Genomic DNA, 72,089 nt, shown 5'->3' on the forward strand with positions numbered 1-72,089 from the left:
GTACTCCCAGCTAAAAGCACAGGATTTGAGTACTTTAGCAGACACGACCACTCTGTAAGTTTCTAAACCACAATTACCTGAAGTTCATTAATAAACACACGAGTATTAATACCACTAATTCTTGATACGAGATCTGCTTTCGGCATTGGCATTTTTCAACACCTATACCCAGTTACTTTTTAATTTAAAAGCAGCCTTTCTGAAGAACCAAGGTGGCAGAAGTGGAACTGCTGGGTATGACCTATGAGCAGCAGACAGTTCACAGGATGCAAGAGGCAGAGGCGGCGGCAACCCCGCCAACTGCAGAAAAAGCAGCGCTCAAGGCTAATGCACCTGCGCAAGGCCAGGTAGGTAGGAGGCTAGAGGTGCTGAGTTTCAAAATAATAAAGCTCTACAAAAAGCTATAAACTCTCATTTTTCAATATGAAAATTAAGCAATATGATTACCAACTTATTTCCTGCTGGCAATTTATTGTTGCTAAGTTGTTAAGCTCCATTTCTCATTTATTTCACACTTAAGAAAATTAGTCAATACCTCAAATTTTTAAAAAGCTGAAAAACAAAGTACAGTATAACGTCAAATTGAAGAAACAAAAGATACAGCTTATATTGTATTTTTGAAAATATAATTAACTGAATACATCAATTTTTCTAATAACATTTATCCTTGAAAGTAATTCCACATCCCAACAAAGATGTTCCCATTTCTCTGAAGTCAGTAAGCAAACCTTAATTGGTCGAAGAACTTGGCTTTTCCTCTAAGTTAAAGTTTTAGCATCTGGATTTTTAAACTAGTATACAAAACCACCACTATATATATGTTAATTTTGCCATTATCATTTATATTTTTCAGCTATTAGAGACTTAGTGCTTTAAGTAGCAAACTACCTAAATTATAAACATGTATCCAGTTCACATATATACAGTGCAGATTAAAAACTACATTAGCATGTGATTTCTTTTTCCTAAGGTTCCTATAAAGAATGTATGCTTGTTCTATACTATCCATTAATTCTGTACATTTAAAACATTTGGCTTGACTTAGTCAAAAATATAAAGGCTAAAATTTTTATAAGACTAACTCATTAAAAATAGGACTCAAATTCTAAACCAAGTCCTAAAGCCAAGCAAAGAGTATCTGAATAGTTTTAGCATTTCTGCATGGTATGATGAGGTTTCAAACAGTAATTCATAAGTTTTATTATTCAAAGATGGGAATGGGCTACAACTCAAGATAACCCACTCATACTGTTTTACAAGCAACAGTAATATAAAGTTAATTCAGTTAAAGACCTCATTATCTACCAATCAATACCATTAACCTGTTCACTGAATAATTAAAATATTTCTATCAAGTCTAATGTGTCCTTTTAAGGTTTATGTGTTGCTATTAAATGTGTTATAAAGGAATGAGGTAGAATCCCATTTTTTAAAGTACTGCTATGTAAGCCAATTTCACACTATTAAGACATTTTTATGTCACGTAAATATTAATACAGCTTCAGTGAACTAGGTAACTTTCAGAGAGCCATGTTAAACAATTTATGGAACTGTTCTCTGCTTATTACCATATTTGAGTAACCATAAAGATAGAAAAAAATCTTAACTGTATCACTTTGGAGGTATTCATATGGGATTTTACCATTTCTAGAAAGAAATGAGAGAACTTTTTGGTAGTCACAGCCTGGACTACAGAAAACTATAAATTGAAAATGTAAAGATAGAATTCAAAGGGCTTCAAAAACATCTGTAGTAACTGAGGATAATCTGCAGAACATGAAATTCCTTCTAGTCTTCCAGTAACAAACTCCACTTAGCAGGGCTTGGGAAGGTGCTTTTAAAATTATACAGTTTACAGGCCATCATGGCCTAAGCACAGAACAGCCTACTCAAAATATCTCCACTCTTAAAAAAAAAAAGTATATATACTTATTCTTTTTCAAAAACGACCCAAAATATCACCAGTACATTTTATAAAATTAAATTCAAATTTTATTAAGGATTTCAAATTACATGTCAGATTTCTAAAATGGAATAAAACCATTTTGAAACTGGAGAGATGGCATTGACGAACACTGATATCCCTTGAAACTCCAACTTTATTAAAAAAAAAAATTCCTCTGCAGACCATATTCCCCCCTGATATAACAAGAAACAGTTATCTATCTCTTCACAACAGATAGATCTGTTGTTCTTGGCAATAGCTATTTCCTAAAGGAATGGTTTTGCTGCTACTTTTAAGTTCATTAAAAATGGGATTCTATCTTCAGATTAAAATTTTTTAGTTCAGAAAAAGCTGTGTTCAGATGAGCTATGGGTACAAAAAAAAAATCAGTGCAGAATGTCTAATTAAAACAAGCAAAATCATTTTGAAAATAAAGAGGAAAAACAGGTGTTTTCATGGCCTTTTTTATAAACTACTGCAATTGGTTAAGGATTTCCAGTAGTTAAAATTTCAGGAGGAATGGATAGTACTATACAAATAACAAAATGTGTTTATATTCTAAGACCTTAATACTTAAGTTTTTAAAACAGAAGTTCTATCACCTCTAAAAATGAGCCCAATAATTTTATTAAAACCAGGAATTCTAAGCTTTCCTATAATTACAACCCAATTAGTCCACTCTGTCCAACCTTTAATATTCATCCCCAAAAGTAACAGTATTTAGCCTGAGGTATTTTGAATGTGGCTCTACAGTCCCTAATTTAATGGCATTTCCCCCCTCTAACAATGGTCTTATTTCCACTTTAGTCCCATGCCATCTACAGTATTTACTACAACATAGTCGAAAATTAAAATAGCTGGAAAAAATCCTAGGACCCCTTGAAACAGCTGCTCATTACCTACTTCTGTTGAAACAGGAGCCACACAAAGATCTGCAAGTGTTGCCTGACTGGATCCAGAATAAAGGGTCTTAAACTTGGTTAACCAGTTTAACTATTCCTATCAAGCCTTGGTATAATTAAGATGCTGAATATCACATACTTATGGTACCAGAGGTCCAAAGTTTTGAGCTTTTAATGCAACTGAGAAACATTTCATAAAATTTTTAACTTAATATGCCTTAACACATCTGTGAGGTAGTTAAGTCAACAGTACTACCCATTTTAATACACAGTAAAACAAAAGGCAAGGGTAAATAAATGACACACGTTAAGCAATAAGAATTGGAATTAACTGTAGAGGCTTGGGGCCTTCAGTCTAGTTATGACCAAAGGAAATGAAATTTAACCTTTTACTTTTTCTATGAAAACCATTAAATCATTTAAGAATTGTCTTTTTTTTTTAATACTTTCTTATTAGTAGATGTAATAGTACCTCTTCCAAATCTGGCACCCCTTTCTTCAATAATATGGTAAACTGGGTACATAATTTAAGCTAGGCCTCTGCTTCTACCTGAATTAGTACAAAGTTAAGACGTTATCTTTTGAGAACTAAAATTATATGACATTTTTATTTTAGGATGCAAAAACAAAAATGAGCAAACAAACAAACAAAAAACTTGAAATAGGCTTGTCAAATGGTGCAAATTCATCCTTTCCATGGAAGCAGAAGGCAGATCCTACCACAAAGAGAAGATGCTTAATTAATGGAGGTCAAACTTTAAAAGTACAATTGAAATAAAAATAATGAGGCATAACTTCTGAAAATACTAGGTTTTATTCACCTCCCTAAGATAATCAATAACCATACTATTAGTTAATCAGCTTCTCTTATAGTAAATAATGTCACCTGACAGACAAAAACCTGTTAATCTAAATTATCAGGTGTAGTCTTACTGGAAATTCTTAACCATATACTTGTCTTGACAAGTTTTGCTTTTCGAACGATGAATTGTCTTAATGCAAGTCATTGTGTTACTGTAACAAAGTAATGAAAGGCACAGCTCTTGCAAGCAAACTGAAACCCATTCAACCAGCTGAAAAAATACTTTGGTTCTTCAGGAAAAAACTTAGCAAGACAAAAAAATCGGGTTCATTTCACAGTTCTGTTCATTTTCGTAGCTTTAATCTAACAGTTACATGATAAAAATATTCCAAGAAGAACCAAACTATATAGCAACGGACGAACATGCGTGAGAGATTCTGCGCATTCGATGCAGCTGGCAGAAAAACTAGTTAAAATGCTAAGTAGAACAAATTTGGTCTTTAAAATATCAGTTCCTTTCCTTTAAAAAAAACTTCTGAGTCTACCAAGAAAATACAAAAACATAAGGCTGTAAGTAAATAATAGCTGTGTTTAGGCTATTACAGTGCAGGTTATCCTCAGGGCCTCATACATCCTGCTTCACTGCTGCTTGCACTCTGCTGGATTTTGATCCTTCTGTTAAAGGAAAACAACAGTCAATCTATCTTTTTCTATCTGCTTCAGTTAATTTTTCAATAATAATTATTTTAATTATCACATTATCTCACTGTTCTGTCAAAATTTTTGCCGAATTTAAAAAAAGGGATATAGTACTTATAGCAAATTACTCATTCAAATATTACAGTCACAAAAATGCTAGAACAAAGTCCTGATTTTACACTGTAGAATGAATGCCATAAAGTGAAACACATTAAAGTATAATCTTAAAATAGCCAAACAAATTATCTTAAGTCATATTACCAACTGTTTCTGCCTTTCAAAAATACTAATTTCATTCATATTTAGCTGTTAAGACCAATTCAGACATGTCAGAATATTTGATTTTTTAACTACCCTCTCTTACCTGATGAATAGTTAAAGCGTCTTCTGGGTATTTTACAGCATAAGCAAATGAATAAATGCATTAAAGAGAACCTGGAAGTTTCAAGTGAACCCTGGTAACAAACCCAGCATTTTGTAGGAGATCAAGTCCTTTCCTAACCCTGATATGACACCTTCCTACGGCCAGGAAGCCTAGACTCGGGCATGGAGAAGAGGTGACTGGAGAATCTGAGAGCGCCGCTCCCGTTTCTGTGCACTCCTGCATGCAGAGGATTTAAAACCTGTTCACAAGCGTTCCTCAGGAGAGAAAACATCCTAAACAGCAGCAGCGTAAGTAATTTTGAATGCTTAAAAATGCCGAAGATAAGGCACCATTAAAATAGAATCCTAGGGGAAACTATGAAAAACCTAAGTTCAGAACCAAAAATAAAAGTTTCTTAGGAAAGGTACATTGAAATTACACGTACTGTTGAAATTTCAGAACCAAAAATAAAAGTTTCTTAGGAAAGGTACATTGAAATTACACGTACTGTTGAAATGCCAGTGAGGAAACATTTATTAAAGACTTTAAGGGTAAAAATAAATTTTATATTCAGAAACATACCTAACCTGCCTTAAATTTAACAGAAAACAGCACTAATTTTGCTCACCTTTGGGTCACAGTCTGGATCATTTTCCTCATCTCCTTCTTCTTCCCCTTCCTATATTAAAGTTCAAAATGCATCCATGAAGTAGGTACACAGTAGGAAGAAATGGCTCATAATGTAGGGAGAATTTAATACAAGTTACTCTATAAGTCAACAGATTTTTCATGATTACAGAGTTTGGTGACAATGCAATTTAATTTGAAAGCTTCTAATATGAAAAATTTCCCAACACAACTTGAGACATCCAGACAGGTTTTATTGAAAAGATTTACTGCAGCCAACGTTGAAAAAGTTTACTGCAGCTTTTGACTTCTTCAAAGAGCTGATAACCCTGCAGCAGAACAGAATTATTTGAAATAAAAAAAGTGTTCTGAGTTTTGCAGTTTATTTATTGAAACCTCATACATACATTGCTTGGATGTAAAATTCTAAAACCACGTTTTTCCAAAAAAAAAAAACGTTTTTATCCCATATCATGGAATAATGAATATACCAATGGAATACATGAGTCACTCAATTTGCTTCTCAATGTGTTAAACAGAGAATTATTCGCTCATTTGGTAAACATTACCTCATCCGCTTCTTCACCTTCTTCATCATACTAAAAAAGGGAAAAAAGATGACGTTTGAATGAAGCTAACATGTGAAAGTAGCATTTACTCAATATCCACCACTGTATCCACTAATGTCTAAAAAAAAGGGAAAAAATACTTTCGTTTGGCAACTGATTAAAACAAGGACAATAGCTACATGAATCACCCAGCTCAGTGCCATGATCTAAATTTAACAACTTAAAAAATAAAGAACACAGGATAATCAAGGGTAAAGTGTGAGCAGGTAACTATGACTTGTCTGTAAACAGTATTACTTGTCTGTAAAAAAAAGGACCTAAAGCCTATCTGAATGATTGCCACTTAACAAGAAAGATGTCCAAAATATTGGAGAATCACCTAGTTTTACCTTAAATTGTTCCTTTGTATTTCTATGAATAAAAATTCCATGCTTTCTAATGAAGATTTTTATCAGAATTCAAAAATGTCCAAGGTTATGATTTGTTTGGTCAAAAACATGTAATGGATTTACAACACTAACCCAACATACTGAAGTTTTACTATTTCAAAGTAGCCTTCCTAATAGTAGGAAAATATAAACTACAATAAACCAAACACAGACTCTAAGAGAATCTGTTTAAAACAATTCAAAGAAGTTACTGAAAAGGATGTAGTAATGAGCCTAATTTTGAATTATTCTGTCTTGCTTTTTAACAGCTCCATCTATTCATTAAACCTCTCACCAATTCTGACTACCACACCCTCACCAAAAGATTTCACTGCAGGATTCAGATTCACTCACATCATCATCATCATCTTCAATAGCTTCTCCAGTAAAGTATAACACTGATCTTGGGATTATACGCTCACGTAAAAAGTGACCAATTTCAAAGTCTGCAGCGAGGATAGCTTCAGAATCATCATCCTGTTAAAGAAAAACAGAGGCACAAAATGCAGTAACTTACTAAATCTGGCATATGTGGGACTGCTTGGTTTAAATCATTCACAGAAACTCAACTTCACTTTAAACATTTAAAAGTAGCTCATGTGTGCATGATCAAATAGTCTTCTACATGTGCCTTAGGTTTACAGGTTTTTAATAAAGAGAAAATGTTAGGAGGTCAGTGTGCCTACTGATCATTGCTTAGTTTCCTCTAGTTTAAAAGTTACAATAGCAACTTTGCTATACGACGGCAATTTTTAATATTATTGAAAATACCGAATGGAATAAAAGGAAGGATCTTAGACTCTTATAAATAAAATTATGTATATGGCACATAATATAGACCAGAGAGGATCACTTCATACTTCCTGAAAGAGACTTATCCAAGCAGCTGGGTAGTGCCAAATGTCACGAAGTCCTACTTGATAAAGACTAAGTCAGTCTCAGATTACTACTTAATGGCAAAAGGCAGCAGAGAAATGCTGCTGACATTAATAATTATGGATAAGACTTAAGTTCCAATTCTGTGATACTAAACAATGAGTAAATATTCTGTGAAATCCTGAATGTTCATTTTTGATCCATCAATACAATCCCATCTAGTAACAACAAAACACCAAAGGGTTAGGGGAGAAGACTTTCAAGGAAAAATTCTAATCGCAGACAGAGATGTTCTATCCATAACTACTCAAGACTGTTTTCATCAATACTTGGTAACAGACTTAAGCCAAATTCAAAGCATGTCTAGCCTACACTGCATGTATAGATTTCTTTAAGGCTGTTCCTCATTCCAGACCGTATGCCAAGGACATTTCAGCTATATGATCAACATATATAAAATAACCACATTTCTACTGAAATAATAACCACAGAAAAGAAACCTAAGCAGAATGTGGTTAGTGTTTTCTAAACAGTATAAATGACTTAATACACTCCATTTTCAATAAGGAAGAAAACTTAATAGTTTGAAAACTTGAATCCCTCACATCAGTATTTGCAAGTCTCAAAAGAAACGAAAATCTTTAGTCTCCCACCATTTCTCAGTGGAAGCAGCAAAAGCATTTTCAATGGAGTAATTTTTCAGACGTGTAAAGGTCCTTTTTTCTGCATTACAAGCCTCAGTACAAAATACTAGCGGCCACTTCCCCACTCCTCACATTTGAGAACCAATCTTTTAATTTTATATATAGTAAACAATTCAACAAATAAACAATTCAGCTTACCAGATCTCCACTCTCAGGAACTGCAAAATTGAGAAAAGAAATCCAAATGAGTAAAAGTTAAACAGAGCTCATAAGAAAACAACCATAAACACTCAAAGCAAAACACTATTTACCTTCAGGAGGGGCAAAAAAGTTAAAGAAAGAGTCATTAGAAACTGTTTTGGTCACAGTACGAACTGTCCCACGTCCCTTGTGTTTCTGCTTCTTCTTAATCGTTTTCAAAGTGACATTCTTCCCTTTTTTCCAATCTATCTGGCACCTTCCAAAACAAAGAGAAAAGAATGTCTATCACAACGCATTTATACTTTCAATTGCTGGAAAGCTGACATTTTTCTAAGTAAATGTTTTATTTTCCAATTTTAGAGGGGAAATTTGTGCTGCTTTCTGTAGCAGTATAGACAGAAAATTTTTATTTCTCAACAAAATTTTTCAATGTATTTATAATTACCACAAACTCACAATATAATACATTTAAATGTGTACTCCTTTGGAAAAATATCTATTATGGTCCATGGAGAATCCTGCACAAATGGTTAAGCTCTTCTCAGAAAACATTTTACTGAAATATTTGGAGATAAACTAGGTATGTATGTGTGTACCTAGCAGACAGACTAGAAAATAATAAATATCACAAATCTTAAGTTAAACAAAAACAGATGTAGCACTCTATTAAAGTAGTAAAATGAAACTTACCCTGTACAACCCATAATTTCTGGTCCATCAAAAGAAAAGGGATCAGAATCATCTGGTTCTGATCTCATCCTATATGTCTTTGTCAACACTTCATTTGTGAAATATTCATTGGGTTCAAAGTGAAATTCTAAGACAAAACTCTTAAAAAAAAAAAGCAACATTAAATTAAATTTTTACATGATAAAATTTCAATGCTTTAGTACATAAAGCTTAATGTATGATTTCTATAAACATAAAATTTTAAGTGACAAAGTCCTATTCTGGGAAAGTCATGTAAATCCCAAATTACCTTAAAAGCAATATATGGCACCAAATAAACTGAGCAAAACTTAGTTCAGCTTATACTGTTTAGTAACATGTTTATGAAATAGGTTAGGTAAAGCTGAACAATCTCTCCTTTCTTCCCTCCATCTCCCCAGAGAGGACTTTCAATCTTAGACTGACAGAGAAAAGGCCCAACCTTAGCAGATGTAATACAAGAACCTACAGCCCACAGAACCTTTGCCCATGCTTTCCATAAACCTGATGGTTTCAGGGAAAAGCTGTTGGCTGATCTTCCATAATGAAGAAGTAAGGACGCTCTAACACCTTCTGTTCTATTTACTTTCCAGACACATGTTTTTTAATACAGAATAAGCACTTCCTTATTCATGTTACTTTGCTGTTATTTTTAATACATTTTCAATTCAGTATCAAAAATGGATGATTTTTACAATCAGAGGAGGAAAAGGAATAAATACAGCATCACAACTATCAACATGCGAACTGTAATTCCGACTAACAATTGAAAGTACCAAATATCATTTTCAACTTCTTTTCACTCCCTTGTCTAATTGTTGAACGTCACCTTTCTTTAGAAAGTTCGAGTGATCTACTATGTAAACATCTAATGCTACAAAACTGGAAATATTTCAAGATTCTTTTACCATAGGTTGACCAGCATCTGAGAACTTCACTTTAATATCTTTCAAGTGCTTCAGAATAGGCTCATCATGTTCCTTAAAAAAAAAAAAAAAATCAAAACGAGTATCTAAATGGCATTTTAAGACTAGTGTTCTTCTATTGGACGATATGCATTTAACGAACTGAGACATTTTCTTGAAGTTTTATGTATAATTTTGAACCTTAAGATTTACTCTCCAGGTTATGCCTTACATGAAGCTAGTTTAAAAATGTTTCCTGATCATAACTGCTACCATTTCCAGCTGGTTCTTGTTCCTTTACTACTTTGCTAAAAAACAGAAATGCAATAAGCTGTCATTGTTTTGAGATAATTTCTTTTTCTTGACATTAACTTCCAACAATCACAACATGAGATAACAAGTAATAATGCAGATGAAAGTGGCCCAAGAAATGATTCAGATTAGGAGAGGCAAAGTTTCCCAAAGGCAACATCTATATTGGTTTCCCAGAGAAAAGGACAATTATTAAACTAGGTAAGTAAAGAGCCTGCTTATCAATGCAGGAGACACAAGAAGACTAAGGTTCAAGCCCTAGATCGGGAAGAATTCCCTGGAGCTGGGAAAGGTAATCCGCTCCAGTATTCTTGCCTGGAAAATTCCATGGACAGAGGAACCTGGTGGGCTATGGGGTCCCAAAGACTCAAATATAACTGGGCATGCATCCACCCACCCACACACACACGTATGTTTACAGTGTTCTTTGACAATGCAAATATTCCTTGGAATAGCTTCAGACTGAAAAAGGTCTCTCTGGTCAGACAATCAAAACAACCCACCATAACCTCCATACTCTGCCATCTAAAACCAAAAGGCACAGGGCTATGTGAGAATTACAGGGAAATGACCAATTATGTAAGAAACTGTTTCATTATTTAATTTTTGGAAATGAATTATAATTTATTCAATTACATTAATCAAAGCTGCAATCCCCCTTCTGCCAATAACAGCTCTTTCAAAAGAAAGCCATCATGGGAATTCCCTTGCAGTCCAGTGGTTAGGTTTCTGTGCTTCCACTGTCAAGGGCCCAGGTTTGATCCCTCATTGGGGAACTAAGATTCCCATAAGCCTTGGAGCCCTCTTTTCCCCTCAAAGGCAATCATTCTATAAAAGTCAACAATACAGAGACCAGTCATCACAGTCATTTAAATTCCACAGGTTTACTCTTTGAGGTAAACTGGTGTTTTATGAATAAAATTACCTGAACCATATCACTGAGCAAGTCAACATTCTTAAAAACGGTCAGCCAAAACTCAGGAATTCCCTTGGGATCTTCTTTTTCTTCATCCTTTTTCTCATCTTCAATCTTGGCCTTTTCTTTTAGCTCCTCCTTAATAAAAGACAGCATTAATGAATGTTGGATACCTAGATTAGACATCTTGATAAAATGTTTTACATTCAGGACCCAACAAACCTTCAACTAATTCTAACATTCAGCCAAAGAAATTCTAGTCTAATTGTGTAAACACTGCTGTTACCCACAGCAAACTTTTACTTCTATAAATATTTACTATACCATATTCCTCCCAAAAGAAAGCTACTAGGACCCATGAGATGTAGAGAAAAAAATTTTAGCTTCATGGAAAAAAAAAAGACTTGAGCATAGTAAAGAGAAAAAGCAAAAAAACATAAACCTCATTTACTGCCTCACTCACTGGTTTTCTAAATTAAAATATATTCTCTTAAGGTTAAAATATGGACACTGGAGAAATGCGATCACGTAACAGGGCACTGGATCTATGTCACAGTTCTGCCATCTATAAAGGTTGGGCAGGTCACTTAGAAGCCTTCATCTCCACTCAAAAAACAGGAACAATCCTTTCGTATGTCATAAGGAAGTTCAAAGTAAAGGTTTATATAAATCTATAAACTTTAAGTACCATAAAAATACAAGGAAAAAGTAAATTTGGGTATAGACAGTGCCAGGCTAACAGTGGCTCATCTGCACTCATATCCATCTCACAATAAAAGAGATATTCCCGAAGTATAAAAACACACTAAAGATAATACCAACCGAAATTTCATCTTCCTCATCTGGTTTCCATTCACATTCTTCTTCTGTAGGTTCATAAATGGCATTAATGATCTCAAATCGCTGAAACGATTAAAAAAAAACAAATTGCATAAAACTCTGGCATCCAAGCTAAAAATTGTCTCTCATTAACACTCACAGATTTAATGACTTCATACCACAAGCTGAATTGTTATTACTGATAGTTTCCCCAAATATCTTTAATAACCATTTTGCTAAGAGGTCAAACAAAAGTTTGTTTATATTTTCAAAGCTTTATTATCTACTTGAACTTTAGATAAAAAGTATTAGAAAGCATTACCTTATCAAACAGAGGCTGATAAAGAACAGCATACTTTCTTTCAAGATCATGAACTTCCTCATAGAATTTGGCTTCTATCTGTGCACACTTAACTTGAAGGTTTTTGAGAGCATTCACTCGTCTTTTAACTACCCTAGGCAAGCTGAAAGGTTAGAAAATACCAATTATACAGCATCACAGTGAAACACAAGTCACTTTTGTCATATTGAAACTGAAGCATAAAAGTTAGTGAATGACGTTCATAGTTAGCAACATGCATGCACATTCATGTCCAATTCTCTGCAACCCCATGGACTGCAGCCTGCCAGGCTCCTCTGCCCGCGGGACGGACTCTCCTGGCAAAAATACTGGAATGGGTTGTCATTTCCTCCTCTGGGGATCTTCCCAGCTCAGGGATCGAACCCAGGTCTCCTGAATGGGCAGGCAGATTCTTTACCACCAAGCCACCTGGGAAGCCTTTAGTGAATGACAGGTTTCCTCTTTGAAGCAAAAGGTACATTCAAATACAGACCTCATGACCATTAAGCATTTCAAAACAGCAAATTTAACCAGGTAGCAAATTTAAACTGATAAGAAAATGTAAATTGTATCACAAATCCTAAATCTTTCATGGTAATCAAACCTTACCACTGAGCTTGTCAGTGCTGGTATCTCAGGTGTGAAACAGTCTATCTCATACAGTTAAAAAGTCATGAACTGACTATCCTGATAACCTGAATTATTTTTTTTAAATATGAACAACTGAGGGAATTCCCTGGCAGTCCAGTGGTTAGGACTCTGAGCTCCCACTGCAGGGGACACAGGTTCGATCCCTGGTCAGGGAACTAAGATGCCACAAGGGATGCCAAAATCACTGAATAAACACAAATAAAATATGTACAGCTGACCCTTGAACACAGGTTTGAATCACTTATATGCAGACATTTTTCAATAGTAAATACTACAGCACTATACAGTGTATGGCTGGTTGAATCCGTGGAGATGGAGGAATCCGATACAAAGGGCGACTCCTTATATGCTGTTATACACTATGTATAAAGTTACAGACTGATTAGCTCCTTATTCAAGGGCCAACCGCATCTCTCACCTGTGTCTATTGTTATTAGGGGAAAGGAGGGGACCATATCTCTTTCTGGAAAAAGAACAGTATCCTACAGGATTATTTTTTTTCTAGTCTCAATATTTAATTTGGAATTTGAGATTACATTAAATAAGTACATAGTATTTTATGAAGAGGGGAGGGGGATTTTTAAAATAACAGCTTTCCTGAAGTATAATTGATATGATCCACTATGGGACATTTTTTTTCTTAAACAATACACACACCTAGTTTATGAGCCCCTCAAAAAATTACTAAACTTACAAATCCCTCTAACACCCAAAAAACATTCACTGAGGCAGTTTGTACAACCCGTCCAAAATCCAGATTAGAATTTCCTGCCATAATGAATGGACCTAGAGATTGACATACTGGGTGAAGTAAGTCAAACAGAAGAGGAAATATTTTATGACATCCCTTATAGTCAAATCTAAAAAGAAATGATATATATGAACTTATGTACAGAACAGACTCACAGAGAATGAACTTATGGTTGTCAGGGAGGAAGGAAAATATGAGGGGAAAGGACAGTTAGCAAGTTTGGGATCGACACGTACATACAGCTAGATTTAAAATGGATAGCCAACAAGGATCTACTCTGTTATCACAGGGAACTCTGTTCAATGTTATGTGGAGCCTGGATGAGAGAAGAATTTGGGAGAGAATGGATACATGTATATGTATGGCTGAGTCCCTTGGCTGTCAACCTGACAGTGTCAAAGCACAATCAACAATTCTCCAGTAAAAAAATCAAAAGCTAAAAAAAAACTTCCTGCCATAGACATGTTGTTGTAATCAAATTAATTCTCTTATTTAGCCACTTAAGGTAAGTAAAACAAACAAAAAACAAAAACCTGAAGTATCAAGTTTTACTTCTTACAAGTGAAAGTAAAATGTTCTGTCAAGACGGTCAAAGAACTTGATCACCTAGCTTTACCCTCAACTTCACATGTCCAAAAAAAAACCAACCAACCCAAGAAACTTTATGGAAACAAGAAGGCTCCATGGCTCTGTATCTCTCTGATACACACACACACACATGCACGCGCACACACACACCGTGAGCAAATTGACACACACACACACACACACACCACTCCCCCACCCCAAGACCAAATTCTGAGTAAGACCGCAGGCTGCCTTTAACTAGTACAGACAGGATGAGCGGGCTGCAACTTCAAAGGCAGGGATGGGTGGTGGTGATAACCAGAGTACGAAACGGTGAAGTCAAGCTGGAAGAAAGCTTTTGTGCAGAAAAGCTTTTAAGTTCTACATCTGCTTTCAACACTCATTGCCTGTCCCCTTCACCCTTCACAGAGCCCAGTTCTTAGGATAACACAAAGAGCTGACCAAAGCTGGACGGGCACAGAGCCGGAAGCACTCACTCTTGCCCCTACTCCAATCCAGGAGCAACAATTACAACCAAAGCAGACTGCTTCCTCCCAAGAAAACCGTCTGCAATTGCCAGCCCACAAGGCTGAGGTGACGGGAGCTCTCCTCAGGCTCATCCTGGCCCCCTCTCTCTAAACCCCATGAGACTGAGGTGACGGGAACTCTCCTCAGGCTCATCCTGCCCCCCCCCTCTAAACCCCATGAGGCAGAGGTGACAGGAGCTCTCCTCAGGCTCATCCTGCCCCCCCCCACGCCCCAAACCCCATGAGGCTGAGGTGACAGGAACTCCCCTCAGGCTTACCCTGCCCCCCCCAACCCCCAGGAGACTGAGGTGACAGGCGCTCTCCTCAGGCTCATTCTGCACACCCCCCTCAACCCCATGAGGCTGAGGTGACGGGAACTCTCCTCAGGCTCATCCTGCCCCCTCTCTCTTTAAACCCCCCATGAGACCGAGGTGACGGGAACTCCCCTCAGGCTCACCCTGCCCCGCCCCCCCTCAACCCCAGGAGACTGAGGTGACGGGAACTCTCCTCAGGCTCATCCTGCCCCCTCTCTCTTTAAAACCCCCATGAGACTGAGGTGACGGGAACTCTCCTCAGGCTCATCCTGCCCCACCCCCTCTAAACTCCATGAGGCTGAGGTGACGGCTCTCCTCAGGCTCATCCTGTCCCCTCTCTCTCTAAACCCCAGGAGGCTGAGGTGACAGGAGCTCTCTTCAGGCTCATCCTGCCCTCTCTCTCTAAACCCCATGAGACTGAGGTGACTGGGCTCTCCTCATGTTCATCCTCGCCCCTCTCTCTAAACCCCATGAGACTGTCAAAACTGAAGCCTAACTGCCATCCCTCCCTTGATACTCACGGGAGTAACTGATATCACCCAGTAAGCCACAGAAACAGAATAACTAGACGGTTCCAGAGTACTGCGAAAGAATGAAATATTTAGCATCTGAAGCATTATTAGACAGATGAAGGATTTAAACAAGAATGTAAATATATATTTAAAGGGATGAAGGAGGATAGATACTATGAAACAAGACCAAGAACTCTAAAACAAGGTGGGAATACTAAGTACTAGAAATACAGTAACTACAACAACGAACAAATAAGATAAACAGAGGTTCAACTGAAGAAAAAAAATCCATGAGGTTTAAAAGCTCTCAGACAGGCAGTGGTAAGGACAAAAAAGCTATAAGATATTAAGACATGGATGATAAATTTTAACAACAGCTGAAAAGGAGAAGGAAGGTGGATTATCTGAAGCAATGAGTATAATAAATTTCTCAGAGTGAAAGAAATATGAAAATCCTTACTCAAAGCACTGAGACGTTACTGAGACGTATAACTATCAAAGACAAAAGTAAATTCTAAAGGTGTTAATGAAAAAAGCAAATAACCTATAAAGGAAAAGGAATCAAAGTGACATCAAGCTTCAAAGGAAACACAAGAATATACAATAATGAAGAAAAAAATGAAGTTAAATCTTTAGGATATTTAAGACTTTGAACCTAAAATTTTCAGATATGAAGAGCAAGTAAAATTTCAGATATGAAGGTAAAATAAAAATTGCCTATGAGGCTTCCAGAAATATGCCACACTCGTATTCATTAAAAATAATTTTGAGGAAGTAAAAAAAAAAATCCAGATGTCACATAAGGTATGGGTGAATTAAAAATTGGTAAAATTTACTGTTGCCTAGAAGGAAAAAAAACAGAAGCCCACAGGAAGTACATTATCGGTGAATTTAAGAGACCAATAAAGGTAAATAAAGCTATTAGATTAAAAGCTATTTTACTATAAGAGAGAGGTAAATTAAGTGAATGAAGATTTTTTACACATCTATCCCCAAAACTGATAAAGCAATTAATCAGTAAGAATCTGAACAGTACAACTAATATGCCTAAGCTATTGACTTTGGCATATAGATCTCCACTTAACATACCCGTAACATTTATAAAAAGTTTTATAGCTGTTGAAGGTTTTTTGAACTAAACATGCAATCAAGAAACTGGAAAGAGGAAGAGAGCAAACCCAAATAAGGAAATAACATTAAAGGCAAGGGGGGGAAAAAGCAGCAATAACAAAAATACATGGAAATGGAAAATCACAGGCTGTTCTTAAAACATCAAGATTGAGACAACTGACAAAACTAATGAAGATACAGAGTACAGAATATGGAGGGGCAATTAGGTTTTCTAAAAGTATGAACTAGATACTAATAAATTTGACACCTAGATAAAATGCATATTTTTAGAAAATAAAACTCCACAATTGACAAGAGAAATTGAAGACATTAGTTTACCAGCACACGTAAGCTCTTTTCACTAGTGAATAAGGTAACTACCTATAAGTAACTACCTACCCTAAGTAACTACCCAACTCGTATTTCCGAAAGTATATCTTTAATATAATTAGTAAATTCAAAGAAAAGGTCAAAAGATCATCAGAATCTATAAAGGACAAAAAGACCATTAAAAAATCACCAACAGACACCAAATTAGTGAAGAGATTATATATTCAATTCTGGTAAAGATTAGAATGCTCATTTTGATGCTAATGCTTAACACAATATTGAAAGTCCTGGCCAATGTTATCAAGAAAGAAAAATTACCATGGAGTGTGATATAATGTGGAAGATGAGAATTAAAACTGCCATTGTTTACAGATGAGACTTTGGGGCTATGGGAAAAATAAAACAAATTACTATACAACAACAGCAAGGTTTCTGGACACAAAATCAACTTTAATACTAATCAACAGCACTCCTTTATCATGAACAACTCAAATGGCAGCCCACTCCAGAATTCTTGTGATCAGCCTGAGGGACTACAGTGCATGGGGTCATGAAAGAGTTGGCTATGACTCAGCAACTAAGCACAGTACATATACATATACACTGAATAACAAAACTAAGAGTCAGAAAAAAAAAAAAAAGTCAAACAGAAAATACAGTAAAAAATAAAATAACAGTCACAATAACAATACAAATTAACTAAGAACACTTTGTAATAAAATACGGAATACGATCTGAATAAATACAACGACATGGATGAGACAATTTAATACCAAAAAGATAGTGGAATTCCTATCAAAATTTTAGTTGCTTTATTGTGGGGGTTCTGTTTGTTTTTTAAGAAAACCCTAATAAACTCACCCTCAACCATACATGGGATAACGGGCTACAGACGGTTAAGATCAATCTTAAGAGTGTGTTCATGATGGGTGAGGGATGGTAGGAGAAAGCAACTCACTGTCAGATATGAAGACATACTCTATAGCCCTAGTCAGTAAGTGGGACAATGGCAAAAGAACAGGCAAAGGAACAATGAGGAGTGCTGCTGAGGGATAAGAAGAGAGCGCTCAGAGAGAATCTGATACGTAATAAAGGTGGTTAACAGAAATAAACGGGGAAAAAGGAATCGTGGAGTGAAGCGTTATAAAAACTTACTAAGAAACAGAAAGGTGATCTCCAGAAGGATTCATGGTCTAAAGGTAAAAGATAAAACTAATCAAGTCAATAAGAAATGTAGGAGCAAGGAAAAGACATCTTCAAAAGAACAAGACATAAGGTTAAAAATTTAATGAACATAAAAATTAGGGATTTAATGGAGGAAACCATGGACAAAATTAATAGAAAGGACACAAAAAATTAGTTACGAAGTCTAAAACTGAGATAGGATTAAAATCTAGAACACATAAGAACTCCTACAAAACAAAAAAGACAGTAAACCCCCAAAAGTGAATGGGCCAAAGGGTACATACAAATGAGCAACCTAAAAGGCTCACTCCCAATTATCATGCAAAGAAAGTCAATTCATTAAAAATCAGAAGATACAAACAAAACAAATGGAGCCTGCATCTCTTAGGCTGATAAAGACAAAAACTATAAGGCTGAATGATGCCAACTGCTGGCAAGGACACAAGGCTAAATCAACCTTCACATATCCTGGAAGTACCGGAGGCTTGCATATCCCATAACTATAAACCCCACCGGGAAGTACATACTCCAGAGAAACTCTCACACAGCCCCTTAAGAGGACAGGCACCAGAATGACCATCACAATGGAATTTGTGTTGATGGAGCTTGGAGACAATCCAGATGGCCGTCAAAGAAAAAGCATACAGTGAAGCATGGTGGACGCACATCACAGAGAGCAAGGGAACACAGAGAAACCACTGACTAGAGATACATACAGACAGCAATGTGGGCAGATCTTAAAATCAAAGTTGTGTGAAAAAGCAGAATAAGATATTTGGGTTATTACTAATGACTTTTATCACCAATGAAATAAATAAGAAATCTGTATTTCTTCTAATTCTCTGCATTTCTAACAAATCTCTAAACAAATCTCAGGGATGATTTAAGATTCATATACTTCCTATGGAGATGAACCAAAATAAACTTTAAAAGACCAACTCTAAATTGGTACTTAGCAAAATTTTAAACCCCTAATAATCCTATGATGAACATTCGCTTTTCCACTGTGACATACATTAAGTCCCAGATGACCTTAAAAATATTCACCTGCAACGCTGATTATAGAAAGACAGACTATGAAAAAGAAGAACGTGTACCTTTCAATGTATCCTGTTGGTGTTTCTACCAGACCATCAAGTCTTTCTTGAAGGGCTGCAAGAATCTGAGGATTTTGCATCATCTGAACAGTCAGCTGACGCGCTTTAAAAAAAAAAAACAAAAGGGCATCGAAAGAAGGATTTTATGAAAATGTATTATGCTATTTTTATTAGGGCAATCTAATCATGAACCTTTCCTGACTAGCCCATAAATTGCTGGTATAAGTACAGACAAATAGCAAGCTAAGGAAAATTCACTCTAGGAAAACCTAGCGTATAGAAAAAGTTCAGGTTCCTAAAGATGTCTAAGGCACACCACTTCTTAAGGCCACTGCCACAACTATTATGAACACTATCCTTTATCTTCCTATGTTTTACCCACCTTGTATTTTGAACCCACCTTGTATTTTGAGAAGTTCAAAGATTCATCCCGATGCCTATCTGTACCCTTTGAAGTCAGACAACACATAAGAAAACTGCAAAAATAGTAACACTTTCAAGCCTGGGAGAAAGACGGTCAAATGAATGACCTGAATGATTCTTTGAGCTTGTGCAATGTGTTATGTGCATCTAAACAAAGTTAACAGTGACAGTCAAAGGCTGTAACTAAAGCCAAACAAAATTTGGTTATTAACGGCCTCTCAAAATTATACTCTATCCAAAAATAAGCTAGATTTGTGCAAAACAAACTATCCTGCTATCTTATCTGCTCTGTCAATACAGACTATCAAAAAATTGCATTAATTTCCCAGTTTATGTCTTTAAAGATTAATTTATTTCTAATAGTAATTTGATTCTTGGATGACATACAGTTGTGATAACCAACATACTTTTAGAAGTACCAATATGGGCCATAATGATACAGTCCTGTATCATTAGTTCAGTAGTCTTTTCACAATAAACCTCATTCTGGCCTAAAAACCGAAGTCAAGTCAGCTGGTACCTTGATATTCTTGGCCCCTTTAACCAGTGTAATTCCCCACTAACCATCATTGCCCCTTTTAAAAATAAACTGCTAAAGAAAATATTGAGTGACTTTTGTCTTCGTTTAATAAATGTTCTTTTTTTGGTTGGTTAGAATGGATTAAAAAAAGACAGACATACATAGCACGTATTTCCTACATGTTAAACATTTTCAAGTCCAGGCTAATGTTTAGAAGCACCACTACCAACAACTCCTACCACTACCTAAGACACTTGTAAATTCAGATAAAACTCATAGGGAAATGCTTGACAAGACATGATGTCAAACCAGCAGCAGAGGGCACAGTGACCGCTGATGGGTCACCAGACCCACATCTTCCTCCCTTACTCCACCTCCATCTCCATCTTCCTTTCTATTTCTCCCTCCCCATTCCAAACATACATTCACACGAAAAACTGCTGCTGTGGGTGTGGCTAGTCAGAAAAGTGGACAGGTATTCAAAAAGAGAATGCTGTTTATTACTGTCCTCCAGAAGACGTGAGCCAGCAATCACTGGCTCCTGAAGTAATTTAAAATAATACCTTTGATTTTTGTTTCTTCACCAGTTTCTTCTTCTTCTACTTCTTCAACATCATCCAAATCTTGATCAAGTTCAGACTGTTCTTTGCTACAATATTATAGTATCACACCAAGGTTCAAATGTACCAATTACCCAAAAAACAAAAAAAAATTATAGAAAACTTCAATTCATTTTCTAGGTTAATATGCCTCTTTCAAAAATACAAAATAGCAAATCTAAAAGATAATTCAGTTTTCCAACTTCATATGTAAATAAGTACAAATTGGAAGTACTTAAATTTTCATTTAAAAGCTTTTCAAATATAAAGTTTATACTTTAAGCTAAAAATATGGTTTGATGGGTTGTGATTCAGAGAATATAACATCAGAAAGTATGTGCTTCCAACTCAATATCTACTGATTTCACTCTTCCTACTTGATTTTATATGTGATGTTAATACATCAATCTAACAAGTCTACATATTCCAGCCTACCTTTCAGCTAGATATGGCTATATAACCAAATTCTGGCAGTGAGATAAAAAGGAGAAGCAATGCAGAATTTTACCATCCTCCTTAATAGGATGGTAAACAGCTGGAGGCTTTTTTGGTATTGCTCTCTCCCTAAAACAGGGATATGATGGCTAGTTCCAGCAGCCATGTAGGACCACGAGGCATCCTGGAGAAGTCTCCAGCTAAGAATAAATAAAGGAGTCTGGGAAAACAGAAGGCTCCTGAATCTCTCTTAGCTGTAGAAACACCACATAAGCCTGTACCTATCTTTGGACTTTCCTTTTTCTTTACTTCATAGTGGAGATGGGGAAGGACAGTAAAAGTTAAGGGGAAGACCTGAGTCCACTTCATGCTCAGAGTAAAACTAGGAGAAAGTAACAATATCCTTCCAATCTCATCTTAAAAATCTAGTTTTTGAACATGATATTACAATCAGTGTTAAAACAGGGATATCTAAGTCAATATAAAGACCATCATACAATTCCTTATGTAATTCTATAATTCTACATTTTAGTATTTGGTGTAGAAAATTAGGTGCTTTCATATCTTGAAAAAGCATTTGAAAACTTAATTTTCATATAGGAACAAATACCACCTAATTTTCATACAGTAACAACTACTGAAAAGGTCAACTGTATTCTACAGATATTTGTTTCTGTCAACTAAGGGGGGAAAAAAGCAGTCTTCCCATCAGAAGCAACACAGATTATTTTGGGAGTATCTTTTACTATAAAATTAAGCATATTTAGAGCTAAGGTCACTAACTAAAGATAATATGGAACAGTTCTTCCCCCAGGTGTCATCTCATTCTATCACTTATTGAACATCTAAACCTTAAAGCTTTAAAACAAGAGTCCACAAACTGCCATATGGCAAAATTCAGCCCATTTCTATTCTTTAAATGAAGTTTTACTGGAACACAGCCACATTATTTACTGGCTATGGTTTCTTTCGTACAGCAGAACTTCCCTGGTGGCACTATAACAGAGCTGAATAGCTGTAACACAGACCACATGGCCCAAAATGCCAAAAATATTTATGATCAGATCCTTTACAGAGTCTGCTGACTCCTGCTTTGAAGAGCAAGGATCCTCTCTCCTCCTACCCTGCTAAGAGCTCACAGGCATCCACAGTAAATAATGGAGTGGGAGGGGGTAGGGCAGAATCAAGCTATCACAACCAATGTATTTCTTTTTTCATTAAAACAAAATGAAGGCTAGATGGCAGACTGCACATACTCATCTGATCTTAATCCTTCTAAAATCTCCAATAAGATTATGAGAAAGAAGTTTTAAAACAAATACTGAAGGACAGGGAAATAAGAGCCAACAAATTCACTGAGAACTGAAATCTAAGTCCGTAGTGGTAGAGCTGAGAACCAGCCTCAAGTGTCTTTAAAAATATACAACTAGAACTAGGGCTTGGTGGTGAAGGTGAGTAAAATAGGGAGGATAAGCAAAAACTGATAAAACAGTTAAATCTTAGGATGCTCTCTCTCTAGCAGAATAGGTTCTGCTTTGGAAAGGGAACTGAGAGCTCCGAATAGAGGACCACAGAGAGCATACTAGAATCCCAAATACAGACATTCTTCCCTAGCTGCCCTCTCCCAAGTTAGCCCCCTAAACACTCTTCACTGGCCATGTGACCAGCCCAGGAAAAAAGTATCATTCTAACACTGGGGATTCTCACAACAAATACCCATCCTAATGGGTATTAAATTGATTAAATACCAAATTGGTAAGTCCTTCCCTCCCCAACACTCAAACTCTCCAATTAACTTTAAAAAAAAAATCCTTCAACTATGCATTCCCCCCACCCAAACCTTAATGAGCAAACAAGTATTACTTCCTATCTGAGGAAAGCCTCCTACACTGAGACCAAAACAGAGGAAAGAAAAATTTAAGACTGAACAGACAATACAAGGGAATGAACATCCAGAAAAAAGATATAATCAATGAAATAAGAACAAGATGCTATATAAAAAGAGGAACAGAGACCAAAGGAATGTTTGAAAACTAAAATAATAGAAATTTAGAAACTCAACACAAGAGTTAAAAGATAGTTTCTTCTGCTTTACCCAGAAAGAAGAGCAACGAGACAAAGACAGAAACTAGAGCAAAAAGCAGCAGTCCAACATGTAACAGGAGTTCCAGGAACAGCAAATAGGAAGGAGACATTCAACAGAGGAAGTCAAGAATATCCCCAGAGCTGACAGATGAGAGGGCCCCCCGACTGTGTGCCTAACACAAGAGAGAAACACAAAAACCTAACAGTGTAAAAAATTTTGAACTCTTGAACCCTAAGTAGCTTCCATAGATAGATATAAATGTCTGTATTTATTCAAAAGTGTCACATACAAGTGATTAAGAATTATGACAACTTCGAAATTCAACACTAGAAGCATCCTGACAATGGAGCAATGATTCCCAAATTAGAACGCTATATCCAGACTACCAAGCAGAAGGGCAAAACCGTCATTTTCAGTCATGCCATCTCCGAACAATTCACTTCCCTTGTACTCTTCCAAGAAGGTGCTAAACCAAAAGTACAAAAAAAGAAAACATGGGATATAGCAAACTCCAGAGAGGAGAAAAAGAAACCCCAGGAAGATAAAATAAATCCACAATGACAACTGTGAAGCCAAGGTCAAGCAATCCACACCATGGCAGTGTGACTCAGGAGACCATCATTTTGAGAGCCATTATCCCTGACACCCATACTTCTCCTTTCAATGAAGACAGTGTGCATGGGAGGACTGGCCAGATTCTTAGAAGTACTTGAACGTGCTACCCTTGTAATCAAGTATCCTGCCCTCCCACCTCCATGCTCTGCTGCCTACAACAGCTGTGGATAATCCCATTATAACCCCTTCATCCTAAAAGGTTGTTTTACCTACTCCTTTGAGTTGGCAGACTACCATGGAATTACAAACAGCGAGATAGTGCGGCTCATCCCATTCTCCTTGACCATACTTCCGCAAGACATCCTTCCACACTACAAGCCGGCCAGATGCCGACATCAACAAACCTGTTTCCAGGATGTATGGCCTTGCCCAGTGACTTCTTCAAAATAAGCCTTTGTAAAGACTCAGGAACGCTGAAGGCAGACCATGGCCCAGACAGTCTCTTTTTATTTTCCCACTTTTGACTCCTCAGCTACATTGCAATTTTTCTTTACACAGCTAAGTTTGTGACTGCCATTTAAGAGTTTCAAAAGTAAACACTAATTAAGAATCTGTAGGTGCTGAAACTCTACAGGAAAACACAGAAGCGAACTAGACAAAGCCAGGACAGTACTGACACGTCTGGAGAGAAGAGGACGCAATTGAGAAGGGTCACACAGGGCTTCTGAGAGTAATGCTGCAATTCTTAAAAACTTGCACAAGTGTCCTCTTGTCCTTTCAACTCTATACATTAGATTTTTAAAACTTATCTTTATGTACGATACTTTACAATGCAAGTAGTAAAATCTTTGAGAAATGGTAAAAAACGAATTCCCCAAATATTTATGACTCATTATTGTGCTCAGCACTTTCCTAAGAACAAACACCGACAAATGGTTTACTATATTTATGACAGTGATTATGTATACTGTATTTTGTCTTGGATACACTGTACCCAACTTTTAAAATAGGTACTAAGCATTAGTCATTACCATACATTTTCGTAATACATAATTAGTACTGCTGTTAATTAAATCACACAGTACACAGTGAAGCCAAATCTCTGAAAAAAGAACCAACTTTCTGTCACTTACTTGTCGATGTCTGCCATGTTGTACAAATGCCAAGTATCTATGGAGAGAAATATCAATGTTAAAAAAAGAAAACATACAATTTATTTAAAACCAGTAAAAACATCTGAAACCAAAACTCTTTAAATCAATACCATGCTAAAGCTATTTTACACACACACACACACTCTCTCTCTCCCATTAAAATCAGGGGCAGGGAGGTGAACACTGACACTCGTCAGTGAAGTAATTTTCAGAGGATGCTACTTAAACCAAGAAAAGTTACTACTTGGCACTCAGAATCTATTGGGCAAGGACTTTTACAGCAGAACTGTTGGCTAAAAGAATCTGAGGTATGCTAGAATCACAGGAAGAGTTCATACCAAGAGTCTTTATTCAAATTCCTTTAACCATGAACGGTCAATTTTGGGGCTGCTTAGTACCTCCCAGTACTCTTGCAGGAGTTCTGATGAATATATATATATATATATATATATATGTATATCCATGAAACCATAAAAGTCACGATAACGAATATACCTCTGCCTTGTTAGAATACCTCCCTCCTCCCCTTCCTGCCTCCCATCCCAAGCAAGAGTTGCTCTGCCTTCTGTCACTATAGCTTATATTTTCTGGAATTTTATAGAAATGGCATCATAGAGTATGTACTTTCCCCCTTGGTCTGGCTTCTTCCATCCAGAATAAGATTTACCTATGTTGTAGTACTTACCACATAGTTCATTATTTTTATTGTATAGTGGTATTCCGTTGAAAACATACACTCTATTCTATGTTTAAGTTTTCAGCTGTTGATGGACATTTGGGTTTTCTTTTGGGGGAGGGGGTATTACAAATAGAGCGGCTGTAAGCATTTGCCTCTTTGTAAGCACAAATGCACTTCCCTGGTGGCTCAGACGGTAAAGCATCTGCCTACAATGCGGGAGACCCAGGTTCAATCCCTCGGTCGGGAAGATCTCCTGGAGAAGGAAATGGCACCCCACTCCAGTACTCTTGCCTGGAAAATCCCATGGACGGAGAAGCCTGGTGGACTGCAGTCCACGGGGTTGCAAAGAGTGTGACACGACTGAGCGACTTCACTTTCACTTTCTTTCACGGACAAAATGCTTCACTTCTCTCAAACCCACTCGATTTTTTTAACAGTATTAATTTTTATCAAATTCATGTTAAAAGCCAAAATCTGCCACATACTGCACTCATGATCCCCTGGAGATCTTTCTTTTCCCCCTAAGTTTAATAATTCCTGTTACTAAATGTCAGCCCTTTAAACTATTCAATGGCAGCTATAAAGCTCTGGTCCAGATCCACCAAGTAAACATTCCCCATCCCTTCAAATGCACTTCATGCCACATCACCGACTACTACCAGGCCTCCAGCTTACCCTGAGTATGTCAGCACTGTCCATAATGTTCTGGGTGATTAGGGCTTCCCTGGCGGCTCAGACGGTAACCAACCCGCCTGCAATGTGGGAGACCTGAGTTTGATCCCTGGGTTGGGAAGATCCCTGGAGAACATGGCAACCCACCCCAGTATTCTTGCCTGGAGACGTCCACAGAGGAGCCTGGCGGGCTACCATCCGCGGGGTCCAAAGAGTGGGACATGACTGAGTGACTAAGCAGTTAGGACTGGCCAGAGCATATCCTACACTCTTTCACACTATAGGATCAGGATTAACTTAGAGAAGACTGCTTTGAGAAAAACGAACCTCAGGACAAAAGGTGTTACATTCATCCAGAAAAATAGCTGAATGCCATTTACTTTTTTAATAAGCTTAGTTTTTTCACAACAGGTTTGCCACCAGGACACAAGTATCGTAAAAACCACCACTAAACCTGAGCAAAAATGGGAAAGAAGACCCAAGTCAACACTGTTGTCACTGGACATGTAGGATCTACAAATGCTGTGGAATTCACCTGGGAACCACTGAAAAGTCCAAACGGAGGCTGCCAAGATGGGAAAAGGGCTCTTTCAAGTACGCCTGGGTCTAGGACAAACTGAAAGCCGAACACGAGTGATCATCACCAATGATATCTCCCTGTGTCAATTTAAGGCCAGCAAGTACTCTGTGAGCTAGCTGACGCCCGGGGACACAGTCACTAAGTTGTGTCAGACTCTTTTGTGATGCCATGGACCACAGCCCACTGGGCTCCTCTGTTCATGGGATTTTGCTTTTCATGGGATTTCCCAAGCAAGAAGATTGAAGTAGGTGGCCATTTCCTCCAGAGGACCTTTCCAACCCAGGAATCAGACCTACTGCTCCCCCACTGCAAGCAGCTTGTCACTGAGCCACCAAGGAAGCACCCAGGACACAGAGAGGTCATCAAAACACAACTACAGGCACATTTCGGCGCCTGTGCTGGTGAATCTGAAGCTGGTATTTCCAAGAAAGGGCAGACCCACGAGCAGGCCCTTCTGGCTTCCTCTGTGGGTGTGGAACCTTCGTTACACTGGCGGTAATGAAATGGACTGCACTGTGCCAGCCTACAGCCAGAGATAACTGCTAAGGAAGTCGGCCTCCATTAAAAAAATTGGCTACAATCCCAACACAGAAGCATCTGTGCCAATTTCTGGTTGTCACGGTGACAACATTGCTGGAACCAAGTGCCACCATGCCTTTCAAGGGATGCCAAGTCACCCATAAAGATGGCAATGCCCACTGAACCACACTGCCTGAAGCTCCAGACTGCACCCTGCCACCAACCTGCCCAACTGATAAGCCCTTGGGTTTGCTCTTCCTGGATGCCTACAAAATTGGTGGTACTGGTACTGGTACTGTCCCTGTGGGTCAAATAGAGCCTGGGGTTCTCAAGCCTGGCAACGTGGTCACCTTCTGAAATGCACCATGATGCTTTGAGTAATGGCCCTCCTGGGGACGATGTGAGCTTCAAGAACAGGTCTGTCAAAGATGTTCTTCGTGGCAATGTGGCTGGTGACAGCAAAAATGACCCACCAACGGAAGCAGCTGGCTTCACAGCTCAGGTGACGATCTTGAACCATCCAGGCCCAAATCAGTGCTGGACCATCACACAGCTCTAATGCAAGCGTGACGAACTGAAGACCGAGTGTTCTGGAAAAAGCGACAAGGTGGCCCCGAATTCTTGACATCTGGTGATGCTGCACCACTGATACGATTCCTGGCAAGGCCATGTGTGCTGAGAGTCTCTTGGACTATCTACCTGCCTCCTGGCTGTTTGGCTGCTCCTGACATGAGATAGGCAGCTGCTGGCGGTATCAGCAAAGCAGTGGCCAAGAGGCGGCACAGGAACTGGCAAGGCCACCAGGTCTGCCCAGAGAGCTCACGGCTACATGAGTATTACCCCCAATACGTGCCACCTCAGTCTTCATCAGTGGTGTTTGTCTCAACTGGCCATTTAAGCTTTTACAGTAAAAGTCTGGTTAATGGTAATCAGCATTGCAAAACCTTCAGAAGAGTGTTTTGTGAACCATTAGTTTTGTGTGTGGCGGTTTCAAGTTATTAACTTTTAAAATCAGTACTTTTTAATGGAAACGACCAAAAATCTCTCACAGAATTTGAGACCCATTAAAAAAGTCTAATGAGAAACAAAACAAAAAAAGGCTTACTCCGTTAAAATCAGTTTTTAATGTTTGAAAATTTAAAACCTTTATCTTTTAAAAAAGCATTTTACTTATTAATCTGGCTGCACCAGGTCTCAGCCTGGCCGTGCGAACCACCAGCTGTGGCCCAAGCCCCCAGAGCGCAGGCTTCTGTGCTCCGCGGCACGTGGAGTCAGTTCCACAACCAGGGATCGAACCCACATCCCTTCTATTGCAAAGTGGATTCCAAACCACTGGACCACCAGGGAAGTCCCCACACCTTAGTCTTTCACTCACAAGTTATAAGGTCTGATTCCTCCTATCAATATGCTTAATACGCTTTTCACTTTAAAAAACTGAGTTTCTGATTTTAGCAGTCAAGTGCTATCCTTTGGAGCATTATTACTAATCCAACATTCATCCTTTAGACAAGCATAAAGGAAATAATTCTTCCTACTGTAGCCTACTCTACTTTTAAATATTTTCTATTTACTGTAAAGAATCTCTAACAGCACTGACGTATTTCTCTAGTGATGCTGGTTAATTAAGTCAGCATTAACCAAACACTTAGCAAAAAATTACGAATATACTAATTCAAAAATAACAAAAATATTGAATCAAAGAAACACAAGTGGGCTTCAGATCTATCAGGTCAGCAAGGGTTTTCTCTCAATGCAGGGAAAATTATGGTGAATATGCATTCTTAAATATGGCTACTGTTTATATAAACTATTTTCTTTCCTTTAATTATTTATTTTTGGCTGTGCTGGGTCTTCCCTGCTGCACACAGGCTTTCTCTAGCTGTGGTGAGTGGGGGCTATTTATTCTCTTGTTGCGGCTCTAGCATTTGCGGCAGGTGGGTTGAGTTGATCCAGGCATGTGGAATCCTTCTGGACCAGGGAGCAAACCCACGTCCCCTGAATTGGCAGGCAGATTCTTAACCACTGCGTCACCAAGGAATTCCATAAACTGTTATCTTTCTGGAGAGCAATTTGGCTATGGGAATAACAAACACCGTAAACATGTCCATCTCCAGACATGGTTATTCAATTTGTGAGAACCTACCCTGAAAAAAAGAGAAGTAAAGGATCTAAGTGCCTGTACACGTCACGTTCATCTAATAGGTTCGTCTAAAATCCAAGTCCTACATATTCTTTGACTCTCAGCTCAAAGTTTTACTTCTTCAAGACAAAACAGACTGGCATTGACTACTTCAGAGATGCCTTCTCCAATCTGTACATCTTGGCTAAGTAAGATTTCTTGGTTGGACACACTCTTATAAAGTCCCATTTCTTTCCATCATAAGATATCTCCAGTTTGTAATTATAGATTATTGTGATTATTTGACTAAGGTCTGTCTTCCACCAGTGACAAGACCATAACATTCATGATTACAGGGATTATATCGGCTTTTTCTAACCACTGCATTTTATCCTTCAGAGTACTATACGAAGTTTATATATATATACACACATATACGGCAGCTACAATTACTCAGCAAAATTAAACTACTAGTGTGGAATGTGCATACAATGGAATGCTTTGCAATTAAAAAAACAACCACCACAGAAGAAAAAGCAAGACTTCCCTGGTGGCTCAGTGGTGAGGAGTCTACCTGCCAACTCAGGAGACGGGTTCGATCCCTGATCTGGGAAGACCCCACAAGCTGCAGCTACTGAAGCCTGCACACCATAGGGCCCTTGCTCTGCAGCCAAAGCCACGACACTGAGAAGCCCACACAAGGAAAGCCTGCAGAGCAAGCAGAGCCGAAAATAAAATGCAAAGGTGCAGATCTGAGCTGATATGGAAAGAGCAACAAAGCGGGAGTAAAGAACGTATGGCAAAATCCAACCTGAGTATATACGAATATCCATTCTCATACACATACTTTCTTATGAATAAGACATTTCTAAAAAATACACCAGAAACCTAACAGCAGTTGTCTATGAGAGAGAAAAGACTGGAAGTGAATGAGAGCTTACATTTCATACTGCATTATTAGGTTTTCCTAACCAGATACTATTTCTTAATAGTTTAGAATTTGCTCCCTTGAATATATAATATACTAAATCCAGCAATTACCAAAAAGTATGAAACAAAACAGAAACATCCAAAACTTCTGAATTCAAAATTCTGTAACATTCTAACACGTTCACGGAAGACGGGCTACACTGTTTCCCTCAGAGTCCACGTTGCTGCCATTACATTTAGAGTTCAAACTTATCGTTTTGATGCATTATTATAGAGATTCACCATAGAACAGGAGGGCAAGTCATTTCCTCAGAGATGCCTTCTCCAATCTGCGCGTTCCGGCTCCAGTGATACATCTCTTGGTCATACACACTTCCGTTTTTTAAAGTCCACTTCTCTGATGGCTCACTGGTAAAGAGTCTGCCTGCAATGCAGACACACGAGTTCAATCCCGGGGCTGGAGGATCTCCTGGAGATCACAACCCACTCCAGAATTCTTGCCTGGAGAAGCCCACGGACAGAGAAGCCTGGCTGTAGACTGCCACAGGGTTGCAAAGAGCCAGACACAACCGAGCACACACACACACAACAATGCCTAATTCTGCAGTCAGACCATTTGGGTTAACACCAGCTTTGTGGGAATTTAGCTCAGGCAAACAACTTCTGGCCTTATTTCATCTTCAAAACAGGAGAAAATGCTTCCTTCATTAGTTTCTATTAAGAAGCAAATTCATGTAAAAGATGTTTGATATCTAATTAACACTCAACAGAGTTTCTTTCAATCTGTCCATTTTGAACTATCCTTCGCAAAACAATTAGCTGGCATGATAGCTAAAATCAGATTCTTTCAGTTCTGATAAATGTACAGACTGACCAGTAAATGCACTCTGGTAAGACATTAACATTAGGGGAAATTCAGTTCAGGTCAGTTGCTCAGTCATGTCTGACTCTGAGACCCCGTAAATCGCAGCACACCAGGCCTCCCTTTCCATCATCATCTCCTCGAGTTCACTCAAACTCACATCCATCGAGTCCGTGTTGCCATCCAGCCATCTCATTCTCCATCGTCCCCTTCTCCTCCTGCCCCGATCCCTCCCAGCATCAGTCTTTTCCACTGAGTCAACTCTTCGCATGAGGTGGCCAAAGTACTGGAGTTTCAGCTTTAGCATCATTCCTTCCAAAGAACACCCAGGGCTGATCTCCTTTAGGATGGACTGGTTGGATCTCCCTGCAGTCCAAGGGACTCTCAAGAGTCTTCTCCAACAACACAGTTCAAAAGCATCAATTCTTCAGCACTCAGCTTTCTTCACAGTCCAACTCTCACATCCATACATGACCACTAGAAAAACGATAGCCTTGACTACACGGACCTTTGTTGGCAAAGTCATGTCTCTGCTTTTCAATATGCTATCTAGGTTGGTCATAACTTTTCTTCCAAGGAGGAAGCATCTTTTAATTTCATGGCTGCTGTCACCACCTGCAGTGATTTTGGAGCCCCAGAAAATAAAGTCTGACACTGTTTCTACTGTTTCCCCATCTATTTCCCATGAAGTGATGGGACCGGATGCCATGATCTTCGTTTTCTGACTGTTGAGCTTTAAGCCAACTTTTTCACTCTCCTCTTTCATCAAGAGGCTTTTCAGTTCCTCTTCACTTTCTGCCGTAAGGGTGGTGTCATCTGCCTATCTCAGGTTATTGATATTTCTCCCGGCAACCTTGATTCCAGCTTGTGCTTCTTCCAGCCCAGTGTTTCTCATGATGTACTCTGCATATAAGTTAAAACAGCAGGGTGACAATATACAGCCTTGATGTACTCCTTTTCCTATTTGGATCCAGTCTGTTGTTCCATGTCCAGTTCTAACTGTTGCTTCCTGATCTGCATACAGGTTTCTCAAGAGGCAGGTCAGGTGGTCTGGAGTTCCCATCTTTCAAACTTTTCCACAGTTTATTGTGACCCACACAGTCAAAGGCTTTGGCATAGTCAAGAAAGCAGAAATAGATGTTTCTCTGGAACTCTCCTGCTTTTTCGATGATCCAGCAGATGTTGGCCATTTGATCTCTGGTTCTTCTGCCTTTTCTAAAACCAGCTTGAACATCTGGAAGTTCACGGTTCAAGTATTGCTGAAGCATGGGTTGGAGAATTTTGAGCATTACTTTACTAGCGTGTGAGATGAGTGCAATTGTGCAGCACTTTGAGCATTCTTTGGGTAAAGGGCAAATGGGAACTTTGAGCTATCTCTACAAGTTTCCCATAAATCTAAAAAACTAAAAATAAGGGACCAATTCCCATATGCAGATTCAAAACTAACATGTCTGACAGAGTAAATGCAAAAAAAAAAAAAAAAAAAAACCTAAATAAGAAACCCAGCTTCTGAGACAGGTGGTCTCAGGCAATCAGATTACATCAAAAACCACAAGTTTAGTTTAATATCTACAGATTTTTTTTTAACTGCAAGTCAACAACTTTAAGTAAAATCAGTATGATTTTTACTTACCAGACATGAATTTGCTTTCTAAGAGATCTGAAGACTTTCCATTCCTGGAAGTGACAAGCTAGATTATGCAGACCAACTCTACTAATGAAAACTAATTTAAAGTACAGAATCAAATATTTGTTTTAAAAAGTAACATAATAAGAAATTACTAACCCCAAACTGAAGGCAAAACAAGGAGGAAGAAAGGGATAAGTAAAAGGAATCCTGCCAACCTCAGATGTGAATAGTCTGTGGAAACCAAAAACCCTGGACTTACCAGGGTAGGGAATCTTTACAGCAACCTTCCCAAATTAAGCAGAAACCTCAAAGTGCTATGTTCTCAGAGATAATAAACGAGTTTTCCAGGACAAAACCCCAATCCACCTCATCAGCCTCGTGCCCCGAACTTCGAGCTGTGAGCTTAGAGCCATCATCAGCACTCCCTGGCACCTGCATAACCAGATGTAAGTGAGAGCACCACGCTAAAGCTCACATAGTTCATGAAGTCATCTGCAAGAACAGGAGCGACAGAGAGCAACAGAAGTCAATCCTATGGAAGAGTTCAATACTGTCTAAAAGACCACATACACAGAAAAAACAACCATGCCTTTTAAGTTTGAAAATATGTGTCTGCAACAGTATCTATAAGAAACTCATTTACTAAAGGTGAAGAGAGCAAATCTGGCAAAGAACTAAACAGAATTTCCAGAAATAAAAATAACAGAAATCAAACGAAATGGGCAGGTTTAACAGTAAACCAGACACAGCTGGAGAGAGAATTAAGTGGTTTGAAAGTGAGCTTAGTAGAAATCTTCCCAAGTATGGCAGAGACTAGAGAATAAAAAATATGGAAAAGACATTTTAGGATACAATAAAAGTCTAACAAAGATTTAGTAGACGTTCTAGGAGTAGAGGAGAGAATGGACAGAATATTTGAAGAAACAAACAGCTAAGCTTTTCCAGAACTAATGGAAGCCAAGTCCTACAAACCCCAGTTAGCAAAATAAAAAACCCACACTTAGATACTTGAGTGAAAATACAAGACAAGACAGAAGTCACCTCAAAAGCATTCAGAAAAAAGACTCAGATTAATGTCAAACGCGTAAGACTGACAGCTGTTTTCTCTTCAACAGAGACCAAAAGATGACAGAACGGTCTGCGTGCTCCATGTGCTGAAAGTAGCTAAGGGTCTTAGACTAACACACCCAACTGGAACATCCTTTGAGAAGGTCAAACAGGTACTTTCAGGCTAAAATATCTCCAGCACTCTCATTAATAAATTCTGTAAGTATATTCTTCAGGCAAAAGGCAAGTGATCCCAAAGAGAAGGTCTAAAGACGTAAGATGAAATGAGCGGCAATAAGGTATTAGCATACTATCAAAATAAAGTATTTTGAAGGAAAGATTACCACTGTGTAATGTGTCAAATTTAAACTACCATAATATTAAGTCAGCAGTGAGAATAAGTAGGGAGGAAATGGATTACTCTACTGTTCTTAAATAAACACGTTGTAATTTCTAGGGTGACCCCAAAAGTTCAGAAACAGATCACTCTTGTGATCCCACAGACTGGAGCCCACCAGGATCCTGTCCATGGGATTTTCCAGGCAAGAATACTGGAGTGGGTTTCCGACCCAGGGATTGAACCTGAAACTTCTGCACTACAGGCAGATTCTTTACCACTGAGCCACTGGGGAAGCTATATTTATTTTTACATCAATCTAAAACAGGTTGGACAAATAAAAAGCACACACACACAAATTAAAATTAAACCTAATCATAGTGATTACATAAATCAACTAAAGGCTTCCTTTTACAACTATCAGAGTGAAGAAAATTCAACTGCATCCCACTTATAGTAAAATACAATCCTTAACCAAAAGCTGGTATCATTGTACTAACATTGGAAAAAAAACAGATTTAAAGGAGAAACATTTCTAAGGATTAACATTTACAATAAAAGGTTCAACCCAGTACTGTGTTACAGATCTCAATGTAAAGACAGGGTTCTTAACAAGACTGAAGGCAAATCTTTACCAGAAAACCTGAACATGAAGAAAGTCTTCCAATGGAGAAAGAGGTGGAAATGAGTGATTCAATCAGATCATTAGCTGATTATTTTGTGGTTGTGTAAAAGCTAGACATCCAGAAATCAAATGACCTACCATTCCAGTATACTTGATTCTGTTCTTACTTCCAACGAGCAGGAAAGAAAAGTAACATTTACAGAGCTTACTCTCTAAGACTTACAGGCTTTCCTCTTATTTGCAGATAAAATAGTAAGCAACTTGCTCAGCAACACAAAAATGAAAAAACTAGGAATTAAACAGTACTCTTGCCTGGAAAATGCCATGGATGGAGACGCCTGGTAGGCTGCAGTCCATGGGGTTGCTGAGAGTCGGACACGACTGAGCAACTTCACTTTTGACTTTTCACTTTCGCGCACTGGAGAAGGAAATGGCAACCCACTCCAGTGTTCTTGCCTGGAGAATCCCAGGGACGGGAGAGCCTGGTGGGCTGCCATCTAGGGGGTCGCACAGAGTCAGACACGACTGAAGTGACTTAGCAGCAGGAATTAAAACCTGACTTCCAATACCCATGCCAATTCCACTATTCCAAAAGCCAAACCTATCACCTACTACAAACCCTATCACCTACTACACAGATTATATAACCTACAGTTATATAATACAGAAAATAGCTGCTTCACAGTGAAATAGCCAACCATTAAAAACTAAACGTTTGGGGTATTCTCTGGCAATCCGACAGTTAAAACGCTGTACTTTCACTGTGAGGGATTGGGTTCCACCTCTGGTTGAGAAACTAAGATCCCACAAGCCATGCAGCATAATCAAAAATTTAATGTAAAGTTTTAAAGGGTAACAAAAAGAAAACTATAACAAGTGTTAGTTGTTCAGCTGTGTCCAACTCTTTGCGACCCCGTGGACTGTAGCGTGCTTCTGTCCATGGAATTCTCCAGTCTAAAGTACTGGAATGGGTAGCCTTTCCCTTCTCCAGGGGATCTCCCCAACCCAGGGATGAAACCCAGGTCTCCTGCATTGCAGGCAGATTCTTTACTGTCTGAGCCATCAGGGAAGCCCACAGTGGTAACCCATCTACCTGCCAACGCAGGAGACAAGAGAGTTGGGTTCAGTACCTGGGTGGGGAAGATCCCTTGGAGGAGAAAATGGCAATCCACTCCAGTATTCCTGCTTGGAAAACTCCAGAGAAACCTACCGCGATACTGAGTGCGCAAGGACACACACACACGTTTTAAAGCAAAAAGGTTCAAAGGAACCAATAAAACCCCAAAAGGAACTTCCCTTTACCTGAGACCTATCTCAAGCTGAATGCATTTTAAACAAACCTGTATTTTGGACACTGCTGTTCTACCAGCAATTTTGGTGGGCCAGGGGCTCAGAACTTGATTCCAACACAACCTTGTAGTAGTAGTACATCTCATTCTTTATGCTCACTTTTTCACTTCAGAGATACCAAGTCAATCTAGAACTGGCTTTTATACAGGTCCCAAGCCAAATACACTCCTATTTCTATCTTCTGTTCAAGTAATCGCATTATCTATAGTACATCTGACCAAACAGCAGAGAAACATAAACAAACTGATAATCTGGTGAACATGCAATCAGCATTAACAAAACTACAACAAGGTATTCACATATCAGACATATATTGGAAGAAATCTTCATGACTATAAGTGCTTTACCTATCCTTTGAAGCCCAGTGGAACCCAAGCCAAGAGTGCTTTTAAATTCTAAGCAGATATATACTTGTATAGTGAAGTGAAAGTCGCTCAGTTCTGCAACCGCATGAACTGTATAGTCCATGGAATTCTCCAGGCCAGAATACTGGAGTGGGTAGCCTTTCCCTTCTCCAGGGGATCGTCCCAACCCCGGGATCGAACCCAGGTCTCCCACATTGCAGGTGGATTCTTTAGCAGCTGAGCCACAAAGGAAGCCCAAGAATACTGCAGCAGGTAGCCTATCCCTTTCTCCAGGGGATCTTCCCGACCCAGGAATCGAACCGAGGTCTCCTGCATTGCAGGCGGATTCTTTACCAACTGAGCTATGGGAGAAGCTCTATATACTGTATAGTACAATTAAGTTAAGGGAACTTCCCTTAAACCAACATAAAATCCTTATTATAAACCATCATTTCTGAGTTATGTAACTTTGGATAATAAGTTCTTTAACTGCTCTGTACCTCAGTCTCCTCATTTAAATGTTGATACTACTTATCTCTAGGAGCACTGAGTTATATATATGTAATTTTAAAACATCGCCTGAATAATCATGCAAGAAACCCTATTATTTTATGCCTGTTGTATTCATTCGTCTATACCCTCTGTACCTGAGACAGTATTTTCAAAGTAATTAATAAACTCTTCAACATTATGACCCTTTCCAATAAAAATCAAAATGTATAAAACTTCTGAACAAGTAAAAATATATCAAACTGTGTAGCAGTAGAAAGCAGAGCTGGTAACCAGAACTAACTTTGGGTTGAGACGACCTGGCAAGTCCAGCAATGTGATCTACTGATGTGCAGTTGAAGTACTAAGTAACTTACAAGGATGAGTGAACAGCAGTGCCAAGCTCTAATCCCTACTCTGCCCAAATTACTCAGATGGAATTAGTACGAAATGGGACTTAATATTAGCGTAATTTTAACAAATTCCTTCATGTAAAGAGGTCATAGATACTCCTCCATCTCCCACTTTCCAGCTCTCTTTTTCTTCAGAACACTCATTACCACTCAACAATTTATATCAAATAACCAATTTGCCTGTTTGGCTCATGATATAAGATATATGTCCAAATAGGAGCCAAAATATTTACTCAAAGAATCAACTAAGAACATAAGCAATTACAGATTTGATTAGACTTGAGGGTATGAACGGATTGACCATTATTTCCTAAATTGATCAGGATTCATTGCCTCTTTCATTAGTATTTCAAATTATCAAGCAGAAAACAAAGAAAAGCAATGTTTAATTTTGACATCTTCATACCTTGAAGTCAAACAGATTCTACCTTTTTTAGCCACTTTTCCTACAAAAGGATAAGTACTGAATACATTTGGTAGAGTTCAGAATCAGTCATCTCAAGGCAATATGGGCAAGTTGAGCAAGTAAGGAAACAGGCAATAACACTGTGGATTAAGTTAGCTCTGGTACACGTGTGGGTTTCATTTTGTTCTTTTAATCGTTAGATGACAAAGACAATCTGTCACATTTAATATCAGCTTAACAATTTTCCCTGTCAATAGGTCCAATATCAAAAACAGGTACCTTACAACAGATAAAACTTACAAAAATTTTCAGACTAGTATGAAAGGACCAATCTTCTTAAAAAGTAAAAGGCCCATTTTAGATCTGGGCCACTAATCTGAACTCAGACAACTTTGAAATAAGCCTGAGACATCAGTCCCAGAAGGTCACTGTAAACCTCATTTACCTCCTGTCAGCTTTAAATAAGTTATTCTAAATATAAGGCTTTTCCTTTATCCAATCAAAGGTGTATTACTTCCTAAGGAAAATAAGTATAAAAGTAGTTATGAAAACTAACAACAAAACAGGACCTAAAACACTAATTTGAAAAAGTATTTTTGATGCCACCTACTTTCAAAAATGGCAAATTTCGTTTTCCAGCTCAGCTCTCCTGAAATCAGATAAGCAGTGTAAGTTGTGAGCTTTTAAAATGCAGTCCTTACAGAACCCACAATCAAACAGAGAATAAAATTGGGGCTCCTTGAGGACATCACGTGCCCGGCTCTTTCTTCCTCCAAAAACCCAGCCCTCCCCTACAGGCCTTCATTCCCCGCCTCCTTTCCCGGCCTCGTTTTTTTTTTTTTTGAGGGCAAAGCATGAAGCACTGATGAGGCAGCAGGTTACAAACCTGGCTCAATACGTTTACTTGTGCGTCTCATTTCACCCCATACCGCCTCCACCATAACGTTAAAAACCCAACAGCTATCTTACAGTGGGAACGCGAATAAAGGAACTAGTAAGAAAACAACAGAAGCCCTCGACGAATTAAAAAGACACTGCAGGCCAAATCCTTTACTTCCACTGTTCAGGAGTCGACTAATTACGATCAACGCTTCCCAAATAAAAACCCTGATCAAGATACCCATCCTAATTCTAATTTGTACTTGAGAGGACACAAAAGAATCTCTTGTTAATAACAGCTAACCTAAATGCTTTACACGCGATAATTCTTAAAAATCCTAGCAGTGAAAGCCCCGCTCCTTCATCCAACTAATATTCACGCTCTCTTGCGGTACCTAAAAAGATTAAGATCAAAGAGAAGCAGGGAAGAGTTGCAAACCCGAGAGCTGGACTGACTGGCTCCCTGCTCACCCTCGCATCCCACCACCTCCTCAACTTTTAGTGGAGGGCTACCAGAAGGGGGTCTGCACCCGCGCCTGGGCCCCGGCCACGTGCAGAGGGAAGCCGCGGGGGTTTCCCCTCCCGGCCGGGTCGCCACCTCCCGGGGGCGGGCAGCCCGGAACCTCGCCGCCTCCCCGCCCCGGAGCCTGGTCCCCGCGCAGCCCCTCCCTCCCGTCGGAATTCGCAGCCTCCGCGGCTCCTTCCCTCCCCCCGCGGCCTCCCCTCCAGGGAGTGGGCGTCGCGGCGACGGTGGGCTGCACCCCCGGCTCGGGCTGCGCCCCGGGCGCCTCCCGGCTCCCAGCGGCGAGGCCGCCTCCCCGCTCCGGGCGCCAGGGCTTCGCCGGGGCCGCGCCTTCGTGGGCGCGTAGAGGCCGGCGGGGCTCACAGGGCCCCGGGGCGGACCCTCCCGGGCCGCGCCGACGCTCCCCCGCCCCACGCGCCTCCCAGTCGGCTCTCCCGGGAAGCGTCGGCCGAGCCGCAGGCCCTCTCCGCCGGCGGGGTCGCGGCTCCCACAGCGGCTCGGGCTCCGGCCTCCACGGACGGCCCCGGAGGCCTCGCTCGCCGTCCCCAGCCCCCTCACCCCTCCGCTCACGCGGGCCGCCCGGGGCCTCCACGTCCCTCCCTTCCCCGTCGGGCCCCAGCCCGTTACCGGTGGCGAGCGCGGGGAGCCGAGCGGCCCGAGCTGCGCAGGCAGTGACTCAGGGCGGCGGCGGGAGGAGCAGGAGGCGGCGCCGCGAGCAGATGGCGCTAAAAAAGACCCGAGAGCCCGCCGCTCGCGCTCATATACAATCAGCGTCAGCACGCAGGGCCCGCTCCGCCGCCCGCCCCCCGGCCTCCCCGTCTCCTAGCGACGCGACTGGGAGGCGGGGCCAGGACCGGTCGCCTAGCAACGGAACCTTCCTCCTTTCCCCCGGCGACCTCCAAACTCGCAGCGCCAGACTTGGGTTCCCGCCTCCGCCCCCTACGACGCCTCCAGCCATCTCTTTTATACGCTCTTAGCAAGAAAGGAACTCGCCGCCCCTTCCGTTTCGGGGTACAGCCCAGACCCCAGCCTCGCTCACAGCCCACCTCGGCCCCCGCCTCCCCCAACTTCCCACCCCGGCCTGGTACCGGGAAGGATGAGGGCGGGAGGCCAACCTCCGGGTCCTGCCTTGCCGCATCCGGACAGCGAGCGCTCCTTAGTTCCCTACCGTGTCGGGGCCTAATTCCCACAAACTCTCCGATCCCGGGTAACCGTTTCCTCTCCCCGCCCATTTTTCCCCGTAAGAACAACAGTTCTTTCCTCCTAACCGCCTCGGCGGCGTCTTTTGCCGGTTTTGCTTTTCCGAACTCAGTGGGTCACCGTGGCTTCCGGGGATGCTCTTCATTCCAACTTCTCCATCTTTTTACCTGACTTGCGATCCCTCATTTCTGCTTTCGTGTTTGATGGATGAAAATGGCATGTTCGTGTACGGTCTGGACGCTTTATAATGAGGACAGCGTTGTTTCCTCATTTTGAAAAAGTAAATCCAACCTCATGGCTATTTTCAGTTGAAGCTGGATTGACTAATACTAACTCTTTACAGTGGTTCTTAAAGTGTGGTCGGAGGGTTCCAGTACTCTTTCAAGGGGGAAGTCAAAAGTATTTCCATAATAATTCTAAAATGTTATTTGCTTTGACACTCATTCTGTCATAATTATACAGTGGAATTTTCCAGAGGCTACATGACATGTGATATGGAAACACTGAAAACAGAAGCAAATATTAGAATCCCAGTCATCTGCTGTTCAACTAGACATTAAAGAGATTTGCAAAAACATAAAACCACTCTGCTCAATTTTTTTATTTTAGAAAGTAGTTACTTTTCATATAAAAGATTGTTAACATTTAATCAGTTGTTTAAAATGAAAATAATAATTTCAAATATGATATAGTTATCGTTAATGCACATAAAACATCTTTGAACTCCTAAATTTTTAAGACTATAAAGAGGTCATTGAGATTAAAAACTTTAACAACTCTTCTCTGTTGTAGTCCTTGAAACTTCAAACTGCTTAGAGTCATCTATTGTAACTAACCCAGTTCCACTTTAGAGAATACAGGTTTTTTCCTTAGTGCTCCCAGCCTCACTGAAACTAGTTGCCTTTCCCACTCTATGCTACAGATGCCTCAGTTTATCCATTCATTTTGGTTCTTCACATGTGATTCTTTTGGTTTCTCAACCATTTGTCTTCATTGACGTTCTACTCGACAGTCATGTAAAACTCACAAGGATTATAATAACATCAGTAATGACTCCTCAAGAATTTACAATATACAAGATAGGTAGACCAGTGCCCAGTATGTCAGTACCCTTGGCACTGATTTCTATGGCAGCCTCAAGAGCAACGCAGTCCGAAGTGAAATTCATTCAGTCGTGTCCGACTCTTTGTGATCCCATGAGTCCTGGAGTTGGTAGCGATCCCCTTCTCCAGGGAATCTTCCCAACCCAGGGATCGAACCCAGGTCTCCCACATCCCGCATTGCAGGCAGATTCTTTACTGTCTGAGCCCCGAGGGAAGCCCCAATGCAGTCTAATCAAAGCTAAATAACTTGTACCTCCTTTCTGTAACCTTTTGTGGTTTGACCATCTGAGCTCAAATTGAAATTAGCCTTTGTGATGCCTTCTAACCCACTCTTGGGAACCCCACCAATTTCAGCCACTGATCTAAGGCTCCTAATTTCTGACGCTTCAACTCCCACCCCCTATTCAAAGGGTTATCATTACCAGTTTATATTCTCTCTCCCTTTTCCTCAGCTCCTTCCTCCAGTTTCCTCCTCCCTTTTCTTTCATTTATCCTAGCCAATCTAAGAAATGAAATGCAAATAGATTGCTAAAGTGATCTTTTGAACCACAGTTTGTAAATCTAAACCTCTACCATTTAAGCCCAGAGGAGGGCAATCACTTAGGCAGTCATTCAGCAAATGTTTGTCAGGAACAACTTGAGACACTGGGAATATAGCATTGAGCAAGAAAGACACGATTCTCAATTTTATTGACCTCGTGTTCTGGTGAGATGGGGCAAGTGATAGACAAGTAATGAAATAATGTTACGTATTAGTAAGTGAAAGAGCTGTGGAGAAAATAAAAAGACATAAAAGGGTAGAAGGTGACTGATCTGAGCATCAGTTCAGTTCAGTCTCTCGGTCCTATCCCACTCTTTGCAATCTGATAAACCACTGAGGTTTTCACGTGGCTTCGACTCCATTAGGCCCCGGAATCACACAATGGAGTTAACTCATGTAATTTATTTACAATAAATGGTAGCTCTGGTCACTGATTTTGGATCATGCAAAACTTTTTATTAGAGTTTCTTTTTTCTTCATTCCCCATTGTTTTCATTTGATGGATGCTTACAGCATTGTAGCCCAGTGGGTTGGAAGTGTGGCTTTGAAGTCACATAGCCCATTTTATCCCTATTTTATTGTAAAATGTTAAACAGCATGTAAGTTGCTTGACCTGGCACCTGATAGATAGAAAACATTCCATAAAAGTTAAACATTATGAACTTCTTACTGAGGTTTTGTTTTATTTAAAGTTTGAAGGAACTATACTAAAGTCTAATCATATTTGACTCCATTTTATTGGTAAATATTTTATCAAAGCCATCTTGTCACAAATTTGAAAACATATTTTCCTGAGCTGAAATAGTCCACACTAGAAAAGTACTATATTCCACATTTCTAAATATTGGATATAGACACTGTAGAGCTCAACCAGACACATCAGTGACAGAGATGCTATCTTGAATGTGCTTGTGTCTAGAACTGTCCCTAAGTCATAGGACAGTACACAGGTTTGAAAGACAGGCTTAGCTTCATCCTAACACTGTGACCTCGCAAAAGTACTTACACATACTGACCCTTAGGCTTCCCCATCTGAAAAGTGTATGAATAATGCTAATAAAATTTGCCACTTTGACAGCATCAAATAGAAACTATATGTAAGCCCCCACCCCAGAGCAATGATTGCATTTAAGCACGCAATGTTTATTTTCTCTCCTCACAATCAATATGTAAAATATGTAATGGCACCAATCATAATTATCATCTAAAAACTGCACATTTTAGTACCTTATCTTAATTTTGAACCTGGTTGGTTTTCTTTTTTTCCAAATTATTATATAACTGCAACATAAAATCAACCAAAATTTCAGTGAGCAAATTGTGGGAAAGTTGCCTTAAATCTCCCCTCTACATCCAAAGGAGGATTAATAGGTTTTTGCAGGGGAAGGTGGTTGAAAATATCTTTATTTTGCTTTTTTTTTTTTGGCTGCACCAGGTGACGTATGGGATTTTTAGTTCCCCAACCAGGGATCAAAGCCAGGCCCCCGCATTGGAAGCTCAGAGTCTCAACCATTGAAGTAGCTGTAGATTAACTCACAATTGTATAAAATAATCTGTGTAAACTTTACCCAGTTTACCACAATGGTAACAACAATCCACAATCTTATTCAGGTTTCCCCAGTTTTACTTCAACCCACTTGTGTGTATTTAGTTGTACACAATGTTATTATTTATAAGTTTCTGTATCACATCAGGCAAGATAAAGAACAATTCCTTCACCGCAAGGATACCTTATGTTGCTCTTCGATTCTTTTTTCTTTTCTTCTTCTTCTTTAACTCACATGCTAAATAAAGTTCTACTTTCCCAGATTTTACTTTTTTCCTTGTTTCTCACAAATAGACAACTTAGTGAGAAAACAGGCCATGTCTGTGTTCAATATTTCTTACCTGAACTATATGTAATAGACTTGCAATTGGTCTCCTTATTACCAATCTCATCCCCCTCTGGCCTAAATGCTGAAGTTATGGTTCTAAAATACAAATCTAATAAAGTCAACTTTTTAGTAAAATCTTTAATGGCTCTTTGATGTCTACATGACAAAATAAGCCCTGCAAAGCCCATCCCAATCAGAATCATCCTATTTTTCTAGCCATATGTCCCACTATCTACCTTCATGAACCTCACATTTTATGATTTTGAACTACACAGTAGACCCTCAACATGAGGAGTGTTTCTACGCCTTCTGCTCTCCCCTTCTGTTAATCCTTCAATATCTAGTTCAAATCTTTATCTCCTGTGGGGAATCCTTCCTGACTCACCAAGGCCAATCTGGCTGCACTCACTTGTCTATTTTCAGACAACTCTTTCCTGTCTGTCTGTCTGTCTGTTCCCATGTTTCCTTCTCCCCAACACACACCATAGCAGAGCAGGCCAGGTCTCTGTGTATACACTTGGCTTGAACAATGACTACTACAGGCAGAGATTTTCAATAAATATTTTAGGGGGAGATTAAATGAAAGAAGCAAGGAGGAAAGAAAGAGAGGGAGGGAGAAAGGAAAGAAATGCCATTGAAAACAAAATAGAAGTCACAATATTTTAATAAATCATCCTTTTTTGAGGACAACGACATCATTTCTACACTTATCACAGAGTCTATGTGAGAAAAGTTGAGAACCTAGTCAATACAAGAAGATTTTTAGATATGGTTTGGATATTGTTTGAATATTTGTTTAGATATTATTTTCCCTCATGTATGAAGTAGCTTGATGATGAAAAGAATGTAAAGAAATACTGAGATCTCTGAGATCATAATGAATAAAGAAAATAAATTTCATGGTAGTATTTGGAGAAAGTTGGAGCATCTGTCATTGGGAGGATTGATAGTGAAGTGTGGTAGATGCACGTCATAGAGAATTATACAGCAGAACCTGGGGTGTAACGTGGCAACAGGAATGAATCTGTAAAATGCAGTGCTTGCAAAATAAAAACCACAGTTAGGGCAGCTCCTTGGTGGTGGTCCAGTGGTTAGGAGTCCATGCTCTCACTGACAAGAGCCTGGTTTCAAACTCCGATTGGGGAACTAAAATCCCACGAGCCATATGGTGTAGCTAAATATAAAATAAAATAAGATTGAATAAATAAAACCACAAGTAGATATTATCACACACCTATTAGAGTTGCTCAAATTAAAAAAAAAAAAACTGGTAATACAAAGTGCTGGTATATATGTGGAACAACAGGAACTCTCATTTATTGCTGGCATGAATGCAGAGTGGCACAGTCATTAAGCCAGTTTAGCAGCTTCTTATAAAACGAAATATATACTCACCATATGACCCAGCTTTCTCATATCTGGGTGTTTAAGTGAATTGAAAACTGCGCATGCATGCACACACACACACACACACACACACACCTGGAGGTGAATATTTATAGCAGCTTCATTCATAATTGCAAAATACCAGAAGCAATAAAGATGTTTTTTCTACAAGTGAATCGATACATACTGCTACAATGGAATACCACTCAGAGATGAAAAGGAACAAGCTGCTAATTTACTCAACAATATGGATGAATCTCAAATGCATTTTTGCTAGTGAAAGAAGCCAGATTCAAAAGGTTATATATTATATAATTCCCTTTATATGGCTTCTGGAAAAGGCAAAATTATAGAGATGGAAAACATACCACTGGTTGCCAGGGTTTCAGGAGTGGTAAAGGGTTGACTCTGAAGGCGCTGTGGAGGGAGGGGATGCTTTAGGGTAGAAACTCATCTACATGTAAAAGTGAAAGTGAAGTCGCTTAGTTGTGTCCAACTCTTTGTGACCCCATGGACTGTAGCCCACCAGGCTCCTCCATCCATGGGATTCTCCAGGCAAGAATATTGGAGTGGGTTGCCATTTCCTTCTCCAGGGGATTTTCCCAACTCAGGGATCGAACCCAGGTCTCCCGCATTGCAGGCGTACACTTTAAACTCTGAGCCACCAGGGAAGCCAAATAGACACGATGCATTTGTCAAAACCCATTTGCTGTATTTGAAATTTTAAAAATCAACCAAGATGCTGAGAAATCCTGGGATGGAATGCAGCAGTGACAAACTATTATATTGCAATATTTGTAATATAATAGTTTGTCACTGCCTGCATTTATCAATAACCTCAGATATGCAGATGACACCACCCTTATGGCAGAAAGTGAAGAGGAACTAAAAAGCCTCTTGATGAAAGTGAAAGAGGAGAGTGAAAAAAGTTGGCTTAAAGCTCAACATTTAGAAAACAAAGATCATGGCATCTGGTCCCATCACTTCATGGGAAATAGATGGGGAAACAGTGGAAACAGTGTCAGACTTTATCTTTTGGGGCTCCAAAATCACTGCAGATGGTGACTGCAGCCATGAATTTAAAAGATGCTTACTCCTTGGAAGAAAAGTGATGACCAACCTAGATAATATATTCAAAAGCAGAGATATTACTTTGCCAACTAACGTCCATCTAGTCAAGGCTATGGTTTTTCCAGTAGTCATGTATGGATGTGAGAGTTGGACTGGGAAGAAACCTTGAGCACTGAAGAATTGATGCTTTTGAACTGTGGTGTTGGAGAAGACTCTTGAGAGTCCCTTGGACTGCAAGGAGATCCAACCAGTCCATTCTGAAGGAGATCAACCCTGGGATTCCTTTGGAAGGACTGATGCTAACGCTGAAGCTCCAGTACTTTGGCCACCTCATGGGAAGAGCTGACTCATTGGAAAAGACTCTGATGCTGGGAGGGATTGGGGGCAGGAGGAGAAGGGGACGACCCAGGATGAGATGGCTGGATGGCATCACGGACTCGATGGACGTGAGTCTGAGTGAACTCCGGGAGTTGGTGATAGACGGGGAGGCCTGGCGTGCTGCGATTCATGGGGTCGCAAAGAGTCGGACACGACTGAGCGACTGAATTGAACTGAACTGAACTGAATATGATCTAATTGACTGAAGGGGTAGGTAGAAAAGGAACCGACTTTGGAAAACAGTGTTGCGACTAGATATTATAAGGCTAAAGGCAAAAAGAGCTATACACAAACTTTGTACTCTGATTGGTAAGTCTGTTTCTCATAGGGCTAAGTATTAGGAATTTCAAAACTAATTTACCTGTACACTAGAAAATCTGTATTAGTTTGCTAGGGCTGCCATAACAAAGTACCAAACTGGGTGGCTTAAGCAACATAAATGTTCAGTTCAGTTCAGTTCAGTCGCTCAGTCGTGTCCGACTCTTTGCGACCCCATGAATCGCAGCACGCCAGGCCTCCCCGTCCATCACCAACTCCCGGAGTTCACTCAGACTCACGTCCATCGAGTCTGTGATGCCATCCAGCCATCTCATCCTGGGTCGTCCCCTTCTCCTCCTGCCCCCAATCCCTCCCAGCATCAGAGTCTTTTCCAATGAGTCAGCTCTTCGCATGAGGTGGATTGTCTCACAGTTCTGGATTCTCACAGCTCTAAGTCTACAGTTGTGAGGAAGGATCTGCTCCAGGCCTTTCCCTTTGGCTTGTGGATGTTCATCTCCCTCCTGTATCTTCACATCTTCTTCCCTCTTTGCATGCGTCTCTGTCCAAATTTCCCCTATTTTTAAGGCTACTAGTCATATTAGATCAGAGCCCACCCTAATGATCTCATTTTAAGTTGCTTACCTCTTAACTCTGTAAAGACACCCTCCAAAGAAAGTCACATTATAAGGTACTGGGGGCTAGGACTTCAACATATAAACTTTGGGAGAACACAATTTAATTCATAATAGTAGGCTCAAACAAATAAGTAAATAATTGTAGATAATGGGAGCCAGGTCTCTCATTATTAAAGAAAATGTCATAAACAAGGACAGAAGGCTAAAATGAGCCCTGGGGTGCTGAATTAGGGCCATCAGCAGAAATTCATGTTATAGATGAATAGATAGATAGATAGATGTGTGTATACATAGCTTAGTATATGTATGTATATTTCCTACCTTTGTCCATTGAGAGGGTCGAGAAGCAATGGTATTCTAATAGCAATAAGCACACCCAGCACCCTGATTTTGATTTCTAAATACCATTTTCCTAGAAAAGGAGAAATGGCTCATTTTCTAGGACTGGGGAGGGAAAATACGAGTCTGGAATATCTTCTAATGCCAAACAGGAAGGAAGTTTGAAAAAAAGGTAAAAGTGATGAAGCATGTCAGAAGGACAGGGGCCGCTCTGAAAGAGTTCCCCATGGCCAAAGCTGAAACGATTTCAGCAAGAACATAAAAAGAGTTGTGCTGTCTGTTTCCTCAGTTTATTTCTTTATTCATCACATGGTGTAGTGTGGCCTCGATCACGGTCACAGACTCAAACGGCTACGTTGCCAGGCCAAGAATTTAGTGTGTGAAGTCAGCCAGGTGTAGGATGAAGGGAGAGGACGCGACTGTGAACACCCGGAGACCACTGGCCTCCTTTAGAGGACGCGACTGTGAACACCCGGAGACCACTGGCCTCCTTTAGAGGACGCGACTGTGAACAACCGGAGACCACTGGCCTCCTTTAGAGGATGAGACTGTGAACACCAGGAGACGACTAGCCTCCTTCACAGGGCGCAGCTACTCCCCAACTCCAGCCAGCTGTAGTCACACGGGCTCAGTGTTATCAGATTTTCCAGTTTTTCAAGAGAGGCTGACTTTTAGACATGAAATCTCCCAATATTGGGAGGAGTGCACAAAACGAGTTCAGCTCTGGACATGCTGTGTTTGAGACGGCTGTGATGCATAAAGTTCAGGAGACTAACTCGAGTGGCAAGTACAGATTTAGAAATCCTCCATGCAGGGAGTGTAGATGAGCATCCTTATAGAAAAGGAAAGAAGAAATTAAGAGAACCACGAACTCCAGCATTTAAAGAGTTGGCAGAAGAGGAGAAGCAAAGGAGACCTAGAGCAGAAAGAAAGGCAGAGGAAAGTAGAATTTGAGATGCCAAAGGAAGAAGGTGAGTCAGGCAATATCTCGCAGACTAGGGGCTTCTCTGGTGGCTCAGATGGTAAAGAACCTGCATGTAATGCTGGAGACCAGGGTTTGATACCTGGATCAGGAAGATCCCATGGAGAAGTAAATGGCAACCCACTCCAGTATTCTTGCCCGGAGGATCCCATGGACAGAAGAGCCTGGAAGGCTACAGTCCACGGGGTCACAAAGAGTCAGACACCGCTGAGTATCTCAGTCTTGTTCAGGAGGTTTCCCAAGTGGTGCGATGGTAAAGAATCCGTCTGCCAATGCAGGAGACTCAGAAGGTGCAGGTTCAGTCCCTGAGTCAGGAAGATCCCCTGGAGTAGGAAATGGCAACCATTCCAGTATTCTGGCCTTGGAAATCCCATGGACAGAGGAGCTTGACAGGCTACAGTCCATGGGGTCGAAAGAGAGTCGGACATAACTGAGTGACTGAGCTAGAGCTAATCTTGTTCAGAGTTCATGTGCTGATTCTCTTGCGTGAAAGAGATCCCAGATCTCAGTAAGAAATACTACAAATTTAAAGAAAAATTATTCACAGCCCAAATGGGCTATGACTTTCTTGTATCAAAATTAGTACCAGAGGAGGATCCCAGAACTTTCCTACCGTTAATCACTCTGAGGCTTTAACTTAAAAGGGAGAAGGATTTCACTTCCTTTTTTCCAACTTTAGTAATATTTTATTAGTATCATAATTATTGTTCCATTTTGTTAGGTGTTCTTTTTTTATATCCAGTTTGCTCTTATGACATATTGAAAGTTGTAATATATTTAGCAAATTTCACCAGAACCACCAATAATAAAAACTGTGATTTTTGTGGAAAAGCCATACCCGTTTAGATTTATAATTACATAAAAGCATTTTTCACACCTACAAGTTAAAACTTGGTTCACACATCAAAAATTATGTATAACTTTGCTCAGACACATTTTTTTTTTTTTCTGGTGAATTTAGGACACCTTCTCCTATGAGCAAGGAAAGCAAAGGAATCTATCTGCTTTTTGGGTTCCAGGCAACCAGTAAATAAAATCCATTTTCCCTGCCTGAGTTTAGAACCAGTTGAAAGACAGATGCAGGAGGTAAGCAGACGGAGATCAAAATAGCACAGGAAAAATAAGTAGGAGAACATGGCTTTGTACTTGTTCAGACCTCACCTCTAACATAGGCCTCCTTGCCTGAAACAGGAGGGAAGGGGACGGGGCACAACCATTAAAAGAATGACATAGCCCAAGGACCCGACACAAAGGGATTAGAACCAAAGATGGGTCCAAGATGGTGGAAGAGGCAACTTCTGCGAGACCTTTGAGCCTTGATGTTACACCCTTCCTAACACATCAGCAAGCTAAATGACACACCCACAGAGGCCACGACAGTTTCAAGGCCAACCATAAAGGTCAAAAGATGGGTGCTGGACAAATTTCCAAAAATTCCCACCTCTTACCCAACATAGCTGGAAAACTCCCCCCCATTCATTAGCCTATGAAATTAACCAGTCCTATAAAAGCTGATAACCCCTTTCGCTGCTCTCACCTTCTGAGAATGGCCACATTCTGCCAGTGGGGTGTATTTCTCTCTAAATAAATCTATTTCTTTCCTATCACTTTGTCTCTCGCTGAATTCTTTCTGTGGTGAGACATCAAGAACCTGAGCTTCATTAAGCTCAGGTTATTGTTAGTCACTAAATCGTGTCTGACTCTGCCTCCATGGACTGGGGCCCGGCCAGGCTCCTCTGTCCAGGGAACTGTCCAGGCAGGAACACTGGAGTGGGTGGCCATTCCCTTCTCCAGGAGATCTCCCAGACCCAGGGATCAAACCCGGGTCTCCTGCATTGCAGGCAGCATCCTTACCATCTGAGACAACAGGGAAGCACTGAAACCAGGTGTGATCTCGGCTAAAAGAGATCACAGTCCCAGTCTGGGTTGCATGGCTTCACCTTCAGGCACAGGTTCTCCTGTCCCCTCAGGAAGGCAGAAGAGAGACCTGGACAACAAGCTCTGAAATAAAGGGAACCCAAAAAGAGACTGGGTTTGTTTGCCCAGTTCTTTCTCCCAACTTCCCCATCAGATACATCACACCTTCAGCCCTCAGTTCAGTTCAGTCGCTCAGTCGTGTCTGACTCTTTGTGACCCCATGAATCTCAGCACACCAGGCCTCCCTGTCCATCACCAACTCTCGGAGTTCACTCAGACTCAAGTCCATCGAGTCAGTGATGCCATCCAGCCATCTCATCCTCTGTCATCCCCTTCTCCTACTGCCCCCAATCCCTCCCAGAATCAGGGTCTTTTCTAATGAGTCAACTCTTCGCATGAGGTGGCCAAAGTACTGGAGCTTCAGCGTTAGCATTATTCCTTCCAAAGAAATCCCAGGGCTGGTCTCCTTCAGAATGGACTGGTTGGATCTCCTTGAAGTCCAAGGGACTCTCAAGAGTCTTCTCCAACACCACAGTTCAAAAGCATCAATTCTTTGGCACTCAGCCTTCTTCACAGTCCAACTCTCACGTCCAAACATGACTACAGGACAAACCATAGCCTTGACTACACGGACCTTAGTCAGCAAAGTAATGCCTCTGCTTTTGAATATACTGTCTAGGTTGGTCATAACTCTTCTTCCAAGGAGTAAGCGTCTTTTAAATTCATGGTTGCAGTCACGATCTGCAGTGATTTTGGAGCCCCCAAAAATAAAGTCTGACACTGTTTCTACTGTTTCCCCATCTATTTCCCGTGAAATGATGGGACCAGATGCCATGATCTTCATTTTCTGAATGTTGAGCTTTAAGCCAACTTTTTCACTCTCCTCTTTCACCTTCATCACGAGGCTTTTTAGTTCCTCTTCACTTTCTGCCATAAGGGTGGTGTGATCTGCATATCTGAGGTTATTAACATTTCTCCCGGCAGTCTTGATTCCAGCTTGTGTTTCATCCAGCCCAGTGTTTCTCATGATGTACTCTGCATAAAAGTTAAATAAGCAGGGTGACAATATACAGCCTTGACACATTTCTTTTCCTATTTGGAACCAGTCTGTTGTTCCATGTCCAGTTCTAACTGTTGCTTCCTGACATGCATACAGATTTCTCAAGAGGCAGGTTAGGTGGTCTGGTATTCCCATCTCTTTCAGAATTTTCCACAGTTTATTGTGATCCACACAGTCAAGGGCTTTGGCATAGTCAATAAAGCAGAAAAAAATGTTTTTCTGGAACTCTCTTGCTTTTTCCATGATCCAGGGGATGTTGACAATTTGATCTCTGGTTCCTCTGCCTTTTCTAAAACCAGCTTGAACATCACGGAGTTCACAGTTCACATATCACTGAAGCCTGGCTTGGAGAATTTTGAGCATTACTTTACTAGCATGTGAGATGAATGCAATTGTGCGGTAGTTTGAGCATTCCTTGAGCATTCTTTGTCATTGCCTTTCTTTGTAATTGGAATGAAAACTGACCTTTTCCAGTCCTGTGGCCACTGCTGAGTTTTCCAAACTTGCTGGCATATTGAGTGCAGCACTTTCACAGCATCATCTTTCAGGATTTGAAACAGCTCAACTGGAATTCCATCACCTCCACTAGCTTTGTTTGTAGTGATGCTTTGTAAGGCCCACTTGACTTCACATTCCAAGATGTCTGGCTCTAGATTAATGATCACATCATCATGATTATCTGTGTCGTGAAGATCTTTTTTGTACAGTTCTTCCGTGTATTCTTGCCACCTCTTCTTAATATCTTCTGTTCCTGTTAGGTCCATACCATTTCTGTCCTTTATCAAGCCCATTTTTGCATGAAATGTTCCCTTGGTATCTCTAAGTTTCTTGAAGAGATCTCTAGTCTTTCCCATTCTGTTGTTTCCCTCTATTTCTTTGCATTGATCGCTGAAGAAGGCTTTCTTATCTCTTCTTGCTATTCTTTGGAACTCTGCATTCAGATGCTTATATCTTTCCTTTTCTCTTTTGCTTTTCACTTCTCTTCTTTTCACAGCTATTTGTAAGCCCTCCCCAGACAGCCATTTTGCTTTTTTGCATTTCTTTTCCATGGGGATGGTCTTGATCCCCGTCTCCTGTACAATGTCACGAACCTCCGTCCATAGTTCATCAGGCACTCTATCTATCAGATCTAGGCCCTTAAATCTATTTCTCACTTCTACTGTATAATCATAAGGGATTTGATTTAGGTCATATCTGAATGGTCTAGCGGTTTTCCCTTCTTTCTTCAATTTGAGTCTGAATTTGGTAATAAGGAGTTCATGATCTGGGCCACAGGCAGATCCTGGTCTTGTTTTTGCTGACTGTATAGAGCTTCTCCATCTTTGGCTGCAAAGAATATAATCAATCTGATTTTGGTGTTGACCATCTGGTGATGTCCATGTGTAGAGTCTTCTCTTGTGTTGTTGAAAGAGGGTGTTTGCTATAACCAGTGCATTTTCTTGGCAAAACTCTATTAGTCTTTGCCCTGGTTCATTCTGTATTCCAAGGCCAAATTTGCCTGTTACTCCAGGTGTTTCTTGACTTCCTACTTTTGCATTCCAGTCCCCTATAATGAAAAGGACATCTTTTTTGGGTGTTAGTTCTAAAAAGTCTTGTAAGTCTTCATAAAATCGTTCAACTTCAGTTCCTTCAGCGTTACTGGTTGGGGCATAGACTTGGATAACTGTGATATTGAATGGTTTGCCTTGGAAATGAACAGAGATCATTCTGTCGTTTTTGAGACTGCATCCAAGTACTGCATCTCGGACTCTTTTGTTGACCATGATGGCTACTCCATTTCTTCTGAGGGATTCCTGCCCGCAGTAGTAGATGTTATGGTCATCTGAGTTAAATTCACCCATTCCAGTCCATTTCAGTTCGCTGATTCCTAGAATGCCGATGTTCACCATTGCCATCTCGTTTGACCACTTCCAATTTGCCTTGATTCATGGACCTGACATTCCAGGTTCCTATGCAATATTGCTCTTTACAGCATCGGATCTTGCTTCTATCACCAGTCACATCCACAACTGGGTATTGTTTTTGCTTTGGCTCCATCCCTTTATTCTTTCTGGAGTTATTTCTCCACTGATCTCCAGTAGCATATTGGGCACCTAATGACCTGGGGAGTTCCTTTTTTGGTATCCTATAATTTTGCCTTTTCCTACTGTTCATCGGGTTCTCAAAGCAAGAATACTGAAGTGGCTTGCCATTCCCTTCTCCAGTGGACCACATTCTGTCAGACCTCTCCACCATGACCCACCTGTCTTGAATTGCCCCACGGGCATGGCTTAGTTCCATTGAGTTAGACAAGGCTGTGGTCCTAGTGTGATTAGATTGACTAGTTTTCTGTGAGTATGGTTTCAGTGTGACTGCCCTCTGATGCCCTTCTGCCCTGGAGATAAGCAATTCAGTCAGAAAGAATAAACCTCCTGGTGGAGTTTCTTCTAAAGGGAAAACTGCCCCCCAGAGGGCATGGAAATGGAGGCCCCTTTGTAATACTCCTTACTGCTGGCTCAGCTAGTAAAGAATCCACCTGCAGTGTGGGAGACCTGGGTTCGATCCCTGGGCTGGGAAGATCCCCTGGAGATGGGAAAGGCTACCCACTCCAGTATTCTTGCCTGGAGAATTCCATGGACTGCACAGTGCATGGGGTCGCAGAGTCAGACATGACTGAGTGACTTTCACATCCACACTGCCTTGTCTCCTTCCAAGTGCATCCCACAGGTGGGTTCTGTTATTCCCCCAGAACAGTAAATGGATAAACCTGGACTCAGTCCCAGGTTGTGAGATTTTAGAACAGTGACCTTCATACTACCCTGGAGGTTATGCCCCAGAGGTCTGTGGTTAAATAGAATAATCCTGTTTAAATTCCTTGGGTGGGCAGTTAAGGAAGAGGCAGTAATGAAACAGCTATAATAGGCACTGCTCAACTTTCTTCACAGTCCAACTCTCACATCCATACATGACCACTGGAAAAACCGTAGCCTTGACTAGACGGACCTTTGTTGGCAAAGTAATGTCTCTGCTTCTGAATATGCTGTCTAGGTTGCTCATAACTTTTCTTCCAAGGAGTAAGCGTCTTTTAATTTCATGGCTGCAATCACTATCTGCAGTGATTTTGGAGCCCAAAAAAATAAAGTCTGACACTGTTTCCACTGTTTCCCCATCTATTTCCCATGAAGTGATGGGACCAGATGCCATGATCTTTGTTTTCTGAATGTTGAACTTTAAGCCAACTTTTTCTACTCTCCTCTTTCACTTTCATCAAAAGGCTTTTTAGTTTCTCTTCACTTTCTGCCATAACGGTGGTGTCATCTGCATATCTGAGGTTCTTGATATTTCTCCTGGCAATCTTGATTCCAGCTTATGCTTCTTCTAGCCCAGCGTTTCTCATGATGTACTCTGCATATAAGTTAAATAAGCAGGGTGACAATATACAGCCTTGATGCACTCCTTTTCCTATTTGGAACCAGTCTGTTGTTCCATGTCCAGTTCTAACTGTTGCTTCCTGTTAGTCACTTCCCCACAATTTAACTCAAGTTGTCTTTCCTAAGAAGTGTATAAAAGCTCCAGAGTATAATTGCCTCTTTGAATTTCACTTATTTTCTGTAAACTCCTGCACATGTAAATATTAATAAAAATTCCCTGATAGTCTTCCCTGATAGCTCAGTTGGTAAAGAATCTGCCTGCAATGCAGGAGACCCCAGTTCGATCCCTGGGTTGGGGAGATTCCCCTGGTGAAGGGAAAGGCTACCCCCACCAGTATTCTGGCCTGGAGAATTCCATGGGATCACAAAGAGTTGGACACGACTCTCTGACTTTCACTTTACCTAATGGGATTTTGTGAGGAATATATATATAAAGGGCCCATCATACAATTTACTCAGGAATTGTAGTTTTCTTTCTTTTTCTCGTTCTAATCTAAGGACCAACCTTGGCTATAGAAAGCTTTCCCTTTTTTTAACCAGGTGGATTTTTATGTATTATATGCACAAACTATGATTGAACTAGTAGCTTTTTTGACAAGTTTTGATTATTTTCAAATGCTAGAATAATGGACTAATCAAATAAACATGATTCCATGACAGCATTACAGAAGAAATTAGCAGCCATCTTTAATACTCCTTAATAGATGTCTTGAGTACATGAATTTTAAAACATTTATTTTTATCAAAATAATTTAGGCAATTCCTTGGTGGTCTAGTAGTTAAAACTATGTGCTCCCATTAAAAGGGATGTACATTTGATTCTTGGTTGGGGAATGTGCTATGTGGCACAGCCGAAAAAAAAAATAATAATTTACTTATGAAGCAAGAAGTCTGCTTCTCTTCATTTCAAGCATCAGCACATAAACATATGTTAATCATTAATTTGCTCATTCAGTTAACAAAGTTCTATTCTGTTAGGACTGGGGACACGATTTTATGATCTAGTTGAGGACATATTGCAAACAAACATAAAAAAGGAAAAATGTACTATAACAAGGAACAATATTCTATGAAAGTTACATAATGTCTCAATTTCCTTATCTGTAAAGTGGAAATAATTTTGATCCCAGAGGACTGTTACAGTCATATAGGATAATGAAGTTGGTATTAGAAGAATGATTTCCGCACTCACAGCCCCGTTAGCCTGGGAAGAGAATGCCCCTTAGTGGAGACTCTTCCTTACAAAAATCCAGTCTGTTTCCCTCCAGGGACCATGGCTGTCATCCGAGACTAACTTCCTCAGGCCCTGAACACTGAGTTATGACTGTGTTATCAAGTTCTTGCCAAAAGAATCCGAACAGAAGAGGCACGTGCAGCTTCTAGGGGTGGGTTTGAAGACACTTGCCTTCTCCACATTCTCATTGACTTGGTGGCAAAGGGTCTTCAGCAATGTAGATGAGGACATACCCTAGGCGGTAATGGAATACAGCCACGTATATGAGTTTGCATATTGTCGATGACTGTTTTCCCTATAATTGTAGAGTTAAACTGTTGCAAAAGAGACAAACTGCGCAAAGCCTCAACTGCTTACTGTATGGCCATTTACAGGAAAAGTTTGCTAACATCTGGTCTAGACTATGAGAAAAATTACATTTGGCATTCAGTGTAAAGTTATATTCTCATGGAAAGCCTAAAACAACTATATTAGCTTCAGTGGGATGTAGGGAGAAATAAAATGAAGAAAATAGAAAACATAAGACTGGTCCTTCCCTCCCCCTTTCAGCCTCCTGCAGGCATTTGTTTGTTTAGGAGTTGCTATATTCTTTCTTTTTCTTTTCTTTTTAAGAGAGCTGGGAAATTACAGAGATAGACAGATAGACAGACAGGTAGATGGATATTGTGTGTGTCTGTACATATGTAGGACTGCATCCCACAGGCCTACAAGCCCAGCTTCAAGCCAGCAGAAAGAAACTGGAATCGGTAACAGAAGCTCCAGTGGTTTAGTGGATGGGGGCGCTTACACATCTGAAGCAAGGCCCACTGTCTGTTTGTGGCAGACAGTGGGCAGCTGTTATATTCTTTCAAGGAATTTTAGATGGAGATCAACTTCAAAGGGGGTGTGTGTGTGTGTGTGTGTGTGTGTGTGTGTGTGTGTGTGTCTATGTGTGTGACAGTGGTGTGAGTCCCATTTGAACTGAAAATGATAGGGAGGGACCCCATGCTGACAAACAGTTCAAAAGGAAAACCTTCACAAGCTAACTTTCTATTCGTTATAATTGAGGGCCTCACTGTGGCTGGTAATGGGGTGGGAATGGGGTGACAGACGTGATTTTCTTAAATGGACTACACACACCTACATGGGACAGAACAGTGTCCTGGTGAGAGGGTGGGGAGCTGGGGGTTTGTGATCCTGGTTCCGACACTTTCTATCAGTCTCGCTCAAGGTTTGTGAGGACAGGACGAAATCATGCTTCAGTGGCTTGCACAGTACCTGGCTCATAACAGCATTTGCGCTGTGTGCTTAGTCACTCAGTCTTGCCTGACTCTTTGCAACCCTATGGACTGTAGCCTGCCAGGCTCCTCTGTCCATGGGGATTCTCCAGGCAGGAATACTGGAGTGGGTAGCCTTTCCCTTCTCCAGGGGATCTTCCCAACCCAGGAATCAAACCGGGGACTCCTGCATTGCAGGCAGATTCCTTACCAGCTGAGCCACCAGGGAAGCACTTAGAAGCTCATTATGTTTTCTTTTATAAACAGAATACTGACCAATTGAGAAAAATTAAGTAGAAATAATCTTAATTTTTTAGAATAATGAGTTTTGGAGAAAACAGAAAGCAATAAGGAGGAAATGTTCTTGTCCCTAAATTTTCTCTCACTTATTTAAATGAGGCTGAGGTTTCAGTTCCTCTGGCTACAGCTTTAATGCCATCTTCCTATTCTCCTGATGCAACACCTAAGTCCTGCAGAAGGGATGCCCTGAGGAGAACTAGCCCTACTGGAAAATGAAATGCTACTGTAGATTTTCCAAAAGAGCCCCACTTTCTGAATTTCTCCCTCTGCTCCTCTGGCCTACTGTGAGGGGCTATTCCATTTCTTCTGGGACCAGAAATCCACCACCACCCTCTTTTCTTAGAACTATTCTAAGTTGCACAATGTAATAGACTCCAGAAGGTCATCACGAGAGCACTTCTAAGGAGAATAAAATGATGAGGCCTGGATATTTATTTTGCTGTGTGTGTTTGGGGAATTTTTTGGTGTTTGTTTTTCTGCTATTGGGACTTGATTTGTTTCAGAACCCTCTTCCCTGAAGCTGTGAGCGAGTGTGCTGGAAACGAGTGTCCTACTCTTTGTGACCCTAAGGATTGTATCTCACCAGGCTGAGGATTGTATCCAGCGTTCTCCAGGCAAGAATGCTGGAGTGAGTTGCCATGCCCTTCTCCATGGAATCTTCCCGACCTGGGGATCGAATCTGCCTCTCTTGTGTCTCCTGCGTTGGCAGGGGGGTTCTTGACCACCTGTGCCACTTGGGAAGCCCCTCCCCGAGGCTGGCACTATTGATATGGCCTGTGTCTGTGGAGTACGGGGCCGTCAGCTTCAGAACTGTGCACCAGCTGGCATGGTTTCTTCCAACCCTCTTTCTAGGCAGAAAACTCAGATTATTCCATCCTGGATAGTAAAGGGCTGCCCAGCTCTGACATTCCATTTTTCTGCCCAGTTCACAAAAAATATTGCCCCAGAAACCCATCAGGTTTTCTGTTTATGAACTCTGAATTCCTCTTCCCAGGTGCCAACAAGAAAGGCTCTCCTAGAGTCCTCTAGGTTCAGAACAGCAAAATGAATGACCCTAAGTAAGGTCTGCATTTGACGGCACTCCTTACATGGTCCCTTTCTGATAATATTCTTTCCACCTAACATTCTGAATCCCATGTCCGTTTCTTACATTCTCAGGGCAAAAAAAAAGAAAAGGGTGAGTGAAAATAGACTCTGTCTAAGCTTTGGTTAAACCTCCTGCACTCTGAGGACTTTTTGCTGCTGCGCACAGGCTTTTTGGAAAAGCTTCTCCTTTCGTGATAACTCAGCAGGTTGGCTGAAGTCAGCCAACTTTTGGGGGTGGAGATGAAGGAAGGTTGGTCTTTCAGTCTCTTTTGTTTGATATCTTGAAAAACATACTGCTTTAGAAGGGTTTTTCAGACCTATAAATAATTAGCAATTGACATTACCAAAAGCTAGTTCTCAATCTCTTTCAAAACAAAAACACTGAATGAGATAACAACAGCAAACACTTAACTGAGCTCTTCCCAGGGCCAGGCACTGCTCCACGCGCTCACAGGCGCTCACCTTTCACAGCCCTCTGCGGCAGCTACTGTCATCATTCCCATTTTCCAGATGAGGGACTGAGCACAGAGTGGTTACATTGTTTTCTCAAGGTAACACAGCGACTACATGTGAGCGTCTGGCTCAAGGATCTAAAGATCTAAAGGGGCTCGTATACAAAAAGCACTATTTCAATTTTCTCTGATAGACTGGAGAGGGTGGTGAAGAGTACACAGGACTCTGGAAGTAAGACAGCATAGGGTTTAAGTTCTTATTGTCCCCTTACCAGCTGAATAACCTGGGACAAGTAGATTCATCACTCTGAGCCTTACTTTCTCCATCTGCATTTTGAAAATAACAATACCTTTCTCATAGAACTATTGTGTAGGTTTAATGAGAAAACCCTTGTTTAGTAGAGACCGAGTAGCATAGCATTACAGTTGGAATGAGAAATCGTTCTTAGATGTCAGGACAGAGATACTTAGGGCATGACATTTACAAGAGAAATTACAAGTGTACATTTCCATCCATAGTGGGACAAATCACCTTTCTCAATTCTACCAGCTTAGAATGATGTTGGAATTTTGTAAGGTCCTAGGAGCCATCCCAAATAAACAGCCAGTAATTTTAGTGATTCTAGAACAGAACTGTCCAGTTCTGTCCATCTTCAGCAATGACTGATGCATTCAATATCTGCATTGATTAATATGGCAGCCACATAATGGCTCTCGAGCACCTGAAATGTGGCTTCTGTGATTGAGGAACTGATATTTTTGTCGTTGTTCAGTTGCTCAGTTGTGTTCAACTTTTTGTGACCCCATGGACTGCAGCACGCCAGGCCTCCCTGTCCATCACCAACTCCTGGAGTTTACTCAAACTCATGTCCATCGAGTTGGTGATGCCATCCAACCATCTCATCCTCTGTTGTCCCCTTCTCCTCCCGCCTTCAATCTTTCCCAGCATCAGGGTCTTTTCCAATAAGTCAGCTCTTCGCATCAGATGGCCAAAGTATTGGAGCTTCAGCATCAGCCCTTCCAGTGAATATTCAGGGTTTATTTCTTTTAGGATTGACTGCCTTGATCTCCTTGCTGTCCAAGGGACTCTGTCTGGTATTTTAATTTTATTTAATTTTAATTCATTTCAGTTTAGGTAGCCACACGTAGCTGGTGATTACCAGGTGAGACAGAAGAGCCCTGGATCAGCAGTCCCCAACCTTTTTGGCCCCAGGGACCAGTTTCGCGGAAGACAACTTTTTCACAGACTGGGGTGGGGGGTGGGGTGGCTTTTGAGAGGATTCAAGTGCATTACATTTACTGTGTACTTTATTTCTTTTATTATTACATCAGCTTCACCTCAGGTCATCAGGCATCAGATTTGGGAGTGTGAGGAACCCTGCTCTAGATGATATGATCAGGAGGGCTGCCCTGGTGGGTCAGACAGTAAAGAATCCACCTGCCAAGCAGGAGATCCGGTGTGATACCTGGGTTGGGAAGATCCCCTGTAGAGTATATGGCTACCCTCTCTAGTATTCTTGCCTAGAGAATTCCATGGACAGAGGAGCCTGGTGGGCTACAGTCCATGGGGTTGCAAAGTCTTGGACATGACTGAGAGACTTTCACTCACTTTATTATAATTTTTTAGATTTCCTGCCCTAAATGCAAGATAGGAAATGAAACTGCTTAACTATTTTCTCCAATGAACTATATAGGTAAGGCCTAGATGGGATCAAAGTATGACCTGTTCTCACTCCTAAATCATGGATCAATTAGTGTTTTGAACTGCATCAGCTTTCTTCCATTATCTGGTTATAAATTTCAGAAACATTTATTCTCATATTATCACTAGAATGCTTTACTCCATCATATTAGGAGTACAGCTACAAGTGAAAGCAATGTCGCAGACCCATTTCATTTTGACGATTAATAGGTGAATGGACTGAATGCTTTCCTGCTATAGAAAACAGGAGGGTAAGGGCTCTGTGTTGTTGGCGTTCCTGTTTCACGCAGGAAAAAACCTTCCTAAGAGTTAATCAGACCAATTGGCTAGTTGGTGTTAAAGGTCTTAGAGATCTTTACTCCCAAACTCAAAGAGTTATACCTATACAAATGTGGCAGTTTGCAACATTTTAACAGAACAACATAAGCAGACTCCAAAGGTGCCTCAATTCATTCAGCAGCTTGGGAGGTGCCCCTTTTACCTGACTCGTCCCCACAGTCCAGGATGGCATAACGTTCTGCTACCCTTTCTCTTTGTGTGGTATAGACCTTGGGAGCCTCAATCAGGAACTTAATCAAATTTTTGATAAAAGAACTTGATTACATTTACACTCACCCTTGCCATCTGCACTTTCAATCAACTGAGTGGAAATTCTGCCTGGGTCAGAATGCCAAAGCTTGGTATCTTTTCTTCCTCAGCAGAACAAGTTTGCTCTCTCCTACCTGGTATCTATAAGATGACTCCCTTTATCCATTCACATAAAATATCTTCATTTCCCATACCTGTGGTGGGAAAAATTCACTCAAGAATTGATTGAGATATGTTAGTTCATAACACTCACACAAGCCTCTGAGATTGTAAGGAACTTTTATCATTCTGATCACTATTTATTCTTGTTGGTTTGTTTTTTTTTTGGCCACGTCACAGGGCATGTGGGATCTTAGTTCCCCAGGGATGGAACCCACACGCCCTGGAGGGGAAGCGCAAAATCTTCACCACTGGACTGCCAGTGAAGGGCCATTATTCTTTTTTTAGATTTTCCCCTAGTTTTGCTTCAGTACTGTAAGCTGGTAATGCTAGCTCTCATTTATTGAGCCTTTACTTTGTCTGAAGGCGTATATGAGTCCTCTCATTTAATTCACAGAACACACTGAAGAGTAGAGATTAGTGTTACAATATGGAAACCACGGCTCAGAGGGAGTGTATTGCCCAGATCACTCGGCTTCTATGGAGTGGAGCCAGAGTACATGCCCAGGGCCTTCTGACTCCACAGCCTGAGCAGTTAAACACCAAACTATATTCCGTCTTAACTCACTGGTATCAGTGTACCTGGGCCATGTAATCTGTTATCTACAAAAGCATTCTCACTAGTCAAGGGTAAAAGTTTAGAGAGCATCTATAAAATAGCACATTGGAAAAGTATTTGGTTGTTCTGCAAAAATCACAAATGTGGTCATTTCTGTTCCTTGGTGGCTTTGGGTTCAGTTGAAAGAAAAGTGTCTCTTCGTGTACATGTTATTTGCAGTTAGAACCAAAGCCCAATTGGTTTCCACTTGGGTCTTCACTACCAAGAAACTTGGCCAAGTTCATTGCTAAACTAGCACAATGAACTTACCTCCTGTGTTTAGTGTTATCATCTGTTTATTCAGTATATGATTATATTTATGTAAACATAAGGTATTTATGAAGCCTATTATGTTTAGGGGGCCATGATCACACCTGGGATGCAAAACAGAGAGGTGAGCATGACTGAAATTTCCTCAGGGAGCTCACAGTTGAATAGGGAAAGAAGAGACTATATAAAGAATAACACAAATAATTAACTATAATTGTGATTAGAGCCACAAAATGTAAATGAACTGTGGCATCGCCCAGCCAAGCAATAGTGGTTTCCTGGGTCAGTGAGTACGAAAAACCTCGGAAAGCAGACTTTGCGATCATTAGTCAGCAATTCTATTATGCACTGATATTTCATTGTATATAATTTGACAATCAATTCATTAGAAAAAAAAACAAAAAAAGAAAAAAAACAAAAATATATGAGAGGCATAAATGTGCCTTTTGCTTATCAAGAAGTGCCATCTAATCATTCTCCCACTTCTTTTTCTTTCAGTGGAAATCTTGTTTTAAAAATTCCCCTAGAAAGTATGTAAAACAGTTTTACTATAACAAAAAATGAAAATTGAGTTGAAACGATGTCATCGCTTTTAACCTCTGCATTATTAATGTGGAGAAGACAAAGACTAATAGGACTTTAACCTTCTGTTCAGAAGCGAAGATCATGCCTTATAAGCAAGCAAAGATCATGCCTTTGTGAAATAATTAATTCTTACTTCAGAAAGCTATACCCAAAAAATGACTATGGAAAACCACTTCCTGCCTTTGAAGGCTTTAGTCTGCTATCATCATTAAGAATTGAGATTAAAAAAAAAAAAAAAACCCATCATGATCTAAGAGTTCTAGAAGTTAATTTTTAAGACTTTCTTTTCTACTTAGAGCTTGCCTGAAAAGGAGTAAGTATGACCTAATTCTCACATGGGTCAGCCAATAATCCCCAGATATAGGTGTTAGAACATTAACAACAATGATATAAAGTGAGTGAGTGTTAGGCACTCAGCTGTGTCTGACTCTTTGCAAACCCATGGACTGTAGCCCACCAGGCTCCTCTGTCCACAGGATGCTCCAGGCAAGAACACTGGAGTGGGTAGCCATTCCCTTTTCCAGGGGATCTTCTTGACCCAGGGATCGAACCTGGATATTCCACATTGCAGGCAAATTCTTTACCATCTGAGCCACCAAGGAAGCCCAAAGAAGATCCCTGTTTTTTTTTTCACAGCATTGCCTTGACTTCCCCTGCCTTGGTCTGCTCTATAAAATTTAAGAGAAGCTGAATGTGCCAATTTTTCTTTGCTGATAGTTTTCCCCTGTGCTTTTCTCATGTTCAGAAGTGGAGAAGGGAAGATGCTATAAAAACAGAAACAGCTCCAAGGTGTGGTCTCCACAGACAAGCTCTTCAGAAGGGCCAACCCTTCCACTCAGTAACCTGGAACCCATGTGTGTCTGTTCCTCATTGCCAGACCCACCTGCCTGAAACCCCGCCAGAAATGCATTTGACGTATGAGGTCTCCTCTTTGCAAATGAAAGCATCTCTGAAGGGTTTCTTCTTAGCACCTAAGGTCAGCTACAGGGAAGTGACGGTGACTTTGATGAGTGAGCGTTGGAGAAGAGGACTGCAGAGCATGGAGGGCTGTGGAGCGCCCATCAGGCCAGTGCAGGAGCCAGAGCCGAGCGCACAGGACACCCGCACGCGCCCAGGTCACACGGAGACAGGCGCTGCGGAGAGGAGACGGGAGACAGGAAGGGAAGCGGCTGCAGGCACAAACCAAAACAGATCTGCGTCAAGGAGGTATTTCACATAAAGCGCGTAGAACAGTGCCTAGCCCCAAACAACACGATAGCAGTAAGCATCTCCCAATCACTGGTCCTAGGGCGAGTCAGTCCCCACAACGACCGCTCTCTCTCCTCCGCCTCTCCTGCTCTTGTCTTGTCACGTGGCCTGTCGTTCCCTGGCTCAGAGGTCTGACTTGCACATCTCGTGGCACAGCTTCACTCCAAGTGAGGCTTCAGTGAGCTGGCCCTGGAATCCGAACAGTATTCATCCTATTGTTTCCATAGAGAAGGTGTAGAGAGCACAGTAGACTCTCAAAGAGTCTTTGTTTAAGCAAAAATGTTTTCAGTTGCGGTGAGGTTCAGAACATGCACAATATAGTACCTTGCCATTTTGAAAATTTTACACTGAAGGAATCCGAGAAATGACAGGTATAGGGAGGAGTCTCTGATCTTCCTCTGAAGTAGGTCATTTCCTCTGCCCCACATCCCCCCAAGAGAGGTGCCCTCCTATACCCAGAGGAAAGGAGAATCCTCTCTGAGATGCATAGAGGAGTCTGGGGGAACCAGCCTTGCTAAGTTTCCCTAGTTTACTACCCTTAGCTCATACTGTTTTTTTTTTTTCTATCATATTTCCCCATGACTTTCTACTCTGCATCAAACCTAGTTTAAAAATACTCAGACTTTTAAGTGTTTCCCAGGTCTTCATTTCCTTAAAAGGCTACCATGTCATGCAAAACTTATACTAAATAATTTAGTAAGCTTTCCTCTTGTTAATCTGTTTGTCAGTCTAATTTACATGGCTCTAAGTAGAGAACCTAGGAGACGGTTTCTCCTCCCCTATAGTTTTCCCCCAAACAGTCAATGTCTATACTTTGAGAAAGGATTACACACATAGGGTGAGGGCTCCCTATATACTGGAGGCTTATTTTACTTAGAGCCTTGTTCTCCTTGCTTTTAAAATTTTTAATGGTAAAGGATTTTTTTAAAAATTTAACTTAACAAGATTCTACGTAAGGAAAACAGAGAATAGATGCTATGCACAACACAAGAAACTTGGAATTCTGTCCTGAAGGGTAGATTCTACCGGGATACAATCTAACTCTTTGATAAGTGTACACAGAACAGGAATTAAGGATCTGCATACCCAAAAGGAAGAGGCTACACCTAACAACCCAATGTCATCCCCTGAAAAAGCTTTCAGACGATCAACATTTACCCACTTAGGTTCCAAAGGAAATACACTGCAGCTACAAAGAATGTTTCATCTCAGATTCAGAATGAACCAGAGAGAGATGATGACTGCCTACAGGATAAACGCCCAAGGCACCGCTAGCCCGTTTGTATTGGTGGTCATAACCGCTGGTCTGGTTCATGACAGAATTGATTCAGTGGTAACAACTGCCTTCAACACTAAAGAAGGCATAAATGAATAGATCAATCATGCCCCAGTCTAGTCTGCTAGCCACAAAATTCTAAAAATAAATAAATGTCGCCAAGGAGCACATTAAAAGACAAATGTTATCTACTAAAAAGGATACATTAGCCCTTTGTGTTTTTCCAAAGTCATTACTGAATGACTAGGGCAATTCATATGCCTCAGAACTGCACTCTTTATTTGTATATTTTGATCCCTCAGCTGTATTTGTGTTTGGTACTCCTTTTTTTTTTTTTTGTAGAAGAGCAGGATAGGAAGCAGTTTGGTTCAGAGTTTCCCAGAGTATGCATTGCTTATTGACTGTACAGAAGAGGACGAATATTACAGTCCTGGGGGTGGGGCAGGGAGGGCTTCTCAGGACAAGCTTGGAGACAGATGTGCAGCCTTCAGTTCCTAGAAAGACTGGGGCAGGGTGGGACATGGAAGTTAACCAAGACCCCATAGGGCCACCGAAGACAGAAAGAAATTTTAAAATCACAATGAGGTGGAAATAGGTGTGGGATGAACTGAAAACCAAGCATTTTTGCACATGGAGATTTTTATACCTTCTGTTTATGACCACTGATACTCAGTTCAATTTAGTTGCTCAGTCGTGTCCAACCCTTTGCAACCCATGCACCAGAGCACGCCGGGCCTCCCTGTCCATCATTAATTCCCGGAGTTTACTCAAACTCTTGTCCATGGAGTCGGTGATGCCATCCAACTATCTCATCCTTTGTCATCCCCTTCTCCTCCTGCCTTCAACCTTTCCCAGCATCAGGGTCTTTTCAAATGAGTCAGTTCTTCGCATCAGGTGGCCAAAGCATTGGAGTTTCAGTTTCAACATCAGTCCCTTCAATGAACACTCAGGACTGATCTCCTTTAGGATGGACTGATTGGATCTCCTTGCAGTCCAAGGGACTCTCAAGAGTCTTCTCCAACACCACAGTTCAAAAGCATCAATTCTTCAGCGCTCAGCTTTCTTTATAGTCCAAACTCTCACATCCATACATGACTACTGGAAAAACCAGCCTTGAATAGACGGACCTTTGTTGACAAAGTAATGTCTCTGCTTTTTAATATGCTGTCTAGGTTGGTCATAACTTTTCTTCCAAGGAGGAAGCATCTTTTAATTTCACAGCAGCAGTCACTATCTGCAGTGATTTGGAGCCCCAAAAAACAAAGTCAGCCACTGTTTCCACTGGCTCCCCATCTATTTGCCATGAAGTGATGGGACCAGATGCCATGATCTTCGTTTTCTGAATGTTGAGCTTTAAGCCAACTTTTTCACTCTCCTCTTTCACTTTCATCTAGAGGCTCTTTAGTTTTTCTTCACTTCCTGTCATAAGGGTGGTGTCATCTGCATATTTGAGGTTATTGATATTTCTCCCAACAATTTTGATTCCAGCTTGTGCTTCCTCCAGCCCAGTGTTCCTCATGATGTACTCTGCATAGAAATTAAATAAGCAGGGTGACAATATACAGCCTTGACATACTCCTTTTCCTATTTGGAACCAGTCTGTTGTTCCATGACCAGTTCTAACTGTTGCTTCCTGATCTGCATACAGATGTCTCAAGAGGCAGGTCAGGTGGTCTCGTATTCCCATCTCTTTCAGAACGTTCCACAGTTTATTGTGATCCACACAGACAAAGACGTTGGCATAGTCAATAAAGCAGAAATAGATGTTTTTCTGGAACCCTCTTGCTTTTTAGATGATCCAGTGGATGTTGGCAATTTGATCTCTGGTTCTTCTGCCTTTTCTAAAACCAGCTTCAACACCTGGAAGTTCACAGTTCCCGTACTGTTGAAGCCTGGCTTGGAGAATTTTGAGCATTACTTTACTAGCATGTGAGATGAGTGCAATTGTGCAGTAGTTTGAACATTCTTTGGCATTGCCTTTCTTTGGGATTGGAATGAAAACTGACCATTTCCAGTCCTGTGGCCACTATTGTTTTCCAAATTTGCTGGCATATTGAGGGCAGCACTTTCACAGCACCATCTTTTAGGATTTGAAATAGCTCAACTGGAATTCCATCGCCTCCACTAGCTTTGTTCATAGTCATGCTTCCTAAGGCCCTTGACTTCCCATTCCAGCTTGTCTGGCTCTAGATGAGTGAGCACACCATCGTGATTATCTGGGTCATGAAGACCTTTTTTGTACAGTTCTTCTGTGTAGTCTTGCCACCTCTTCTTAATATCTTCTATTCTGTTAGGTCCATACCATTTCTGTCCTTTATTGAGCCTGTCTTTGCATGAAATGCTCCCTTGGTATCTCTAATTTTCTTGAAGAGATCTCGAGTCTTGCCCATTCTAATTTTGTCCTCTATTTCTTTGCACTGATCACTGAGGAAGGCTTTCTTATCTCTCTTTGCTATTCTTTGGAACTCATTCATATGGATATATCTTTTCTTTTTTTGCTTTGCTTTTTGCTTCTCTTCTTTTTACAGCTATTTGTAAGGCCTCCTCAGACAACCATTTTGCTTTTTTGCATTTCTTTTTCTTGGGGATGGTCTTGATCCCTGTCTCCCGTACAATGTCATGAACCTCTGTCCATAGTTTATCAGGCACTCTGTCTATCAGATCTAGGCCCTTAAATCTCTTTGTCACTTCCACTGTATAATTGTAAGGGATTTGATTTAGGTCATACCTGAATGGTCTAGTGGTTTTCCCCATTTTCTTCAAGTTAAGTCTGAATTTGGCAATAAGGAGTTCATGATCTGAGCCACAGTCAGCTCCCGGTCTTGTTTTTGCTGACTGTATAGAGCTTGTCCATCTTTGACTGCAAAGAATATGATCAGTCTGATTTCGGTGTTGGCCGTCTGGTGACGTCCGTGTGTAGAGTCTTCTCTGGTGTTGTTGGAAGAGTACCTAGAGTGTGTAGTATCACTGACACTAGACTCCATTAGATTCCATTTATAGTAGTAATACAATTTTCTTTTTAAATAAATATTTAAAAATTTTAAATTGAATTGACAAGTTAATATGCTTATTACTATGGCATTCAGGTATAACAGTTTCTGAAACTGATGCCTGAATGACTGACACTTAGGAGCTGTTTGCTTGGAAAAGAGCACTGGTTTCAGAGTCACTCCATTACTGCCCTGGGTTACCTTCCAGTGATTTACTTACTTTCTCTGAACCTCATGATCCTCAACTACAAAATGCCTGGATGAGAAACACAAACCTCTCAAGCAAGGCAATTGTAAGGAATACAATTCCTTTCCTTCCTTCTTTCCTTTTTTTTCCTACATAAAAAGGCATACCAAAATTTATGTTGAATATTCTCTTCTGATTTAAGGCGTATTACCTCTTTTTTGTTCTTTACGCATTAAAAGTCTGTGAAACTTTTGAACTTCCCTGGTGACCCAACGGTTAAGAATCTGCTTGCCAATGCCAGGAACTCAAGATCTGTGCCTGGTTCAGGCAGATTTCACATGCCGCAGAGCAATGAAGCCTGTGTGCCTCGACCGTGGCGCCCTCGTGCCTAGAGCCTGTACTGTGCAACAGGAGAGGCCAACCCGATGGGAAGTTGGCACACCGCAACTAGGGCACAGCTTCCGCTTGTGGAAGCTGGAGACAGGCCTGTGCAGCAATGAAGACCCAGCAGAACCAATTAGGAAATAAAAAGATTTGTTGTATGACCACATGAAGAGATAAAACAACGCCTGGCCAGTGGTCAACTTCTCCCGGCATGGAGAACTTTAAGCAACTTAAAATTCTGATACTAAGAATTACCTTCAAAATATTCCTTCAGAGGAGTTCATTTCCATGAACAATTATTCATCTCTAACTAATAACTTCCTTTTTCTCTCTTTAAATTTGATTCCTTTTTCTGTCTTTGACAATGATTGAAAAACTGGCTGATGTTGAAAAGTCAGGATAAATCTCTTTATAAAATATACATATCCAGAATCCATAATATTTCTATTGTTTAATTTATGAATTTTGTGTTTATTAATTTAACATTAATTTATTATCAATAAAATTAATTTTTAACATTTAATTCATTAATATAACATCTGTGACTATTTTCTTGTAAGTTGTAAAAATTTAGAGAGAAATTTTTCTAAAAGTAAGTAATTTTAAACAGTGTAATTATTATCATAGACACTTTAAATGCCTTTTCATTTGATATTCTTAAACTGCATCTAACCTTTTTTTGTAATATTTTTTCTTTATCAATTTTTTTTAACCTGAGATCTTTTTTCCTTTAATTTGTTTTCCCAAGAGTAAGAATATTTTTCACTCCCATACCTTTTTCCAGTACCCTGGTGATGGCCAATTTGGATTTTTTTTTTTAATAGTCATCATCTCAATTAAAAACTCTTCATCTTTTAAAAATTCCTTCTACTTATAAAAATTAGATGATACACATGCATTTCAAAAAATTAGAAAATATAGGTAAATTAAAAATTAAGATCATGTAGATTAAAAGATTAATCATGTGGATTAAAATGATCATATAGAAAATATAGATAAATTAAAAGATTAAAATCATGCAGATTAGTTTAAAAGATTTAATTAAAAGTTAGATTAGAGTCATAGCAGTCCATCGGTTTAGACTCTTGCACTTTCAATACAGGGGCACGGGTTCCACCCCTGCCAGAGAACTGAGAACAAAATAATAATAATAAAATAAATAAATTAATTTAAAAACAAGTTAAAATCATGTAAAATTTTACCATTTTGATTTGATCATTTAAAACGTTCACCTGATCCTGTTTGATTTCCCCACTGTTCTGAATTGCTTCTTTTGTCTTCAAATTTCCATCTCTCCCCCAAAGCCTTTCCTCTTTCTGGGTTTCCCTGTGTGAATCTCCCCTTTATAAAACTCCATACCCCAAACCCAGTTATTGGCACTGTACATCCCCTCCCCAACAGGACCTCTTCACTTTCCAGTGTCCTGAGTCTGATTAGTGCATTCCGGGTAACGTCCTGCGAGGCAGCCCGTTAGCATAGAATTAGAGTGGTCACCGGTGTCCCTCTCCACAGACCAGTCTCTCCTAGCCTTGTGGTCCCATCTCTGACATGCCTAGCCACTCCAAATAAAATTGGGTCCTTCCCAATCTCTTCACAAGTGTGAGGTGCAAGCTGGTTGGATCAAACACCCTGAAGGATAAAGACAGAACAGTCAGCCTGAGCCAGAACTATCGTGGACCGAAATAAAAGCTTTTGTGTGGTTGTGTCAGCAGTGAGGACTGTGCCAGCTGGGGATCAGGCACAGCGTCTAAAAGGGGCAATCCTCGCCCAGCCTGGGCACGGAGAGATGAAGTCACTGTGGCCAGAATGCTGTATTTTGAAGTCAAATTTGCTTCCATTGGCTCACTTTTTTTTTTTTTAATTAAGACATTTGCGGAGCAAATAAAAGCTGCTTTCAGGTTAAATATGACCTATGTTTTACCAGTTCATGACTTCTAAACCAAAACCACATAAACCAGTAGGAAGGAGAAAATACTTTTCAAATCATTTCCTAATTTATAAGTCACCTTTCTCTCCAGAATCTGTAAGTCTTGGAAGCCATATTTTTGTGCAAAGCAATGTTCCTTCCCTTACTCACTCTCTTCGTCTGCATATCTGCTGGGAATTAGGGCTATTTTCTTAATAACACAAAATAGACCTTTGAGTTTTAACTTCATTCTTTTTTTAAAAATATTTTATTTATTTGACTGTGCCAGATCCTAGCTAGAGCACACGGGATCTGCTACAGCAGTCAGGATCTGCTGAGGCATGCCGTATCTAGCTGCGGCAGGCAAACTTTTAGCTGTGGCATGTGAGATCTAGTTCCCCGATCAGGGATCAAACCCAGGCCCCTACGCTGGAAGC

At 40.4% G+C, this 72,089-nt stretch overlaps 1 protein-coding gene across 3 annotated transcripts; it reads right to left on the minus strand.

Annotated features, from left to right (window-relative positions):
* Window positions 1–3,339: 3,339 nt before the first annotated feature.
* NAP1L1 (nucleosome assembly protein 1 like 1) lies at window positions 3,340–40,038 on the minus strand. 3 transcript variants are annotated; one of them, XM_052639358.1, is made up of 16 exons: window positions 39,905–40,038; window positions 24,853–24,889; window positions 20,608–20,693; window positions 19,102–19,204; window positions 12,040–12,181; window positions 11,721–11,801; window positions 10,908–11,036; window positions 9,674–9,745; window positions 8,748–8,887; window positions 8,168–8,313; window positions 8,055–8,074; window positions 6,691–6,813; window positions 5,909–5,938; window positions 5,341–5,391; window positions 4,253–4,324; window positions 3,340–3,563 (listed from the first exon to the last, which is right to left on the minus strand). In XM_052639358.1, exons 2-15 carry the CDS (start codon window positions 24,867–24,869, stop codon window positions 4,289–4,291), a joined length of 1,176 nt encoding a protein of 391 aa, XP_052495318.1. In that variant the 5' UTR covers window positions 24,870–24,889; window positions 39,905–40,038; the 3' UTR covers window positions 3,340–3,563; window positions 4,253–4,288. The 3 variants fall into 3 exon arrangements, with proteins under 3 accessions (XP_052495318.1, XP_052495321.1, XP_052495320.1); XM_052639361.1 differs by lacking the exons at window positions 19,102–19,204; window positions 20,608–20,693; XM_052639360.1 differs by lacking the exons at window positions 3,340–3,563; window positions 4,253–4,324; window positions 5,341–5,391 and adding an exon at window positions 5,401–5,668.
* Between the last annotated feature and the right edge of the window lie 32,051 nt (window positions 40,039–72,089).

Source organism: Budorcas taxicolor, chromosome 5 (genome assembly GCF_023091745.1).
Source record: "Budorcas taxicolor isolate Tak-1 chromosome 5, Takin1.1, whole genome shotgun sequence".
In the NCBI taxonomy this organism is placed as follows: Eukaryota; Metazoa; Chordata; class Mammalia; order Artiodactyla; family Bovidae; genus Budorcas; species Budorcas taxicolor.

What these genes read in the sequence shown, in the direction of transcription:
- NAP1L1 (XM_052639358.1), bottom strand. An exon ending in ATCAGCCTCTGTTTGATAAG is followed by an intron (nt 11,802 to 12,039) that starts GTAATGCTTTCT and finishes TAATCGTTTCAG; the next exon opens with CGATTTGAGATCATTAATGC. An exon ending in TTCCTGAGAGTGGAGATCTG is followed by an intron (nt 6,814 to 8,054) that starts GTAAGCTGAATT and finishes TTTCTTTAACAG; the next exon opens with GATGATGATTCTGAAGCTAT.